Source organism: Lepidochelys kempii, chromosome 3, assembly GCF_965140285.1.
Source record: "Lepidochelys kempii isolate rLepKem1 chromosome 3, rLepKem1.hap1, whole genome shotgun sequence".
In the NCBI taxonomy this organism is placed as follows: domain Eukaryota; kingdom Metazoa; phylum Chordata; order Testudines; family Cheloniidae; genus Lepidochelys; species Lepidochelys kempii.
Window position 1 is genome coordinate 88,202,247 of NC_136382.1, and position 72,089 is coordinate 88,274,335.

The 72,089-nt window shown below is 41.6% G+C and overlaps 1 non-coding gene across 1 annotated transcript; it reads right to left on the reverse strand.

Moving 5' to 3' along the window:
* Positions 1–40,641: 40,641 nt before the first annotated feature.
* Positions 40,642–40,714, reverse strand: TRNAE-CUC (transfer RNA glutamic acid (anticodon CUC)). Its single transcript has one exon. It is a non-coding gene; the product is annotated as a tRNA-Glu (tRNA).
* Between the last annotated feature and the right edge of the window lie 31,375 nt (positions 40,715–72,089).

The window sequence follows — 72,089 nt, forward strand, 5'->3', positions numbered from 1 at the left end:
TTGGCTGACTTAGCATCATGGAATCACTTAAGCAGCCCAGAACCACACAGACTAGGAAATACAAAAACATCCTGTAAGCCCCTATGGCCTGATGATTTAGAGAGTAAGAAGCTTTCTATGGGCAGCTGTTGGTGTTCAGGGCAAAAAGCAACCCAGAGTTGCTTGAGAACGCCAGCGGGACAGAGGCTCCATTGGAGAGGAAGGGCCTGTTGGTGAGCAAGGAGAAACCTGTGGATGAGCCAGGCCTCATTTACAGTGCAGTTATGTGACAGTTTGGGGCATTTTGTTTAAAATACAGTTACATTTTGAGTTGGGGGCAATATAATGCTACTGACCCTATTGGGAAATGAAAGTGCAAGAGCATCCCTCCAAATGTGCCTGGAGTCACCTTGACAGTTACTGCAGTCAGGGTTAGGGCGCCCGGACAGGGCTAGAAAGAAAAATGCCTCCTACTTTCTGCTGAGAGAGCCTTTCTGATGGCAAGAACTCTGTTCAGGGTCCTGCACGTCTCAAATTGCTCTTTGAAGAGCTGAGCTGAGGCAGCTCTCAGATAGTAGATATGGTGTTGAGGCAGCTTCAAGGTGACAGATAGTGTGGAGCTGAGGAGGCTTCCAGGTGATGGACAGTGCTGAGGTAGCTTGGGCTGAAATCACAGAGAGCAACTGCCTCCCTGAGGGACTGTATGCAGGCCTCCCTACTTAGCTATCAAAACTGAAATCACCTTAGCTGGGTCAGGTGGTAGAGGTTCCTGAGCAACCCTGGCAGCACTTTGGGGCTGGAGGCTGACACACCTGGATTCACTTGGATTCTACAACAAACAGTAAGTGTGGGAGGTGGTGAGAAGGGAAGTGGATAGAGTGCATTAGTCACTCACAACTGCCAAAGGAGAACTGGGTTGGAACTACTGTGAGATACCCTGAAGGTGGGAGTCTTACCTAATAGATATCGTTGAGTTATTTATCGCTGACTGTCCTAAGTTCATTCTGTTGTCCCCTCCTTTTCTGTCCTAATAAAGTTCCTTGTTTTAAATCCCTGATTCAGTGCTTGTGAGTTGGGAAGCATTGCCCCAAAAAGGGTGCCCCGGGTGGTCTGTGTATATAGCTTACCAGATTTCTGGATAGGAGCTTGAGCTGGTATCATTAAAATTTTCAAAAGAAACTCCTAGAAAATAGAACTTGGCCCTTTTTGCTGCCAACAATATCTTTCAGAAGGGTCACAGTTCCACAGGAGCACTGAGTATTACTCTGGGGACTGTGATTGATAACTCTTAGCACCTTAACTGACCTGTCTTAAACTAAAATAGTCTCAACTGTAGTGATATTAATTGAATTCCTTAACTCAGGATATCCTAGTGAGAGCATTCTTAACTCAGCTGCTTCAACTGAGAGTGCCTCAACTTTGCAGGCACTATGTTCATCTAGCTTCAAGGGGACTATTTAAAAAACAGAACAAATTAATAGCAGACTTTCTAGCAAATCACACATTTGAATGGTCAAAATTATAAACATCCAACTGATGTTTTCAAACTTTGATTTCTTTTCTCATTGACGAATATGAAACAAGCCACTCTAGACTTGCAGTCCCTAGTTTTGTCTCTTTGAACAATATAGAAACACATATTCGCAACTTAGGACTTATGGGGAAAAGCCCCCCTTTTCCTCCCCTTCGTGATAACTCAAATGTCTGAATTGATTATGCTCAAACTTTAGCAATAATTCACCTTAAATCTGAGAACAAAGAATTTAGGGTCACACTTTATATTAAGGATACACTTTATTTATAAATACTGTGTATAGACAACATATTGACTTATTGGACTCTGTAACAATTCATTGTCTTTTATTAGCCCATTATAAACTATTTATAAATGTTTCCTTAATACACAGATAACTGAACTAGGTTTCAGAAAGTTATCTCCACCTGAGAAGGACAGGGTGGGAGCGGGAAGGAAGGGATTTAGGAAAGAAATTGGAATTTAATCACAACATTTTCTAGTGGTGAATGCTACACCACACCCACTGATGGTGTGTAGGTGACATAGTTAGTCTATTACTTCACCATTTCAGATTATAAGGCTTTTCTCTAATCTTAGTGGAACCTTATCTTTCCATGATCCTCTTCTGTAAAACTGTACAGGAACAATTATAGATTTTCCAGCAGGATTATATTTTTTCTCTCCTGGCATGTTATAATCCATTCTTGTTTCTTAAAATAACACATGACAGCCTCCACATTTTATTCTGCTTCCTTATATTGAGACTTGCTCTAGAAACAATTAACACCTCTCCTATCACATCTGTACATTTTGTTTGGAGAGTACCACCCTGAATTTACTTATTCAGAACCTTCCCAGCTCATGCAGACTCAAATGGCCTGATTCTTCTCTTGCTTACATCTGAACTGACTTGAGTGGAGTTGCTCATGAATTACAATGAAAGAAATGAGAGGATAATTAGGCCCAGTACTGCACAGAAAGAGCTGTGCATCTTTGGCTTCATCTGAGAATCTGCTACTCTGAAACCAGAAAAGAGTCAGTTATTTTTCCTGTCCCCCAATTGAAGACTCATTCCAAAAAATCTTAAATGAGACAAAATCTGATTTAGTGACATGCCTGTATATTAAAATAACTTTCAAAGTCATGGAACAAGGATGTCTGCCTATTCACTGATTACATGGCTATTTTAGCCCTTGCTCCTCTTCTTTCTCATGTAACAAATGTGCATGATGTTTATCTGTTTCTAGTTTGTAGTCTCTGTGTATAACTGATAACATAACGTGAGCAGAAGAGAAATCTGAGGCTGCTCCATTTTTTTTCAAGGACTAGAGAACACTTAGACCCCAATTCTGCAATTATAAATTACACTGGGGAGCAGACGGCTCACACTAACAGCCAGTTGCAAGGCTGGTGTCTTGTTCATTTAAATCACTTTCTGTACGGATTAGAACTCTCTGGCCTAAATTATATTTTTTAACTAATCCCCCTTCCTATTTTTTCCCCATGATCTTCTGGCCAACCCTTAGAGATCAGATATTTAGTTGATGTAGGACCCCTGCATAGAAAGATGGTCTGTCCTAAAATAAAATCATTTTTTCTTCTGTTTTTGAGTTTTTCAGACTACATGAGCCAATTTTTTTTATTATTATTCTAATCTGGATCTAAATCCTATCTGTACAGGTGATGACCTACAAAACTGTACACTGAATGCATCTGATGAAGTGAGCTGTAGCTCACGAAAGCTTATGCTCAAATAAATTAGTTAGTCTCTAAGGTGCCACAAGTGCTCCTGTTCTTTTTGCGAATACAGAGTAACACTGCTGCTACTCTGAAAACTGGAGATACTGTCAAACCATCTATTCTCACACTATTTTGGCACTTCTGATTCTTGTCCAGGCAAGAGACAGAAAGTATAAGAAAACATAAACCTCAAAAATAATGGTCAGGTTTTTGGAAGAAGGTTTCCAGAGCTTCTGTTTATTGGAAGTGGCTTATCCATCCCTACAAATCACCAACTAGGTGATTCCCAAACCTCTTACAATTTTTGTTGCTGCCCAAAGGACTCTCCCATTTACTTACACCTCTCTTAAGGTGTGGTGCCCACAACTGGACACAGTACTCCAGTTGAGGTCTCACCACTGCTGAGTAGAGAAGAACAATTACCTCTTATATCTTACATATGAATTTCCTGTTAGTACATCCCGGAATTACATTTGCTTTTTTCAGTTCAGCATTGCACTGTTGATGCATATTCACTCCCAGATCCTTTTCTGCAATATTGCTGCCTAACAAGTTATTCCCCATTTTGTATTTATGCATTTGATTTCTTTCTTAGGTGTATTATTTTGCACTTGTCTATATTGAATTTCATCTTACTGATTTCAGACCAATTCTCCAATGTATCAAGATCATTCTGAATTCTATTCTATCTGCAAAAGTGCTTGCAACCCCTCAAAGCTTGAATCTCATCGGCAGATTTTATAAGCATACTGTCCACTATGTCATCCAAGTCATTCAAGTCAAGTTCAGGATCCTAACACAAGGAAGAAAGGAGAGCAACAGAATACAGATCCTGGACTTCAGAAAAGCAGACTTTGGCTCCCTCAGGAAACTGATGGGCAAGATCCCTTGGGAGAATAACATGAGGGGGAAAGGAGTCCAGCAGAGCTGGCTGTATTTTAAAGAATCCTTATTGAGGTTACAGGGATAAACCATGCCGATGTATAGAAAGAATAGTAAATATGGCAGGCGACCAGCTTGGCTTAACAGTGAAATCCTTGCTGCTCTTAAATACAAAAAGGAAGCTTACAAGAAGTGGAAGATTGGACAAATGACCAGGGATGAGTATAAAAATATTGCTCGGGCTTGCAGGAGTGAAATCAGGAAGGCCAAATCACACCTGGAGTTGCAGCTAGCAAGAGATGTTAAGAGTAACAAGAAGGGTTTCTTCAGGTATGTTAGCAACAAGAAGAAAGTCAAGGAAAGTGTGGGCCCCTTACTGAAAGAGGGAGGCAACCTAGTGACAGAGGATGTGGAAAAAGCTAATGTACTCAATGCTTTTTTTGCCTCTGTCTTCACGAACAAGATCAGCTCCCAGACTACAGCACTGGGCAGCACAGCATGGGGAGAAGATGACCAGCCCTCTGTGGAGAAAGAAGTGGTTCGGGACTATTTAGAAAAGCTGGACGAGCACAAGTCCATGGGCCAGATGGGCTGCATCCGAGAGTGCTAAATGAGTTGGCGGATGTGATTGCAGAGCCATTGTCCATTATCTTTGAAAACTCATGGTGATCGGGGGAGGTCCCAGATGACTGGAAAAAGGCTAATGTAGTGCCCATCTTTAGAAAAAGGAAGAAGGAGGATCCTGGAAACTACAGGCCATTCAGCCTCACCTCAGTCCCTGGAAAAATCATGGAGCAGGTCCTCAAGGAATCAATTCTGAAGCACTTAGGGGAGAGGAAAGTGATCAGGAACAGTCAGCATGGATTCACCAAGGGCAAGTCATGCCTGACTAATCTAATTGCCTTCTATGACGAGATAACTGGCTTTGTGGATGAAGGGAAAGCAGTGGACGTGTTGTTCCTTGACTTTGGCAAAGCTTTTGACACAGTCTCCCACAGTATTCTTGCCAGCAAGTTAAAGAAGTATGGGCTGGATGAATGGACTATAAGGTGGATAGAAAGCTGGCTAGATAGTTGGGCTCAACGGGTAGTGATCAATGGCTCCATGTCTAGTTGGCAGCCAGTATCAAGTGGAGCGCCCCAGCGGTCGGTCCTTGGGCCAGTTTTGTTCAATATCTTCATAAATGATCTGGAGGATGGTGTGGATTGCACCCTCAGCAAGTTTGCAGATGACACTAAACTGGGAGGAGTGGTAGATACGCTGGAGGGTAGGGATAGGATACAGAGGGACCTAGACAAATTGGAGGATTGGGCCAAAAGAAATCTGATGAGGTTCAACAAGGACAAGTGCAGAGTCCTGCACTTAGGACGGAAGAATCCAATGCACCGCTACAGACTAGGGACCGAATGGCTCGGCAGCAGTTCTGCAGAAAATGACCTAGGGGTTACAGTGGACGAGAAATTGGATATGAGTCAACAGTGTGCCCTTGTTGCCAAGAAGGCCAATGGTATTTTGGGATGTATAAGTAGGGGCATTGCCAGCAGATCGAGGGACGTGATCGTTCCCCTCTATTCGACGTTGGTGAGGCCTCATCTGGAGTACTGTGTCCATTTTTGGGCCCCACACTACAAGAAGGATGTGGAAAAATTGGAAAGAGTCCAGCGGCGGGCAACAAAAATGATTAGGGGACTGGAACACATGACTTATGAGGAGAGGCTGAGGGAACTGGGGATATTTAGTCTTCAGAAGAGAAGAATGAGGGGGGATTTGATAGCTGCTTTCAACTACCTGAAAGGGGGTTCCAAAGAGGATGGCTCTAGACTGTTCTCAGTGGTAGCAGATGACAGAACAAGGATTAATGGTCTCAAGTTGCAGTGGGGGAGATTTAGGTTGGATATTAGGAAAAACTTTTTCACTAGGAGGGTGGTGAAACACTGGAATGCGTTACCTAGGGAGGTGGTGGAATCTGCTTCCCTAGAAGTTTTTAAGGTCAGGCTTGACAAAGCCCTGGCTGGGATGATTTAGTTGTGGATCGGTCCTGCTTTGAGCAGGAGCTTGGACTAGATGACCTCCTGAGGTCCCTTCCAACCCTGATATTCTATGATTCTATGATTAATGAAAATATTGATTAGTGCTGGATCCAAGACAGACCCCTGCAGGACCCCACTTGATATGTCCTCCGAGTTTGACAGTGAACCATTGATAGCTGTTTTTGGAATATTGTCTTTCAACCATTTGAGCACCCACCTTATACAGTAGTAATTTAATTTAGACCAGTGGTTCTCAAACTAGGGCCACCGCTTATTCAGGGAAAGCCCCTGGCAGGCCGGGCCAGCTTGTTTACCTGCCACGTCTGCAGGTTCGGCCGATTGTGGCTCCCACTGGCTGTGGTTCACCACTCCAGGCCAATGGGGGCTGCAGGAAGGGATGCCAGCACATCCCTTGGCCTGTGCCACTTCCTGCAGCCCCCATTGGCCTGGAGCAGCAAATTGCGGCCAGCGGGAGCTGCGATCAGCCGAACATGCGGACTGCGGCCGGTAAACAAACCGGCCCAGCCCACCAGGGTCTTTCCCTGCACAAGCAGTGGCCCTAGTTTGAGAACCACTGATCATAGAATCATAGAATATCAGGGTAGGAAGGGACCTCAGGAGGTCATCTAGTCCAACCCCCTGCTCAAAAGCAGGACCAATCCCCAATTAAATCATCCCAGCCAGGGCTTTGTCAAGCCTGACCTTAAAAACTTCTAAGGAAGGAGATTCCACCACCTCTCTAGGCAACGCATTCCAGTGTTTCACCACCCTCCTAGTGAAAAGGTTTTTCCTAATATCCAACCTAAACCTCCCCCACTGCATCTTGAGACCATTACTCCTTGTCCTGTCCTCTTCCACCACTGAGAATAGTCTAGAACCATCCTCTCTGGAACCACCTCTCAGGTAGCTGAAATCAGCTATCAAATCACCCCTCATTCTTCTCTTCTGCAGACTAAACAATCCCAGTTCCCTCAGCCTCTCCTCATAAGTCATGTGTTCCAGACCCCTAATCATTTTTGTTGCTCTTCGCTGGACTCTTTCCAATTTATCCACATCCTTCTTGTAGTGTGGGGCCCAAAACTGGACAGAGTACTCCAGATGAGGCCTCACCAATGTCGAATAGAGAGGGACGATCACGTCCCTCGATCTGCTCGCTATGCCCCTACTTATACATCCCAAAATGCCATTGGCCTTCTTGGCAACAAGGGCACACTGCTGACTCATATCCAGCTTCTCGTCCACTGTAACCCCTAGGTCCTTTTCCGCAGAACTGCTGCCTAGCCATTCGGTCCCTAGTCTGTAGCTGTGCATTGGGTTCTTCCGTCCGAAGTGCAGGACCCCGCACTTGTCCTTATTGAACCTCATCAGATTTCTTTTGGCCCAATCCTCCAATTTGACTAGGTCCCTCTGTATCCTATCCCTACCCTCCAGCGTATCTACCACTCCTCCCAGTTTAGTATCATCCGCAAATTTGCTGAGAGTGCAATCCACACCATCCTCCAGATCATTTATGAAGATATTGAACAAAACCGGACCCAGGACCGACCCCTGGGGCACTCCACTTGACACCGGCTGCCAACTAGACATGGAGCCATTGATCACTACCCGTTGAGCCCGACAATCTAGCCAACTTTCTACCCACCTTATAGTGCATTCATCCAGCCCGTACTTCTTTAACTTGCTGACAAGAATACTGTGGGAGACCGTGTCAAAAGCTTTGCTAAAGTCAAGATACAATACATCCACTGCTTTCCCTTCATCCACAGAACCAGTAATCTCACCATAGAAGGCGATTAGATTAGTCAGGCATGACCTTCCCTTGGTGAATCCATGCTGACTGTTCCTGATCACTTTCCTCTCATGTAAGTGCTTCAGGATTGATTCTTTGAGGACCTGCTCCATGATTTTTCCCTGAAAGGGACTGAAGTGAGGCTGACTGGCCTGTAGTTCCAAGGATCCTCCTTCTTCCCTTTTTTAAAGATTGGCATTACATTAGCCTTTTTCCAGTCATCCAGGACTTCCCCCGTTCGCCACGAGTTTTCAAAGATAATGGTCAATGGCTCTGCAATCACAGCCGCCAGTTCCTTTAGCACTCTCGGATGCAACTCGTCCGGCCCCATGGACTTGTGCACATCCAGCTTTTCTAAATAGTCCCTAACCACCTCTTTCTCCACAGAGTGCTGGCCATCTATTCCCCATGTTGTGATGCCCAGCGCAGCAGTCTGGGAGCTGACCTTGTTCGTGAAGACAGAGGCAAAAAAAGCATTGAGTACATTAGCTTTTTCCACATCCTCTGTCACTAGGTTGCCTCCCTCATTCATTAAGGGGCCCACACTTTCCTTGGCTTTCTTCTTGTTGCCAACATACCTGAAGAAACCCTTCTTGTTACTCTTAACATCTCTCGCTAGCTGCAGCTCCAGGTGCGATTAGGCCCTCCTAATTTCATTCCTACATGCCCGAGCAATATTTTTATACTCTTCCCTGGTCATATTTCCAACCTTCCACTTCTTGTAAGCTTCTTTTTTTATGTTTAAGATCTGCTAGGATTTCACCGTTAAGCCAAGCTGGTCGCCTGCCATATTTACTATTCTTTCGACACATCGGGATGGTTTGTCCCTGTAACCTCAACAGGGATTCCTTGAAATACAGCCAGCTCTCCTGGACTCCTTTCCCCTTCATGTTAGTCCCCCAGGGGATCCTACCCATCCGTTCCCTGAGGGAGTCGAAGTCTGCTTTCCTGAAGTCCCGGGTCCTTATCCTGCTGCTTACCTTTTTTCCCTGTGTCAGGATCCTGAACTCAACCAACTCATGGTCACTGCCTCCCAGATTCCCATCCACTTTTGCTTCCCCTACTAATTCTTCCTGGTTTGTGAGCAGCAGGTCAAGAAAAGCTCTCCCCCTAGTTGGCTCCTCTAGCACTTGCACCAGGAAATTGTCCCTATGCTTTCCAAAAACTTCCTGGATTGTCTATGCACCGCTGTATTGCTCTCCCAGCAGATATCAGGAAAATTAAAGTCACCCATGAGAACCAGGGCGTGCGATCTAGTAGCTTCCGTGAGCTGCCGGAAGAAAGCCTCATCCACCTCATCCCCCTGATCCGGTGGTGATCTAGACCTTATTTCCCTAGTCTGCTTATGAGAATGTCAATGTCAAAATGTTATTGAAGAGTACATATATCACATCTACTGCTTCTCCTCTATCCACTAGGCCAGTTATCCTGTGAAAGAAGGAAATTGGATTGGTTTGGCCTAGTGGTTCAACAGTAAAGCATAATTTCCAGTCTCTCATTAAGGAATATTCATCATCTGAATTACTTCGCATTTCCTCATGGGCTAATTTTCCCATATGAAGGTCACATTCATGACTCTGCTTAACTTCATCAGGGTCACTCATTCTAGAGTAAGATCATTACACATTTATTGTCTTTGTGCCTCTTTGCTTTCTTCTATTGCTTGAAAATCAGAATTGATTCAATCTCACATAAACAAGAGTGCCAAACTTCAAATCTGGACATGGATGATATGTATGATAACCACTGTGAGTTTGTAAATTTAGGCCTAGATCTGCCCACACTCACTTGGAGGTCAGAGGGGAATGAAATTTTCATTAATTTGAACGTATAGAATGTCAATAAATTGTCCCCAAGTTAAAGGGGCTTGGTGGGCGTGATGGCGGGTACATAAAGTGGCTTGTAGTAAGGGTCTTCTCAACCTCTGCATCCCCGGGAAATCTGTGAGGGAGGGAAGATCTGCAAAGGCAGGAGCCATCCTTTTTTATGGGATACCCCTCTGAAAAACATAGGTTCCTTAGGTGGTGTGAGTCTATTGGCTGAGTTATCTTGAAGCAAGTCAGTAATATCTCATGGAAGTGGAAGAGATGCTCTAAGCTCTGGTTTTCAAATAAGGGAATTAGGGTAATACAATCATAAAATTACTCAGAATGCAATGATTTATTCAGAATTGAAATGGATGTGTATTATATTAAACAATGATAATTTTGTTAATTAAGAAAGGACTTCAGTACTCTTTGAATGTCATCCAGAAACAATCTGTGGAGTTGACTCTTGGTAACTTAATTATGAAACGTTTCCATAATTGCTCAGAAATAACATGCTAGAATTTGTTCAGGTTAATTCTTGACTGAATACACAGCATACTAGGACAGATGCTTCCTCCAATCTATGTAGCATAACAAAAATCCTAACATGAAAATTGAATAGAAATTGCAAGTGCTTGCTTCCAATTGCTCAGTTTTTTATTTATTAAGGATAACGTAATCTCTTTTTGGAACTGTTGTAGTGGAGTTGTAATGCAGATATTAAGTGATGGAAAAGAACCATCAAATGCATCCGATGAAATGAGCTGTAGCTCACGAAAGCTTATGCTCAAATAAATTGGTTAGTCTCTAAGATGCCACAAGTCCTCCTGTTCTCTTTGCGGATACAACCTAACACGACTGCTACTCTGAAGCCTGCTATGATTATTTCACTCCTGATGATACTACTGCCACCCAAATGAACAGAGAGAAATGTAACAGCATTTTTTAAACATGTGGAGAAGAGCCACATATCCTTGGAATGCCTGTCCAATCTGGGTTTGCATTCTCCTCTAATCATCTGAGCTCAGTTTACATTTTTCCATTGAAAGCTCAGATGGTTCAGATCTGTTTCTGTTTTTAAGAACAGACACAACTGTAATTACAATCTTGGTCATGATTAAATTTATGTGCATACAGAAGTATATTTTGTGCCACCAAAAATTTCTACAGAACAAAGGTGCTGGAAATAACAAATAGCATTTTCTTTTATTATTTTTTGTTAGAGACTAAAGTTAATCTTCACTAATTAATTAATTATTATTATTATTATTATTATGAAGATTTTGCCAGGTACCTTATGTATATTTGTATAGTATGGGATTGATAGCTTGGCCACAAAAGTTAAATTTGGCTGACAGTTTTCAGTTACTTTAACCTAGAGGTTAATGAGACTTTTTTTTTTTCTTAAAAAAATAAAAATATATATATTTTACTATTTTAAAATAATACAAATATTTTAGATCTTTGACTTATATTTTCAAGGGTGATGTGGGTTTTTGTTGCATCAGTGTTTGGGCATGCAACTTAAGACACCTTAAGGGCCTGATTTTGAGAGCATATACTCTTCTTTTTCTGAAAATCTGATACCCTTAAGGTGTTAGCCACCCTAACACTGCAGAGATAAACCACTAGTCACTTTTGAAAATGTAAGTCTTCTGTTTTTCTCATCCTTCTTTTCATATGTACAACTCTCAGAGCAGAATTTTCAGAAAAGATCAAGTGACTTAGGAGCACAAGTCTCACAGACTTCCAATGCAAATTGTGCTGCTAAACCTCTTAGATCCTTTGGAAAATCCCACCCTAGCTGGTTAATTCAGAATGTATTTTTATTCCTGTCTCTATTTTGGAAATAAAAATGTAATTGATACTGCAACACAGTTCCAGTCTTGATCCCACAGAAGTCAACAGGCCAAATTCCTTGATTATGCCACCCTTACTTACCCTGAGTATATAAGTAGTCTGATTTTCAAAAGTGCCAACCAACAAGAAGATCTAATTGAAGTCTTCATTAGAGTTCTTTGGTGCTCAGCACCTCTGATAGGCCCCTTCAGGAGTCTAAATTCAGATTTCAGAGCCTAACTTCAGGCTTCTTTTTTTGAAAATGTTTGCCCACAATTTTGTAGACATGTATTGGAATTTGTATTATACTAGATACCACTATATCTAACCATTGTCCTATGACCCTCAGCTGGCTCTACAGCTCCCATTGGCCAGTAGGGTGACCAGACAGCAAATGTGAAAAATCGGGACAGGGGGTGGGGAGGTAATAGGAGCCTAAAAAGAAAAAGACCCCAAAATTGGGACTGTCCCTATAAAATAGGGACATCTGGTAACCCTATTGGCCAGGAACCACGGACAATGGGAGCTGCAGGAGCAGTGCTTGTGGCCGGGGGGTAGTGCCTGTGGCTCGGGCAGCACACAGAGCCCCCTGGCCGCCCCTCTGCCTAGGAGCCGGCGGGACATGCAGCCACTTCCTGGGACCTGCACAGACTTCCTCCATCCCCGGGAAATGCCAGGGCCACCTGAGATCAGCGTTGCCCGGAGCCCACACCCTGAATGCCCTCCCACTCCGCAATCCCCTACTCCAGCCCTGAGCCTCCTCCTGCACTGTGCATCCCTTGGCCCCAGACTGGAGACCCCTCCTACACCCCGAACCTCTCATCTCGGGCCCCATCCCAGAGCCTGCACCCCGCAGCTGGATCCCTCACCACCTCCCACACCCCAACCCACTGCCCCGGCCCAGTGAAAGTGAGTGAGGGTGGGGGACAGTGAGCAACGGGGGGGTGGGGGTGGAGTGAGTGGGGGCGAGGCCTTGGAGAAGGGGTGGAGTGGGGCAGGGCAAGGGTGTTCATTTTTCTGCAATTAGAAAATTGGCAACCCTATACACAGTACATAACACAGTCCTACCCAGATCTTGACTGGGGCCTCTGTGCACTCTTGTAATACAAAAGTAAAATAAAACTATATTATGAAATCTAAAAAATCCAGGATAATGAATAACCCTTTAAAGTGATCGGATACTATGATCATAAGCAAAGTATAAATCCTAGGTAAATAGGTTCTTCTTTAATTCTCTCCTTCATTCTTTTGAAATTAGATACTGGATCTGTATGTCCTGATCCAGCAATTGACTTGAGGATATGCTCAATTTGAAACCTGAATAATCTCAATCAGTTCCATAAGATTACTCAGGAGGCCTTAATCCTTAATGGTTCATTTCCTGTGGTATGTTTGTATTAGAGTTTAAGGCTGAAGTATGACATGTCCAAGCTGTCTTAATTCCATACAACCTGCCACAGAAAAATCCTCTGTATCTTTTGGCCCAGAACAATCTCAAACCAAGATCTATTGACACAGTGCAGCCAAGAGGATCTGAGCACCATCATTGCCAAGAGGCGTTGGAGATGGACTGGCCATGTGCTTCAGATGGAAACTGGTTCCATCACCAGAGTAGCAATAAGATGGACACTTTAGGGCAAGCGAAAATGAGGCTGCCAGGAAAGCAACATAGCTAAGAGCTGTGGAAGCCAAGCTGGAAAATCTGGGGCACAGCTGAGAAAACATTGAAATATTTGCCAGAAACAGACAGGAGTGGAGGAGCTTCGTCACTGTCCTAAACACCAGAGGCATAATGGGAACATGATGATGACTTATATAAACACAACATACATCTATACATAGATCTTACATTAAAAAATCCTATGGAACAGTATAAACAACACATGAGATCATGTCAAAAAATTCTATAATCAGAAGCTACAGAATGTTCTCTTGCAACTCTCCAAGCTGTGAGTATAGAGCCATGCAACATTGCCACTGACTCAAGGCTGAACATTTATCAAGTGTATTTTGCAAAAGATTTTTCATGTAGTTCACATCTTGCTCAAAGCAGATGCAATAAGCTATCCTGAAATTTTCATCCCTCTCACTCTCTTAGTACTTAAATATCCCTATCGCTGTAGTATTTGACCTCCTTCTGTTGGGTCAAACTGTTTTTTATATAAATGGGAGCTGCTGCTGCTTTTTCTTATTCGTTATGTTACATTATTACATGCAGGACTATGTGATATGTGAGTTTGCTAAAGTCTGCTTTCTAGAAATCAATTTTCTTTATTGTGCTGTTTCCCTCCTACTGTTCCTTAGAATCACAAACTCTATCATTTCAGGTTTCAGAGTAACAGCCGTGTTAGTCTGTATTCGCAAAAAGAAAAGGAGTACTTGTGGCACCTTAGAGACTAACCAATTTATTTGAGCATGAGCTTTCGTGAGCTACAGCTCACTTCATTTCAGGATCACTTTCATCCAAGCTGCCTTCCACTTTCAAATTCTCAACCTGTTCTTCCCTATTTGTCAAAATAATAATAGTTTCTCCCTATTTTTCAAAAACAAAAACAAACGAAACCCCTACCTAGTTCTGTGGGAAATGCACCTGGGATATTTAGTTCAATTCTAGGTACTGCATTACCAGAAAGATAATGATAACTGGACTGTTTTCAGAGAAGAGCAAACTAAAATCAAGGCAGCGAAGGGACTGATTTAACAAGAGAGCTTTAAGGCTCAATCCTGCATGGTACTGAGTGCCCTCATCAAACTAGGCAACGAAGCACGTGATTAACTTTAAGCATATGAGTAACACCACTGATGTCACTAAGACTACTCATGTATTTAAGGTTAATCATGTACTCATGTGCTTTGCTGATTTGGAGCCAGAGTTTTCAGCATCGTGCAGAACACCCTAAAAGAACTCAATTCATATAGCTTATCTAAACAATTATTAGGATGCCTATGTATCGCCTGAAGGAAGAGGCATGATAACAGACAACACATAATTAAAGGGTGTAAACACCCAGGAATAGCTGAGTTATTTAGTATAGTATACAGAGTTAGAAGTATGGCGAACAAGATGGTATTAAGAAAGGGAAAAATTGGGCTGAATATCAAGAAAAGCTTGCTGATAGATCTATTTGGCTGTGAAATAATTGCCCAAGGGAGACTATGTGCATGTATTGTAAACTCTCTGGGGCAGGAAATATGTTCCTGAGTGCATGGATGATTAGTATATTGTGTGTGCTACTGGAATACAAGCTATACATAAATAAAATCATAATAACAATAACTAATAATAAACAAACATCAATCATCATCAAGTGGTGGAAGACTCTCACATTAGGATATTTAATAGTAGGCTGCATAAAACACTATAGTAGGGAACGTTCCTGCTCTTCTTCAGGAAGATGAGCTCATAGGTATTTTCCATCACTGATGTCTATATGTCTGAAAGATAGTTTCATACCCATTTTCAAGCATGCAGTATCTAATAATAATACTGCATGGAGAAGTTTTTCCTTAATCACTTTCAGTCAGTAAATGTGGCAGATAATTTAGATGTTTATGTAATTGATGCAAGAAAGCAGCCAGATGTAGTTCTGTTATCTAAAATAGGGACCCAAGCATAACATTTTTCTATATTAAATACCATGTCTGGATTAAGTTAGAGTCGCACATGATGGGCTATATATTTCAGAAAAAGGAGTAGAGTCTGAGCCAGAAGGCGTAAGCTACCCAAAATGTAGGAAGTGCACTTATTTGCTTCCTACAAAAAGCTACCATTGTCCTCCATTTCCCTTTTACAAAAAAAGAAGTGATAGACTTCTAACTATACTCAAAGAACAGTATCCTCTTTAGTGGGGTCCCACGGGTCAGTCCTGGGTCTGGTACTAGTCAATATTTTCATTAATGACTTGAGTAATGGAGCAGAGAGTATGCTTATAAATTTGTGGATGACACCAAGTGGACAGCATAGTACGGGGAGGAGGTGAGCAACCCTCAGTGGTGAAAGAACACTGGTTAAGGACTCTTTAGAAAAGCTGGATACGCACAAGTCCATGGGGCCAGATGCAATGCATCCGAGGGTGCTGAGGGAGTTGGCTGATGTGACTGCAGAGCCATTGCCATTATCTCTGAAAACTTGTGGTGATTGTGGGAGATCCCGGACGATTAGAAAAAGCAAATACAGTGCCCATCTTTAAGAAAAGGAAGAAAGAGAACCCGGGGAACTACAGACTGGTCAGCCTCACCTCAGTGCCTGCAAAAATCAAGGAATCCATTTTGAAGCACTTGGAGGAGAGGAAGGTGATCAGGAACAGTCAACATGGATTCACCAGGGGCAAGTAATGCCTGACCAACCTGATTGCCTTCTAGGATGACACAGCTGGCTCTGTGGATATGCGGAAAGTGGTGGACGTGATGTATCTTGACTTTATCAAAGCTTTTGGTACAGTCCCCCACTGTATTCTTGCCAGCAAGTTAAAAAAGTATGGATTGGATGAATGGACTAGAAGGTAGATAGAAAGCTGGCTAGATCATTGGGCTCAACGGGTAAGGCTCAATGGTTCATTGTCTAATTGGCAGCTGATATCAAGCGGAGTGCCCCAGGGGTCTGTCCTGGGGCCAGTTTTGTTTAATATTTTCATTAATGATCTGGATGATGGGATGGATTGCACCCTCAGCAAGTTCGCGGATGACACTAAGCTGGGGGGAGAGGTAGATATGCTGTAGGTAGGGATAGGATCCAGAGTGACCAAAACAAATTGGAGGATTGGGCTAAAAGAAATCTGATGAGGTTCAACAAGGACAAGTGCAGAGTCCTGCACTGAGGATGGAAGACTCCCATGCACTGCTACAGGCTGGGGACTGACTGACTAAGTGGCAGTTGTGCAGAAAAGGACCTGGGGATTACAGTGGATGAGAAGCTGGATATGAGTCAACAATGTGCCCTTGTTGCCAAGAAGGCTAATGGCATATTGGGCTGCATTAGTAGGAGCATTGCCAGAAGATAGTGGGAAGTGACTATTCCCCTCTATTCAGCACTGTTGAGGACACATCTGGAGTATTGTATCCAGTTTTGGGCCCCCCCCACTACAGAAGGGATGTGGACAAATTGGAGAGAGTCCCGCAGAGGGCAATGGAAATGATCAGGGGGTTGGGGAACATGACTTAGAAGGAAAGGTTGAGGGAACTGGGATTATTTAGTCTGCAGAAGAGAAGAATGAGGTGGGATTTGATAGTAGTCTTCCACTACCTGAAGGGGGCGTTCCAAAGAGGATGGAGCTAGGCTGTTTTTAGTGGTGGCAGATGACAGAACAAGGAGTAATGGTCTCAAGTTGCAATGTGGGAGGTCTAGGTTGGATATTAGGAAACCCTATTTCACTAGGAGGGTGGTGAAGCACTGGAATGGGTTACCTAGGGAGGTGGTGGAATTTCCATCCTTAGAGGTTTTTAAGGTCTGGCTTGACAAAGCCCTGGCTGCGATGATTTAGTTGGAGTTGGTCCTGCTTTGAGCAGGAGGTTGGACTCCTGAGGTCTCTTCCAACCCTAATATTCTATGATTCTATGATGATTTTGGATCGCAAATTGAATGAGCCAACAATGTGATATAGTTGTAAAAATAGGCTAATATCATTCTAGAGTGTATTAACAGGAGTGTCATATGAAGGACATGGGAGGCAACTGTCCCGCTGTACTCAGTACTGGTGAGACCTCAGCTGGAGAACTCTGTCCTACTCTGGGAACCACACTTTAGGAAAGATGAGGACAAATTGAAGAGTCCAGGAGACAGCAACAAAAATGATAAGAGGTTTCAAAACATGATCTATGAAGAAATGTTCAAAAACACGGTCATGTATAGTCTTGAGAAAAGAAGACTGAGGATGGACCTGATAACAGTATTCAGATACGTTAAGAGAGACAACATATGTGAAGTAATATTTTTATTGGACCAAATTCTGTTGGTAGAAGGTACAGACTTTTGATCTGTACAGAGCTCTTCTTCAGTCTGAGGAAGGAAACCGACTGTCTGAGCTAAATACAAGTTGGGACAGATTGTTCATCAGAAAGGGAAATGCATGTTGGAAGCAGTCACAGAAAGTGATAAAACCTGCAGACAAAGGAGGCGCTACCGCAATGCTTAATTGTTATGACTACATCAGTGAGGCCAGACAACTCTCTGATACCACCTACTACCAAAAACTAAGAGCAGCCCTCACACCACAATTCACACAGGAATTTAAAGATACCATTAAATCCTTCCCCAAACAACTGCAAGAAAAGCTCTACAACTCCATTACCCCTCACCGCCACCCTGGCACCATCTACGTGCCTTCCAATATACCCAAACAAGGGTACTCAGGCAGACCCATCATATCTAGCCATGGCACCATTATGGAAGGAATATTAGGACTCATAGAAACCATTTGAAACCACCCACCACACAAAGGGCCAGCTTACTTCAGAACACAACAGACTTCCTTCAGAAACTGCTCAACATTAACATCCTTCACACAAAGATTGTCCTTGTCACCATGGATGTCACCTTCCTGTACACCAACATCCCTCACCCTGACAGCATTGCTGCCTGACTCAAATACATGTAGGACAATGCACAATGCTGAGAAATCCAATCAAAACATATTGCCAACTTCTTCATTTAATCCTCACCAGAACAATTTCACATTTAACAAACACTTTGTCCAAACCATGGGAACAGTCATGGGTACTGGGATGGCTGCCCATTATGCCAACCTCTTCATGGGCCACTTTGAGGAAGAATTTCTGGAAAAATACACCATGAAACCAATGATATACTTGTGATAGCTTTTCATCCTGTGGACCTACATTCCCTCACAGATTTCCACCACAACTTCAACAACCATCACTGATCCACCAAAGTCTCTCTAGAACACTCCCACACCAGCATCAACTTCCTGGACACCACAATTAGCTTGTAAAATTGAACCCTACAAATGACTATATACAAGGAACCCACCAATCACTACACTTACGTTCACAGATCCAGTAACCAGCCCAGACACACCCAAAAATCTGTTATCTACTCAGATACTACAGAATTTGCTCTAAAGAAAGTGCCCAGGATACACACCTAACCACACTTAAAACCATCTTTACTAAACAAAGACATTCCACCAGAGAAGAAGATTGCATCATGGAAAGGGCCACCCAAATACTCGTGGAAAACCTGGTTCAATACAGGAAAAAGAAACCCACTGACCGCACAACCCTAGTTGTCACCTAGCACCATATACTGGAACCCATACAGGGTATCATCAAATAGTTACAACCCATATGTGATGGGGATCACATCATGAAAGAAATATTTTGAGAAGTCTCTCTTCTAGCCCTTAAACAACCACCCAACCTTGCCAAGCTAATCATCAGAAGCAAGCACCACACAGACCAAAACACCCACATTCAAAGTGGCACCAGATGCTGCCAGAAAAAAGATGAAAAATCTGATGCTATGTTTCTACTGCTAAGATTATCAATACCCCCAACAACAACACACCTTTCAATATTCATAGATAGTACTCATGAATATCACAACATGTGATATATTTCATTCAGTGGCCCAATAACTACTATGTGAGTGAAACCAGACAATCAATACACTCTCAAATAAACTCACACAGGAAAATGATAAAAGAAAAATACCATCTCAGCCATGGGCAAACATTTTTCACAAAGTGATCACTCTGTATCTGGTCTTTCAATACTTTTCCTCAAAGGAAACTTAGCCAACACCTTAAAAAGGTGAGCCTGGGAACGTAAATTCATCATTCTGCTAGAAACCAAAACCATAGTCTTAACATGGACACTGGTTTTATGACTCATTACAACTATTTGTAACACACTGACTGCTACCCTTAAATGTCCACTTCAAATCCTTTATGCATAGCAATCTAACCCTCAATTGCCCACTTTATTTCAAGTGACCGCTTCCAACATTTGCTTCTGCTTAACAATCTGCCCCAATTTATATTTAGCTCTACTACCTTCACCAGACCTGAAGAAGAGCTCTGTGTAACTCAAAAGCCTGTCCCTTCCACCAACAAAAATTGGTCCAACAAAATATACTATCTCATCCACCTTGTCTCTCTCATATCTTGAGACTAACATGGCTACAACAAAACTGTAAACAAATATATTGAGGTCTGTTATAAAGAGGATGGTGATCAATTGTTCTCCATGTCCACTTTAGGTAAGACAAAATAGTGGTTTTAATCTGCAGCAAGGGAGATTTAAGTTTGATATTAGGAAATTATTTCTAACTATAAGGATAGCTCAGCTCTGGAATAGACTTCTAAGGGAGGTTGTGGAATGTGAATCATTGGAAGTTTTTAAGAACAGGTTGGACAAACACTTGCAAGGGATGGTCCTGTCTCAGTGCAGGGGACTTGACTCAATGACTTCTTCAGATGCCTTCCAGGCCTACATTTCTATGATTCTATATTCTTCTGCAGGAAGAACGAGCCTTGTAAACCAATATCTTGGTGCCTGTTTACAGATCCCTATCACTGAAGACTCATTTGAGTAGTCTTTCAAAGGATGAGCTGGCATAGCAGATCCTGTATTCAATTTCCATCTCAAAGCTGGCTGTTTGGAAGAGGTGGCTGCCAAGGCATTGAAAATGGTCCACATTTTCCAGGGGTTCTCTGCTGATGGTAATTTGTGAAGTATGAAGAGTAGTTTGTGCAAGTGAGGGTTAGTACAGTACCTTAGTTTTCCCGATGCTGAGAGAGAGACCCAGGCGTAGGGTACTTTGCAGATCTGCCTCTGTGTGTGCGAGAATGTTGCAGTCATCTGCATACTGAAAGTCAGTGATGCCAATTCTCGTGATCTTAGATTTTGTTTGGAGACATCAAAGATTGAGAAGTTGACCGTCTATAAAATACTCAATCCCAATTCCATCAGGAAGGTGGTCATGGATGAGAATCAGGATCACGGCAAGATAAATGGAGAAGAGTGTTGGAGTAATGACACAGCCCTGCTTAACACCAGTGTGAATAATGAATGCTTCAGTCTCTAAGACAGTGGTCTCCAACCTTTTTATGCCCAAGATCACTTTTTGAATTTAAGGATTTTACCCAGGATCTACCCTGCCCCTTCCCCAAGGTCCCACCCCTTCCCCAAAGCTCCGCCCCACTCACTCCATCCCCCCCTCCCTCCGTCACTCGCTCTCCCCCACCCTTACTCACTTTCACTGTGCTGGGGTAGAGGGTTGGAGTGTGGGAGGGGCTGCGAGCTCTGGGCTGGGGCCATGGGGTTTGCAGTGTGCGAGAGGGCTCTGGCCTGAGCCTGGGGCAGGGGATTTGGGGTGCAGGAGGGGGTGAGGGGTGCAAGCTCTGGGAGGGAGTTTGGGTGCAGGATGGGGCTCCAGGCTGGAGCAGAGTATTGGGGTGCAGGAGGGGGTACAGGGTGCTGGCTCTGGGAGGGGGGTCGGGGCTGCGGTTCAGAGTGAAAGAAGGGTATGGGTTGCTGGCTCCGGGAGGGTGCTCAGAGCTGGGGGGTGGAGTGCTGGGCAGCACAGTATGGGGAGGAGGTGACCAGCCCTCTGTGAAGAAAGAAGTGGTTCGGGACTATTTAGAAAAGCTGGATGAGCACAAGTCCATGGAGCCGGATGTGCTGCATCCGAGAGTGCAAAAGGAGTTGGCAGATGTGATTGCAGAGCCATTGGCCATTATCTTTGAAAACTCCTGGCGATCAGGGGAGGTCCTGGACCACTGGAAAAAGGCTAATGTAGTGCCCATCTTTAGAAAAAGGAAGAAGGAGGATCCTGGAAACTACAGGCCATTCAGCCTCACCTCAGTCCCTGGAAAAATCATGGAGCAGGTCCTCAAGGAATCAATTCTGAAGCACTTAGAGGAGAGGAAAGTGATCAGGAAGAGTCAGCATAGATTCACCAAGGAAAGTCATGCCTGACTAATCTAATTGCCTTCTATGACGAGATAACTGGCTCTGTGGATGAGGGGAAAGCAGTGGACATGGTGTTCCTTGACTTTAGCAAAGCTTTTGACACAGTCTCCCACAGTATTCTTGCCAGTAAGTTGAAGAAGTATGGGCTGGATGAATGGACTATAAGGTGGATAGAAAGCTGGCTAGATTGTCGGGCTCAACGGGCAGTGATCAATGGCTCCATGTCTAGTTGGCAGCCAGAATCAAGCGGAGTGCCCCAAGGGTCGGTCCTGGGGCCGGTTTTGTTCAATATCTTCATTGATGATCTGGAGGATGGTGTGAATTGCACCCTCAGCAAGTTTGCAGATGACACTAAACTGGGAGGAGTGGTAGATATGCTGGAGGATAGGGATAGGATATAGAGGAACCTAGAAAAATTAGAGGATTGGGCCAAAAGAAATCTGATGATGTTGAACAAAGACAAGTGCAGAGTCCTGCACTTAGGAGAGAAGAATCCCATGCACCGCTATAGACTAGGGACCGAATGGCTAGGCAGCAGTTCTGCAGAAAAAGACCTAGGGGTGACAGTGGACGAGAAGCTGGATATGAGTCAGCAGTGTGCCCTTGTTGCCAAGAAGGCCAATGGCATTTTGGGCTGTATAAGTAGGGGCATAGCGAGCAGATCGAGGGATGTGATCGTTCCCCTCTAGTCAACATTGGTGAGGCCTCATCTGGAGTACTGTGCACAGTTTTGGGCCCCACACTACAAGAAGGATGTGGAAAAACTGGAGGGCGTCCAGCGGAGGACAACAAAGATGATTAGGGGATTGGAACACATGACTTATGAGGAGAGGCTGAGGGAACTGGTATTGTTTAGTCTGTGGAAGAGAAGTATGAGGTGGGATTTGATAGCTGCTTTCAACTACCTGAAAGGGGATTCCAAAGGGGATGGATCTAGACCGTTTTCAGTGGTAGCAGATGACAGAACAAGGAGTAATGGTCTCAAGATGCAGTGGGGGAGGTTTCGGTTGGATATTAGGAAAAACTTTTTCACGTGGAGGGTGGTAAAGCATTGGAATGCGTTACCTAGGGAAGTGGTGGCATCTCCTTCCTTAGAAGTTTTTAAGGTCAGGCTTGACAAAGCCCTGTCTGGGATGATTTAGTTGGGGATTGGTCCTGCTGTGAGCAGGGGGTTGGACTAGATGACCTCCTGAGGTCCCTTCCAACCTCGATATTCTATGATTCTCTGATTCGAAGGAGGGGGCTCAGGGCTGGGGTTTGGGGTGCGCCTGCCGGGCAGCACTTACCTCTGGCGGTTCCTGGTCCATGGCGCAGCGTGACTGCCGCTAAAGCAAGCTCCCTGCCTACCTTGGCCCCACGCCACTCCCAGAAGGGGCCAAAGCACCCCTGTGGCCTTTGGGGTGGACAGGGGGCTCATGGCACCACATGCTACCCCTCCCTGCAAGCACCACCTCCGCAGCTCCCATTGGCCACAGCTCCCTGTTCCTGGCCAATGGGAACTGCGGGGGCATTGCTTGCAGGCAGAAGCAGCGCACGGAGGGAGACCCCTACCCCCACCCCCTCAGGGCAGTGGCACCATGCTGGCCGCTTCCAGGAGCGGCGTGGGGCCGGGGCAGGCAGGGAGCTTGTTTTAGCGGCAGCCCCACTGTGCTGCCAGAGATCACAAGCGACTGGGAGATCCTCTAGGATCGACCAGTCTATTGCGATTGACTGGTTGGTGATCACTGCTCTAAGCCGTTGCACCGAATGGTGGCAGTCATCCCATCATGGAGTAGTCTGACGATGGAAATTAATTTCTGTGGACAGCCAAACCTACACAGTACATTTCATAGGGCATCACGATTGATAGAGTCAAAAGCCTTGGTTAGATTGATGAATGCCATGAACAGTTTCTGGTGTTGCTCTCTGCACTTCTCCTGAATCTGTCTGGCCATGAATATCATGTCAGTTGTGCCTCGGGATGGCCTGAAGCCACACTGTGTTTTGGGGAGGAGTCCCTCAGCAAGGAATTGTGTAAATATACAATTTGAAACTGATGGAAATAGTAACAAACATCTATTGTTGTCTTCATTTAGAGACATGCTATCTTCCTATTGTGTGTGAGTTACTCAGCCAAGACACAGGATAGTCTGCCTTTCATCAATCTCCAATGCCTATTTGCTTTATCTTACAGTACTGAAAAGCACAATATTCATATAGTGATTGAGACTATAAGAGTTAGAAAAGGAAAATATCATCTAGTTTTTTATCTTACAAAAGTAGCACCTTGTTCCTCAGGATGGGACATACCAGATTAAAAGAACAAAGTGAAGCAACCTGGCCTTCATATGGATATTTAGAGAAATGCAGGAGGTGCACATAAATCCATCTGCTAGGGGAGATGTACAGATTAATGGAGTGAGATCAGTGGATGCAACATGAATCTGCCTCTCGTGATGTGAAGAGGCATCTTTTGGTGACCTCATCGTGTATGGTGAATGTACTGAGTTGTATTACACACTTTAATTTTCACAGTTTGTAAGGCCCTGGAAGGGAAAGACACTTGGGAACCTCCTCTCTGCTTTGCACTTCCCCCCTCCCATTGTAGAATGAGATGTAAAATATCCGTAGGTCAATGTGGACGACCATGCTTAATGTGATCAAAACATAAATGATTTAAACTCAGAGCTATATATTCCACCTAATGCCAGTTTGTAGTATGGCATTTGAGCCATTAAAAAGGGAAGAATAAAAGACAGATGATAAAGTCTGAAACAGAGGATAAAGAAATAAACCTCAAAATTTCAGTACGGAAATCTGCCATACAGTCTTAAGATGCCAAAAGAGGCACAAAATGAAACTGCATGATTCTTTTTGCAACAAAACTTGAAAACTGAATGAAATCCCCATGATGTTGAGTTTCATCACAAATTCAAACCTCCAACCTGGCTTACTAAGGTTCATGAACTATCAGTGAATCTAGACTGAGTTTTAGGTTAGCCAAGGTTAAGATTGGAATGTATGGATTGGATGGTTTTGAATGGAAATTCAGTGTTTTCCCATGAGTTTGACCTAAAATCAGGCACAAGTTGGTGGCTGGCTTTTGCTGTGCTTATCGTGATTTGGGTTGAATCTGAAAATCAAAGAGACACATGGAGTGCAAACACACATGATTCAGAACCATGAAAAGATCACCCGGCGTTCTGCAAATCAAACAGTTGCATTCTATAAAGCTGTACCAAAGAATTCAAAGTCTCGTGTTTAAAAATCACGCCTTCATTGTACACTTCATTTTCTATATACACTTAATGTATATGTTTGCAAATCAGGCTTCTGGATATGCACATGGACAAACAGGTGTTTTTCTGGTCTTGTGTAGGTGTATACAAATGCTTGATTTGTGTGCACTCATTTGGTATGTGTGTGCGCCAAAAGCATACATAGATCTTGAATATTCCTTTATGAAAATAACAAACCCAACATCTTGGGGCCCAAAGACAATGGGACTGTGGGTTGGAGTTCTCTTTGCAGGATAAGCCCCCTGACATTTTCCCCTGTTAGTGGATATGAATTAACACTTTTTCAGGATAATGCAACTGCTGGCTATCAGTCATTCCTGTCAGTGACATCTTAATGAACTAAAAGTTTAATTTTCATATGTATATGGCCTAAATACATAATTTGAAAAGCTTTATTCACACATATAATGCACACCTGGCTGTACAAACCTTTGTAATCCCATTGCAGCATAGTGTTCACAATATAAACCACAGGTGATGCTCTAGTGATTTGCCATGTAATTTTATCAGAGATTTATGCTGAATTGTCTATGTCCAGGTGTGTGCATTATATTGTTTGCAATTCCCTTTGTTTAAGATGTAATGATCTCCATGCATCTGTGTCCTACTACTATGCTATTCCCTGCCTGCTTTGGTTTAGAAAGGAAAGCTGCCTGTTGATCAATCCTTTTGCTGGTTCTTATTAAGAAATGTGCTGGCTTTTAATTTTAAGAGTTCAAAATAAATGAATTTTTAAATAGCACACTAAGTTTAAAAGCTTATGCATCTGTATACTGAGAGATGTGGCTATCGGTTTGGTTTTCAAACAGGTACTTTTCAAACAGGGTGTGCTGTGATTTTACCACTGAGTTTTTACAGTCTTATTACACCATGGTGCACATGTATTTTCTCATAATTACCACAACCGATTTTTTTGAAATTAGGTTTTTACCATGTAATATAGGACATAAAATTAAACTGTACAGAAATTGGAGTCAGAGTTCTTTGAATTCTTAGTACATGTAATAAACTGACATTCTGCAAAAAAGAATGCAAAAGGCTACTTAGGCACCAAGTTAATGTCATGGGGTATGTACGTCTACACTACAAAAAATAGCTATGGGGCTAAAAATAGCAGTTAAGATGTTCAGGCTCGGGCTGGAGCCTGGGCTTTGATACTCACCCTCATTGTTGGGTTTCAGAGCCTGTGCTCCAGTCTGAGCCCGAATGTCTACACTGCTATTTTTAGCCTCACAGTGCAAGCCCCGAAAGCCTGAGTCAGTTGACCAAAGCTCTGACACGCACTGCCACTGTTTTCTTTTTTGCAGTGTAGACATAATGGAGACAACTCAGCCAAGTAAACAAATATAGTTATATTAATTTATTATTTGTGGGAGGGCTAGAAGTTAGTTCTGTTTCACTACTATAGGTGGAATCTACCTTCACTCTCCTTCAATACATAGTTTAAAAATTCCTAGCTAGCTAAAACTGGAAACATCCATGTATTTATATCTATTTGAGGGGGAGGGAGGGAGCAGGGAGTAAACTTTTCCTATATATTCTCCCAGTGGTGTCAGCTGCTTTTCTTGAAAAGAATCTCCCCGCCCCCCCCCCCCCCACCCTACCCTCTTCTAGGAATCCAAAAACCTGTCTCATTCTCTCTGACATTTAGGGACTGCAGAAACAGTACTTGTAGGGGGTGGGAGGGCTAGGGAATGTAACCAGATACTCAAAGAACCCAAAATATTCTTCCCTTGGAGGGACTTATTATGACTATGAAAAGGTAAGGTTGTGCGTGTATGTGTGTGTCTTAATCTCTATGGATCGTGAGAAATCATGTTCAAGTCCAATATACCTCAGGGTATCCAGAAGATTGCTACAGCTAACTCATCCATTATGTTTTGCCATCTTTTGCTTCCCAGAAATAGATTAATAGATTTTAAGGTCAGAAGTGACCATTATGATCTTCTAACGTGACCTCTAATGGCATAACATAGGCCATTCAATTTTTATATACAATCCCATGCTCTGTGTGTTCCTAAAACTCCAACTGCCAAAAGCTGGGGCTGGGCAACAGGGTACATGGATCATTCAAAATTACCCTATTCTGCCCATGCTCTGAAGCATCTGGCACTGGCCACTGTCACAAAAGACAGGATAGTGGGCTAGATGGAACAGTGGTCTGACCCAGTATGTTCTAAATATGGTTGTGCATTCTTCCTTTTTACTAAGGGTAGCAGTAGGAATTGAGGTATGGAAGTTAATGAAGCAAGGAGAAGAAATGTATTCTATAGATTTCAGATGGGAAATCTTCTGGTTGTTGAGGGAAGCATGCACTGCAGTATGTTCATCCTGTGCTGCAGATCAATACACATCACAAAGGCCTGAAGAACACCACAATGTATCCTCATATGAGCTGGTTTGCACTGACTTCATAGATTCAAAGGACAGAAGGAACTGCTGTGATCATGTAGTCTAACCTCCTGTGTAACACAGGTTATAGAAATTTCCCCAAATAATTTATGTTTGAACTATAACATCTCTTTTATAATAAAGATTGGAAATTTAAACAAAAATCCAGTGATGGAGAATCCAGGACTCTTGGTAAATTGTTCCAATGGTTAATTACCCTCATTGTTAAAAATGTATGCTGTATTTCTAGCTATTCGTCTAGCTTCAACTTCCAGCCACTGGATCTTGTTATACCTTTCTCTGCTAGGCTGAAGAGACCATTATCAAGTATTTCCCCCCTTGTAGATACTTATAAACTGTGATCAAGTCACCCCTTAATCTACTCTTAAGCTAAATAAATTCAGCACCTTGAGTCTATCACTACAAGGCAAGGCTGCACGCAGCCTGTCAGGGTAATCCACTGGCCGGCTGCAAGACAGTGTTTACATTGACCATCCGCAGCTCCCAGTGGCCTTGGTTCACCATTCCCAGCCAATTGGAGCTGTGGGAAGTGGCGTGGGCCACAGGGACATGCTGGCTGCTGCTTCCTGCAGCTCCCATTGTCTGGGAACGGTGAACCGCAGCCACTGGGTGCTGCGGGTAGCCATGCCTGTGAATGGTCAGTGTAAACACTGTCTCATGGCCCACCAGCGGAGTACCCTGAAAGGGCATGTGCGGCCCACAGGCCACAGGTTGCCCACCACTGTTTGTATAAGGCATATTTTCCAATCCTTTAATTATTCTTGTGGCTCTTCTCTCAACCCTCACCAGTTATCAACATCCTTCTTGAATTGGAGATACCAATATTGACACAGCATTAGCTTTATTCTAGTCTTCTGAAACTTCTACAATATTCTAAGAGTTATTTAAAGGAATTAACATTAACAGTGTAAAAAACTTCTTGGCCAGCTCTTTTTAAAACTCTTGAATGCAAATTATCCAGACTTCCCAATTTCAAAAATGTATAATTGGGACATTGGTGGGAAAAAGGAGGATATTCTGCCTAAACACCACTCCTTTCAGTAATTTGTGGATCTTTCTATGAATTTGTCTGTTCCTTTTCTTCCCTTCACATAGTACTACAGAAGACAGAATTTACCCAGAGTTATTTGGGTAGGTGTGAATTCTGGGCCTGATCCAAAGCCCATTGAGCTCAATAGAAAAACTCATATTAATTTCAGTGGGCTTTGGATCAGACTCTGTGTACTTTTCCTGCTTCTAACTCATCAGAAAGCTCCTTAATAGTCTCTCTCTGCCTCTATTATATAAAGTAAGAACACAATGGCACATGCATTTTTATACACATAGTTTTGAAAATCTGGCCCTTTCCATGCAGGTAAGATTAATGGATTTCCTTTGTGTAGTTTTCTGGAAGTAAGGATTCAAAGCAATCAGGAAAATGCAGTGTTACCCCTGATTTTTCCACTGAATGCATCCAATGAAGTGAGCTGTAGCTCACGAAAGCTTATGCTCAAATAAATGTGTTAGTCTCTAAGGTGCCACAAGTACTCCTTTTCTTTTTGAGTATCTCCAGTGTGTCTAGAAAAAGGAAAAACCAGAAACAGTATTGCTCTGCCAATATGCTTACAGTGGACTCTCAAAAAAAGATTCCCTTTGACTCATGATAAATGCCTTGTATCATGGCTGTGTGTGTTTGCAGAGTGGAAGGGGTGAGATCCAGTGGTTTTCCACTGAAGCAAAACATGATTTCTCATAGCTGTAACCAAAACCAAGAAAAGAAGCATCACCTAATAATCAAACTTCCATTCAGAACACTTTGCTGGAAATATTTATACTTTGCTCCTAGAAATCATACTAAGTATACTGATGGATAGTGCAATGTTTGACTTATATCATTTGAAATGGGGTATCTATGGGTGTGAAGACATATGATTAACTTTGTTTAAAAGTACTTGACACTTGTGATCTGTTTCTTCCAAAAGGAGAAATAAACAGTCTCCACGATAATTTGATGAACCCCTGAGGTACGCCATCTCTGACAAGGCTGATGTATTTAGAGAGTGGGTAAATTCAGAGTCCAAGGAAACATCCCACACCCTCCTTTTATCTCTGAAGCAGCTACCTGAGGGTTTTGTACTGCAGCCCATCGCTATTATGTATGAGCTAACCACACAAATGTATCAAATACTTTATTTGTTATCATTTAATATTTATGTGATGGCAGCCACCAAAAACATTGCAAAATTAAACCTAAAGTTTCCAGAAATGTTCTGAGAGCAGCCCTCAAAAAAATTATTTCATTTGGAAGAGTCAGATGACCATAATAATGACTTTCACCAGAGTCCCGGGTACTTACTTTGAGGCTGTGGTATTAATAAATTTTAACAAAACAAAAATGAAAGGGTTGCTATACACCCCCTTCCCCTTAAAAAAAGGTCCAGGGAGGAATTGTAAAAGGAAATACACTGTGCTTTAGCTGCCCTCATAATCTCAGAGATTACACTCTTGCTAACATTGAGCAATATCTGTGGAATTTCCTTGTTTAATAGTGAGCTCCTTATTGGACCCAAAATCTCATTCATTACCTTTTCCTACACACTTTCTGGCTTGCAGCAAAGTTGAGCAGAAAGTTAACTCTCTGCCTGCTAGCCTGACCTCCTGCATCATTCAGGGCATAAAATTTATCTAAGTGATTCCTGATTCGAGCCCTGTTTTCCTTCTTCTGCCAAACTTCTCTGAATTCCTCAGATGCTAGGAGGATTGATGTTCTCTCTCCAAAAACCAGAGTTTTCTGATTTAGCTTAAAATGATGCATTGCCCACAACTGGAACTAATTCCTCACTGGAGTTAGTGGACTGGGGAGATATGTCCATGAAATCTCTAAAATGGAGAGAGTAGTGTTTCTTTTGGGATGTATTTTTGAGGTAGTTGATGACTCAAGGAATTGAGAAATGGAGTATTTCATCTACAACTTTGATTTTGACTCCCAGTCAATAGTAGTTGAAAGTTATTACCATTTTATGGCTCTTTAGTGGCTTTCGTGAAATGACAAGGTTCCCCATCACTAACATGCACTCAATCCAGTTGGTGCCTTTAGATAGGAAATTTGGCAGAGAGGCTGAGGGCTGAATGGGGTACTATTTCACCCACAGAAATAATTCTTCCATATTAGGATTGAGGAACATTGGTAGGAAGTGGGAAGGAAGTTTATTTCTGATGCCTGGGTGCATCTGTTGTGTGAACAAACAGAGGACTTTGGTTTCCAGGACTATCAACCCAGCAAAAAAATTTCCAATGGTAAAATTGTATTATGCACATTTTGAGCAAAATTTAAAAAGAAACTTTTCAGTCTACAGAGATAATATTTCTGGGAGCCTGAGGTTCTACATTATAAAGTGACAGGGACTTATTTTGTCTCCCAAAGTCTCAGGCAATGGTGTTATCTTCTTCTGAAAATCAAAGGAGAATTACACATCCTCTGAGCACTATAACTTGTTAAACTAAAATAAATATCTGTATTATGAAAGAGGCACTTATAGATCTAAATAAGACTCTCATTATCTCACATTTCAATTACTGCAGCATCCATTTCTCTGGCTTGGACTGGTGCAATCTTGCCCCACTCATATCTATTCAGAATACTGCTGCAAAGATCATTCCCCTAGCCTGTCTCTTTGACCATATCCTCCCTCTCTTTCAGCACCCTTTTCTTGGGACATCAAATATAAACTGATTGTCTTCACTTTCAAGGCCCTTCATGGCTTATCCCCACCTTATCTATCATCTCGTTTGCTATCCAAATTTGATTCCCACCTCGGGTCAGTCAATAATTCCAACTTCCATCATCCAGTTGTTACATTTTCAAACAAACACCCTTGTGCTTTTTTCCCCATGATGCCCCTCATGCTTAGGAGGAGCTTCCCATAAACATCTCCAAAGCCACCTCATTTTTCTCCATCAAATCCTTCCTTAAAACTCTCCTTTGCTGGGATGTCTACAAAAAACTTGACGACAGTTAGGCCCCTGATGTGCCATTACCACAACCTGTCATGCTGATCAGTATTGTGTCTTTGATTCCTTACGCTCCTTCATCTGTCTGTCTATATATAGTGTGACAAAGCTCTGTCCTTGCCTCCATGAGTCCAGCGTTTTCTGGTGGATTTCACTAGCCTCAGAGGCTCACTGTGACCCTCCACGTAACCCTTCTCTCTCTAGAGACAAGGGTCACAATCTACTGAGCCATTTTCATCATAAGTCAGCAAGGGAGGTGAGGAGAAGTTATCCTTCCTTGCACAGTCTCTGTTGTCTCCCAGTCTCAGTGATTAATCAGGGGGCAAAGGTGGGCAGAGCCCAGGCCCACCCTCTACTCCGGGCTCCAGCCCAGGGACCCTAATAATATCAGCTATGGTGGTAGCTGACCTTTTAGAAACATGACATGTACAATTCCCTGGGCTACTTCCCCCACAGCAGCCCTCACTTCCTCAAGCTCCACTTCACCTTTACCTCAGGGCCTCCTTCCTTGTGCCTGATATGGTGTGTACTACTCAGTCTCTCCAACAGCACAACTTCCTCCCACAGCTCCTGACATGCACACCCACCTGAATAACTGGGAGGCTTTTAACTAGTTTCAGCCAGCCCCTGATTGGCTTCAGGTGTCCCAATCAACCTAGCATTCTCCCTGCCTTCTGGAAAGTTCTGAATTGGCCCCAGGTGTCTTAACTGACCTGGAGCAGCTGCCATTTCACTTATCCTGGTACCAGGGATTTGTTTAGCCTGGAGCTAATATATCTATCTCCCACTACTTTTCTATAGCCATCTGGCCTTGCCCTGTCACAATATATGTGTCTTACACTTGGATTGTAAACTCTTTGGGAAAGGAACAATCTTTGGTTCTGTGTTGCACGTAGGTTTTTGACTGGAGCTCATAGGCACTCCCACAATACAAATAATAATAATAATAATAATAATAATTAATAGTATAAGATTGTTGTAGAAAGAATGTAAGCAAGGGATTTTTTCCCTAATAATCCAGTATAGTATATCATTACACATCATTCTTCTACCAGTATTTTTTAGCTTTACACATATCCTAAGTGTAAGCTGGAATTTATAACCCCTTCCTGCTGGGGTTATAAATTCCAGCTCAAGGAGACATACCCACACTAGCTCTGATGGAGTAAACATGCTAAAAATTGAGTTTAGCAGCAGTAGCATGAGTAGCGGGAGGGGCCAGCTACCCTGAGTATGATCCCGTCCACATCTCCAACTTGAAGTACCCTAATGGTAGATGAGGGTGTGGAATATAGTAGAAGAGACAGGAAACAGTCTCCAAAATCATAAATACTGAGTTTGTACGTTGTCTCAAAGTGATCTTTCAAACAGAGAACTACAGCTTTTGGTGTGCTCATCTTGTGCTGGTTAAGAAGTATTTTATTTCCTATTTAAATCATAGAGGGCAAAATCAATCCCACAGTTCAATAGAAATGGATTCAATCTCTTCTTCAGTGCTCAGGTAATAGGACAATGCCTTTTTTTAAAATGCATTGCTTGGAATAATTTTTAGAGGTTCATTATCATTTGTATAAGTCCATCTTACAGGCATATGTTGTACAAAAGTTGCACAACGGTGACTGAAAATAATTTTAGTAATAAATCAGTAGTGCAACGTGAAGCTATCATGGGAGCAGAAGGTATCCTTTTGACTAGGTTATTGTAGGAGCCATGCCCTCTGTACATTTTAGTGATGTATTTGTTATAAGGAGGGAGTTCATAAAGGGGATTGCAGAGACTTTAGGAGCCAGACTATAGCAATCTTAAACTGCATAAACTGACACAATAAGCACTAGCATTAGTGGAAAGTGATCTCGATGCAAACAGTTGTATTTCTTTGTCACATTCTATTTTTAGCGCAGCTTTATAATTCAGCCTGACAGTCATCAGCAAACAGCATGAGTAGAAGACTGCAAGCAGATAACTACGGAAATATTACATAGAAAGACAGACACTTTTCTTGCCCGTCAGTGTTAACAGTGTGTCACAGGTATTTCCTTGAGAGCCCCAAAATATGCACATTTTAATGTATTTATAATGTATGATGGGAAGTTTTCTCCTTTTGATATTTATGAACCATTTTCTGGATCAATGATTGTGAAATAAAAGCTTTAGTAACTTAAGAAAAGCATAACGCACCACTGAATACAATGAAAATGACCACTGTCCAAAAACACTGTGCAAACAACTAGGGCCCAAATCCTCAAAGGCATTTGAGTGCCTAACTCCCATCGATTTCATGGGAAACTGAATACCTTTTTTTGGATCTGTGCCTAGCACTTTTCACTATTTTTGAAAATAAAGTTTCCAACATGATTTGGTTTTGTTTTCTTGTAGAACACCCTAGGCACCCAGGCCCTGACTTTCTCATTTGCCGGGGATGGGGGTGCTTGACCCTCCCCCCACCCCGCTCCACCCCAGGCCCTGTTTGCACTCCACCCTTTCCCTCAAGCCCTGCCCCACCTCTTCGCACCCTACTCATCTCCCTCCCCCACAGCACCTCCTGCACACTGCTAAACAGCTGTTCACGGTAGGCAGGAGGCGCTGGAAGGGAGGGGGAGGAGCTGATCAGTGGGGCTGCAGGTGGAAGCAGAGCACCCACTATTTTCCCCCGTGGGTGCTCCAGACCCAGAGCACCCACAGAATCAGCACCTATGCCTGGGCATCATCATGAGAGTTTTCCCTCATCTGACTTGGAAGCATAATAGATTCCTATGGCACATGGAGGGACAAACATTATCATTTGATCTGGCTGGAGAACACATTAAATTCAAGTTTTTCCTCTGAATTCATTTAGAGGTTTTTTATTATTCTTTATGGAATGCTAATCTATCTAAGGTACTTATATTGACCCCATCACTATTGTATCTGAGCACCTCATGTTTCTTTAATATAGTCAACCTGCCAATACCCTTGTGATATAGGGCAGTATTACATATTCCCATTTTACAAATGGAAAACTGAGGCACAGAAGAAATAAATGACTTGCCCAAGGTCATATGGAAGTCTGTGGCAGAGTATTGTGTCTTGATTTCCTAAGTCCCAGGCCAGTTCCCTAAACCACTGGTCCATCCTTCTAGGTGCTTGGCATGGTGAAAACATGTATACTCAGTCCTTGCCCCAAGGGGTTAACAAAATAATCTAAAACTAAGCTGAATAGTTCAGACACATATGCTTAAAATTTCAAAAATGATGTGAATTTTGGGTGCCTCAGATGATTTTCAGATGTTAGGAGCACAGGATCAAGTCTAACACTCAAAATCACTGGTCACTTCTGAAAAAGTGAACCATAGAATCATAGAACTAGAAGGGACATTGAGAGGTCTTCTAGTCCAGTCCCCTGCACTCAAGGCAGGACTAAGTATTATCTAGACCATCCTGATAGGTGTTTGTCTAACCTGCTCTTAAAAATCTCCAGTGACGGAGACTCCACAACCTCCATGGGCAATTCATCCAGTGTTTAACCATCCTGACAGTTAAGAAGTCTCTCCTAATGTCCAACCTAAACCTCTTTTGTTGCAATTTAAGCCCATTGCTTCTTGTCCTATCCTCAGAGGTTAAAGAGAACATTATTTTTGCCTCCTCCTTGTAACAATCTTTTATGTACTTGAAAATTGTTATTATGATCCCCCTCAGTCTTCCCTTCTCCAGACTAAATAAACCCTTTTTTTTCAACCTTCCCTCATAGGTCATGTTTTCTAGACCTTTAATCTTTTTCGTTGCTGTTCTCTGGACTTTCTCTAATTTGTCCATATCTTTCCTGAAATGTGGTGCCCAGAATTGGACACAATACTCCAGTTGAGGCCTAATCAACACAGAGTAGAGAAGAAGAGTTACTTATTTGGTCTTGCTTACAACACTCCTGCTAATACATTCCAGAATGATGTTTGCTTATTTGCAAGTGTTACACTGTTAACTCAGATTTAGCTTGTGATCCACTATGATCCCCAGATCCCTTTCCGCAGTACTCCTTCCTAGGCAGTCATTTCCCGTTTTGTGTTTGTTCAACTGATTGTTCCTTCCTAAGTGGAGTACTTTGCATTATTGAATTTCATCCTCTTTACTTCAGACCATTTCTCAAGCTTGTCCAGATCATTTTGAATTTTAATCATATCCTCCAAAGCACTTGCAACACCTCCCAGCTTGGTATCGTTCACAAACTTTATAAGTGTACTCTCTATGCCGTATACCATATAGTATAATAATATAGCCGGTGACAATATAAGCTCAGGAATGTACAGATATCTTGTAGAGATCATCATCACTAACGATGGGGGGGAAATATCTTCACAAATATCAAACAATTACAAATATTCAACAGTTTTAAGGAGATGATTGAAGAGGAAGGTAGATCATTTTACTGCCATGAGTCAAGTAGTAAATATAGTAGTTCAGCATAAATGTTGGGGTTAGCCAAATGTTGAATTTATTATATCTGTATTATGTGATGAAAGTTATGGTCCTTATGGTTAGTATTAAAGGTATTATGATGACTTTTCAGTTTTAAAAGGGAAGTTGATGCTTTCATTCTTCTTTCTGAATAGCAAGTGGCCTGTAAAATGCCTTATAGGAGGGGATAGAATCCAAGTGGCAGTCACTGCCATTTACAAAGTTATCTGAGGTGTCTTTGTTAATGCACTGTTTTAACACTGGTAAATTGTAAATAGAAACAAATACATGGAAATATGCGCAGTCAGAAGCAGTCTTCAGATTTTCAACAAAGCCTGTACTACTTCATCTGATGATCCGTGATTTTAATGAAGCAGCTGCCAGTGGACTGTATGTCTCACACAATGAAGGGAAGGAATCATTACAGTGTAAATGACTTGGAACACCATCTTCCCAAGAGAGCCACCTCACATTAAATCTACAGTTACTCTCCTGCTGTGTGCCTTCACTCTGGAGAAGAATCCCCTGATCCCAACACTTAGAGGCATGTAAAAAACAGTATTCCAGTGTGCTAGTATGTTTCATTTGCTTTCAGAATGTGAGACGCTGAGGTTGATGATAACTCTTTGTAATTAAATGAGCGATACCATCACTGTGGGAGGGGATAACCAGCAAGGCGATGTGTGGATGGTGTGTAGCAGATCGCTGGAAGGTCAGCTGCTGAATGTTCAAAGCCAGCAATCGATCGTGAAGGCTTTAGAAAATTCTGCTGTGATGTCGCCAATATTCAGACATGAATAAATGGATTTACTTATTTACAAAATAGAAAGAGATTGACTGAAGGAAGAGTTGTGACTTGTTTTTTACAAAGAGATGTTTCTGCCATTACTCCTCACTACCATCCTCCACTTATCACTTGTTTTAAATTGTCATACTGTAACTCTCATAAGAATAAACATGTGCTACATTAATGACACCGATAAGCATCACTGCAATTGAAGTGGTTTACATATTTTCACTAGAAAGTCCATTTAACCCCCACACACTCATATTTTCTAATAAAATGCATATTTTTCAAGAAACTGAACCCGACCCAGCTTAAGGAGCTTTTTATAAATCAGACTCATGTGATTAAAACAAAAATCCATACCTTTGGCAAGTGATCACATTTATATAGGTTTCAGATTGTGGCTTTGCCACAAGTCCTATATATGAAGTGCGTTGTAGCTGGAATGAAATTGTGAGGAAGAAATCTACAAGGCACAACTCCTTCCCTGCTTCTCCCTTTTTCTGGGTGAGGGAGAAAGGAGCAGTGCTATGCTCTGTGGGCTATACCAGCAGCTATTTACAATTCTACCCCACACTGGCCCAGCTGTGCTGACTGGCATGCTGGGGACAGAGCCAAAGGTCCATCCACTCCCTCTCCCTCTCCCTCCCTAAACATCTGCTTGGGGGAAGGGGTGCTGGGAATAGTGGGCACCCGCTTATTCCAGCATGTCCATACCCATAATGCGGGAAACCCACAGAGGGACGTGAGGGCAGTTTTTATTGCATTGCCTAGCTATGTTGGCTAAATCAGAATCTAGCCAGGGTGAATTTACTTTAATATTTTGAAAAAAAAGCTGCCACATTGCAAACCAGGTCACAGCACATGGAGACTTCATGCTTTTTTACTACCTATAGCTGTGCAGAGCTATAAACAATTTTGAAAGACCCTAAAAATGTACAGTATTTACAGGATAGGCCATAGCTGTTGCTTATCAGGCAAACATCTTAAATATTTTCAAAATACCAGAATGCAAAGTGTTGTCCCAGATCAACAACAGCAAGGAAATTGCAGTCAAGGTTAATCCTATGCCCTAATCTCAGTTGTGTGTGGCAGATATAACACAAATCCCAGACTAAAAACATAGACACGTACACACAGTTGGAGCCATGATGGCTGGCTGATTTTTATATTGCACAGAGAGAAGAAACACATAGTCATCCCCATATAACAACAGATTCAGCATACGCAACTGCTTAAGAAACTATAACTGCAAATTCATATCAATGGATTCAACCCTCTGCTCAATACATTCAAATATATCACAACTGTTCTCCCCCCTGCAATGAAATGGGCACAACACCTTCAGAAGTAATTGTGGGGGAACAACCCAAAGTCCAGTTACAAGTCAAATCTTTCAAGTGGCTTGCATTTGCTTTCTGGATAGCATCTGCCAACCTTTTGGAAACTTCCCTGGGTAAGTGGCATGTCTGCAGTAATGTCTGACTCAGATGTTTCCTCATGTGATGCTGGTACTTCAGCACACCTGCTTTCTGGTATAATGTTATTGGTTGTTGGTTCAAGCTGGGGCACTGATGTTGGAACTACTTGTGGCTCCCTGAATTTTGCTTCTTTGTCAGCCATGGAGTCACCCCAGAATCTCGCAATTGGTCTCTGTGGTGGTGCCAAAAGGTTTTGAGTGCCACTTGTACCATATAGGACAGAGGGAACTTTTTGTGTGCTAACAATTGCTGGAAGATTGCACCAACACTCTTTGACCCATTTGTAGCTGATGAGATGAACCGATTCCCTTCGCCAGAGCTTGTCTTATTTGACTATTTCTGACTTGTAGACATAGATTGGGCTTTAATAAATCCCAGCATGACCTGAGATTTCGGTCCATAAACATCATTGCAGGTGTTTGGTTCATTATAGCATGTATCACATTTCTATATGCTTGCAAGAATCATGCCAGTTTCTGATGTAATGACCCCTTCCCATCTGTCACGGATTACAGGGCTTGAAAATATGTACAAAACTTTCAACCAAGACATTTTTGGCTATGTGGGATAGTGCTGAGCTGATATGTCTAATCCTATTTATCTTCATGAACCTCCAAATCTCTTCCGAACTAAACTGAGGACTGTTGTCACTCACAACTTGTCCTGACTGTTCAGTTCTTGCAAACACCCATTCCTAGAAATATCATTCCCAAAACTGGTCCTGAAAAATCAATGTGCAGACACTGCCAGGGAGCTGATGATCATTCAAAGGGTGTGATGGTGCTGGCTGAGGCATGGGCTGTACCTGCTGGCATTCTGAACTTTCCTTAGCAAGCTGCTCTATTTGTTGGTCAATGCCTGGCCACCATAGAAAACTTCTGGCAAGTACCTTCATTTTTACTACCCCAGGTGTCCTACATTAAGACTCTTGTGCACCCTTTACTAGGTATAATAACACAAATTCCCCACATGACATAGCTTTGATATCTTTAAGTTCACATTTGTATTCATAAAAGGGAGCCAGCTTAGGTGTATCAGAGCTTTTCCAACCTTTCAGAGTGGCTTCATAAACCTGAGCTAGTGTGAGATCCCTGTTGGTTTCTTGCTCAATCAAACTACAAGTCACTGGGAGCACTCAGTCCGAACAAGTTGACAAATTCGATAGAGTATGTCTCTATGACAGGTAGCACTTCAACTAGCACGGGCAGGCAGGAGAGCCCATCTTTGTTTGCATGTGCTTCTGTTCTTTTGAACTGGAAGTCATAGATGTAACCAGCTAAGAAGAGAGTCCAGTGTTAAAATGGCAGCACATATGCCACAGAAACTCCCTTCCTTGGATGAAGGATTGCTACTAGGGCTTGGTGGTCCATGACCAGGGTGAATTTCCTCCCACATATGATACTGGTTGAATTTCTTCATACCCAGGTGCAGACTTCAAGCCTCCTTTTCCAATTTGTGCATAGTTACATTCTGCCACTGTGAGAGATTTGGTGTCAAATGGTATAGGTCTCTCACTGCCATCTGGCGTGGTGTGTTTTATATAACCACCCCAATTCTATGTGAGGAAGCATTACATGCTAACTTGATAGGCAAGGATGGGTTAATGTGCGTAAATACACTGTCTGATGTGACCAATTGTTTTCTTTCCAGGAAAGGTTTTTGACATTCATGTGACCATACCCACTTTTGACCAGCCTGTAGTAAACAGTTCAGCGGATGCAAGACAGTTGCTAGGTTTGACACAAACCAGCTATAGTAGTGATAAATCTTACTAATGATCTAAGCTGTGACATATCCTTTGGCATTGCAGCTTCCAGGATTGCTTTAATCGTCTACTGATATTTACGTAGGTCTCGTGCATCCACAATGTGCCCACAATAAGCTATCAAGTCCTTGAAAAATTCACATTTTATGCCACTGGCTCATAAACCATATTCTTCTAGTCATTTAAATATTGTTTTCAGGGTTTCCAGATGTTCTTCATCACTCCCACCGGTCATAATAATAGCACTGTGTTCTCGGAATACCTTGCAAAACTCGGTCCATTGCCTATTGCCATATTGCAGGAGCAGAAGCAATAGCAAACATTATCCTGTTGTTCTGGTACAGACCCTTTTGTGTGTTGAGTGTGAGGTATGCTTTAGACTCTTCTTCAACTTCCATCTGTCGGTAGGCCTTTGACAAATCAATTTTGTTGAATCATTGTCCCCCTGTCAGTGTAGCAAAAATGTCTTCAATGTAAGGCAGGGGGTATTTTTCAACTTTCAGTACTGGGTTTATGTTGACCTTAAAATCTCCAGAGATTCACATTTTCTTACAATTTGAATGACAGGTGTTCCCCCTACACCCCAGGTCACTTCTGAAAGTATGTCCTCTCTTTCCAGATGTTCCAATTCACTGTCTACCTTCCAGTGCATACTGTAAGGGACAGGTTAAGCTTTGTGAAACTTGGGCTGTGCCTTCTCAGCTAAGGTTATTTCAGCTTCATATGTTTTAGAGTTTCTATGGCCTCCTTGAATATGTCCCGCTGTTATTAGAGAGTGCAACAGGTTCTCCCCGGGAACTGGGGTACCACTGAGCCTTCCAACACCAGCCTAGGCTCCCACTCACCCTGTAATGCTGTGACAAGCTGCAGATCATAGAATCATAGAATCATAGAATATCAGGGTTGGAAGGGACCCCAGAAGGTCATCTAGTCCAACCCCCTGCTCAAAGCAGGACCAATTCCCAGTTAAATCATCAAAAACTTAGCTTCCCTGACCGGGAATCGAACCCCGGGCCGCGGCGGTGAGAGCGCCGAATCCTAACCACTAGACCACCAGGGAGCAAGATATGTTCCTTGTCTCACACTTTCACCAGCACACAAGTAGGGACACACCCAGATGTAGTAACATGCAGACAGGCTTTCTGACCATCCCCTGCATGGGAAGGCTATACAGCTAGGGCACCTACCAGCTTCTCAGGTGTACACCCCCTCTGGAGAGTAAACCCAAAATTAGACTGTCTTGCACTGTACAGAGAACTGTACAGTATAAGCTCATAAAATTCACCCTCTCCCACAATATGGAAAGAGATATGCAACAGCTTTCTGCCTAGGGTGACCAGATGTCTCGATTTTATAGGGACAGTCCAGATTTATGGAGCTTTTTCTTACATAGGCACCTATTACCCCCCACCTCCTGTCCCAGTGTTTCACACTTGCTATGTGGTCACCCTATTTCTGCCCCAAGTTATGATTTCCACACACTGGTTTTAGACAAAACAAAAACAAGTGTATTAACTACAAAAGATAGATTTGCTTTTATAAGAGATAGCAAACAGATCAAAGCAGATTACCTTGCCAATAAACAAAAATGCAAGCTAAGCTTAATATACTAAAGAAATTGGATATGAGGAGCAAATTCTCACCCTAAATTATTATTTAAGCTGGTTGCAGAGGTTCTTAAAGGGCAAGCTGTACTTGCTTGCAGCTAAAAACCCCAGGTATTCCTTTCACAAGCTAGAAATCACTCTAGCCAGTTCAGTCCTTGTTCCTCAGGTGTTTCCAGGAGTCAATTTCGGTGGGGAGTGAAGAACCACAAAGATGATGTCACTCCCCTGCCTTAAATAGCTTTTGCATATGGCAGGACCCCTTTGTCTTCAGGCTTGGTTCCCATGCCTTTCAGTGAAAAAAAAACATTGGTATTCCAAGATGGAATCCAGTACCAGGTGATCTAATCACATGACCCTGCGGTGTCACAGCAGCCATGACTTAGAGGCTATTTGTAGCATCCTCAGGAAGGCTCCCTGATGGGAGATTAGCTTCTTCTAAGGGATCGGCAACCTTTGGGAAATCCGCTGGTGGGCCAAGGACAGTTTGTTTATCAGCAGTGTCCACAGGTTTGACCGATTGCAGCTCCCACTGGCCGCAGTTCGTCATTCCAGGCCAATGGGGGCTGTGGGAAGCAGCAGCCAGCACATCCCTTGGCCCGTACCACTTCCCCCAAACCCCATTGGCCTGGAATGGCGAACCGTGGCCAGTGGGAGCTGCAATTGGCCAAACCTACAGACGCTGCAGGTAAACAAACTGTCCCGGCCCACCAGCAGATTTCCCTGACAGGCTGCGTGCCAAAGGTTGCTGATCCCTGTTCTAAGACCTATCGTTCTCTCTAATGGCCCTTTCCAGCCAGCCATCTAGACTGATTGCATTCTGTTTAGTAGGCGTTCCCCAAGTGTAAACACATTTGTGATAGGTATATAGACAATATTCCTAACTTTAGATACTAAAATGATACATGCATACAAATAGGATAAGCATATTAGCGAATCATAACATTTTCAATGATATCTTACATGATCTATCTTGCATAAAATCATAGAATCATAGAATATCAGGGTTGGAAGGGACCTCAGGAGGTCATCTAGTCCAACCCCCTACTCAAAGCAGGACCAATCCCCAACTAAATCATCCCAGACAGGGCTTTATCAAGCCTGACCTTAAAAACCTGACCTTAAAAACCGCAGAGGGCGGGGGTGTTCGGTTTTTTGCAATTAGAAAGTTGGCAACTCTAATTACTACCTTCATTAAACCTGCCTTTCTTTTTTCCTTTGTGACAACTTCCAAACCAGTATAGTGAACAGTATCCAATTAACAATACTTGTATAGCATATTTCACCTCAGGATCTCAAAGTGCTTTATAAACATTAATTAAGCATCATAACACCTCTGTAAATAGTATAATCCCCATTTAAAAGATTACTAACCAGTAGAAAAGAGAACTTCAGGTCTTACAGGCATAGAACTGAGTGGGAAACAGTCTTCCCATCTCATGAGAATGTTTACAATTTTGAAAAAAATTCCATTCCCCAGTCAAGATGAAAAATCAAAATCTCAAAATATTTTGTGAACTGAAAATCTAAAAAAAATTCAGATTGGGTCAATCAAAACCTTATGTTTCAAAAATTTTGAAATGTTTCATTTCAGTTTTAACTTTTCTTAGATTTTACCTTTTAAAACAACTCAAATTTCAAAATGAAAAGTTATTTTGAACCTAAAAATAAAATCTTTCATTTTGAAAATATCCAAATGAAACATACGGACAATTTCAAACTATTTTTTCCAATTCTTTTTCAAAATGGGACATTAGTCAAAACCACCCCTTTCCCACAGAAAGTTTTGGTTTTGATGAAGTGGCATTTTCTGATGAAAAACATGTCAGCAGTAAATTCCCAACCAACTCTTTATACGCACACACTCCACACGCCCACATTGGGAGCAGTATGAAGCCATGACTTCCGAAGGGAAGCACTGGCAGTATTCTGCCTCCAAGAGCTGCCCGTTGTGTAGGGGAGTGCACAAACTCATACCTTCTTTGAGGAATGCTGCATTCTGCCCCCGATTCAATTGGGAGGCATGCAGGGAGGGACCACAGCCATAGCCCTGCCTACTTTCCATCTCTCTGCACTCTTTTGTGTGTGTGGTACACCCCGAAAATAGTTACATTCAATTTCTAAAATATAAAATAACAACTACTTATTAGGCCCAAATGTTATCTGTGGATGCATTTATCTCCCATTGAGTTTGATGGTAACTGTGCACACATTCAAGGACAGAATATGGCCTTTAACATTTAAAAAACATATTATAAACCCTGAAGTACCGAAGCACTGAATTCTGTCTACCCATTTCCTGAAAAGTATATTAGTGGCTTTGAATCCCTTGAATAAATTAGCATTTTGTAATTACCTCTAATGTACTCTCTATCCAGCACCATCTTTCAGTACTCCTGATTTTAAAGAAGTTAATTAAGAACATGAAAAATCCAAGTCAAAAGAAGCCCTGTCAGCAAACATAGTTGTTTAGGGCCTTAGACATTCATAAAACAAAGGACACTAAGTTATTCCTCTTTAGCAATCATAAAAGGAGCCAGTGCTGGTTGGTGTATTACATCTAATGATCTCCGCTGGGAGAAACACAAGTCAGTGTGCCACATGCAGCTTAATAACCTGAGCAATGCTGTAAAATAATTCATTTCTAAACATCCACTCTGCTGTAACAAGAATTGATTGCTAGATACTCACACATTTAATGAATTATGGCAAACCTTCCAGCTGATCAAACCCTTACCTTGGGTGGAGTGGGGGGAAATGTTGGGCCCCTCAAATTTAGTTTTATTACCCGAGTAATTTAATTTGCCTGTATATGTAACTTAGAGCTTCTCAAGCTGGGGGGAAGGCTGCCCTGGGGTGGGGAGCGAAATGTATTCTGGGTGGGACGTGAGAAGCGTTAAGGGGAAAAAACATAGTGCACACATTTTACCCACGACAATCAACTATTAGCAATGTTTGATTCCTCCAAACATATCAGGTGCTCAGATGGGAGCTGTGCATTTGACTCTAGATGGCGCTGTGCATTTTGACAGATTTCTGTTAAGCGTGCATAACATTATACAAAGTCGTTGCCATCTGTACGTGAATCTGTTTGCTATGATGCAGTGTTTACATTTAACTGTAAGCATGGACCACAATCACAGTTTTGCTTTGTTCTTATTGCAATGGATCGTTGGCTTCATTTGAATCAATGTCTTACTGTTGCTAATATTTTGTGAGAGTTGTATGTTGATTTTTTATTGGTATATGTACTTGTGGGGTGGGACGGGGAGGCCTAAACTGCTACAGACACAAGGAAGGGGCATGGTCAAATAAGTTAGACTACCACTGATCTAATTCATGTGTAGTTTTGTTACCTAGAATAAAAGAGAGAGACATATCTCATATCTCCTATCCATGCAGTATCCGCTCCAGGGTCTCATAGCTTTGTGACTTGTTACAAGCTTCTTAGTGTAACCAGCCCCACATACAGCATCATGCAATTATTTCTGTTTAAATATCAAGGTTTATTAAAATGAAAGGATACAAAATCATACAGGGAAGGAGAACAGTTAATAATCAATGACCAGATTGTGGCAGCCTCTCTGTAAGGGATTCCACTCAAGTAAAGGACAAAGGCCTACATTTTCAAAGGTTTTTAGGCACTTGTTAACGCCCATTGATTTCAATGGGAGTTAGGTGCCCAAATACCTTTGGAGGATCTGGGCCAAAGCTCCTATTTATTTCAGGAGCAGATTCAGATCTCCAGTGTTCAAGAGTGGTGGGCAGGGGCAAGTAGCTTCTCTCCCTTGCAATCCAGCTCAGAGACTCTCCACAGCTGTAGTCCTAGCACTCCCTCAGAGTACAAGGACTACTACTGCTACAACCACCAAAAGGAGTCGGGAGGGTGAGGGGAGAGAGTCGGGCCATGACTACCCATGCATGTGGGTCTGTGTGTGTGTTTACTTACTTAACATGATCTATTAAATACAAACTGTTCAACAACAGAATTCTTATTTTAATTGGGTAAATCTTATTTGTCAAAGGCCAGATTCTGCCCTTGAATTGGATATTCATACACAGCTCCCATTGGTATCAGAGACTCAGAATTTGTCCTTAAAGGGATGGTTTTGGTTTTCTTTTGCAAATAGTATAAACAGTACTCCTGGGGGAATTCTGTGCCAAAAAATTAAAAAATCTGCACACAATATTTTAAAATTCTGCATATTTTATTTGTCAAAATAACATTATATAATCACTCCTGTTTCAAGTATTTTGGTAATTTATTTCAAAATACCTGTCAGCAAATATGTCAACAATACAAACAACAGCCTTCCCTCCCCACAGAGCCCAGCTGCGGGGCACCCTCCACACACTATCACCCCCCTCCCTACAGAGCCCAGCCATGGGACAGACCACAGCCAGGACTCCAGCCCCCACAGAGTCTTTACTTTCACCTAGCTTCTTTACTGTCGCACAGGGGAACATGGTGTGATGCGGCCCTGCCCTTCCTCACCCTTTGCCAGAGCTGGCTGAGTCTCCCAGGACCTCTCCCATCTCTGGGAGAATGAGGATCAAAGAGCGTGCAGCCTCCAGTCCTGCCAGGCTGGGCGCTCCACTCACTGTGAGCTGGGTTCTGCAGAGTCCAGCAGCCTCAAGTGATGACCAGAAATTCTGCAGGAAAAACAGGGAATTCTGAAAAATTCTGCATTGTGCAGTAGTGCAGAATTGCCCCAGGAGTAAAACAGGACATACACAAAATCACACCAAAACCAGTATATTGAGAGATGGGAATAAATTAACTAAAGAAGTAGAAACGTTGGGAGTTTCAGCTGGTTCTTCCATTTGGGGGTTGTTAGAACTGGGTTAGCTCCTTCACGACAAGAGTCTAGTAGTCCATTTCCTCAAATCAGTGGAATACACTAGAAGTAAAGGGATTCCATGCTGAGGTTCTTTGCTGTCACGTTTCTACATCTTCACCATCCACCACCAGCTTGTGTTATGGACCGGGATGTAGGCAGGTTTGCCTAATACTGAGAGCAGGAGTTAGGTCTAGGGGGCAGAGCAGGCATCCAGGCTGGGGAATGAAGCCAAGGGTCGGCATCAGAGTCAACTGCCAGTTACCAGAGCCAGCGGTCAAACCAGGGTCAGAATTAGGAAATGAAGCTGAGGGTCAGATCCATGGTTAAATGTGAAATGCTAGAGCCAAGGGTCAGAGTCAGAGGCCAGGCTTGGAGCCCGGACTGGTAACTAAGGATTGGAGGTGAGCTGTAAGGGCAGGAACTGGAGGAGAGCCAAGCATCAAGCATGGAACAGGAGCACAGTTGGAACACGAGTGAAGGCAGGGGTGAAGCAGAAGCCAGGAACAGAACAGGAATAATAACAGGGTTGTGTGCAGGGTGCAACCACCACAGGAAACCACCTTGTTGCTCAGACAAACTTCCTGTTCCTCCTCCTGCCTTAAATGGCATAGCTGGACCAATCAGTGGAGCCAGGCCATCCTGGAATTACAGTGTCCATAGGCCAGACCATGGAGGACATGATGCCTTTCTCTACATGAGACCTGATCCTGTATGCTTCACACAGAGAAAACTCCCACAGGCTCCAAAGGACCAGAGGCAAAATCAAGACTGACATTTCTCTATTTCCAGGAAGGTTTAGTAAGGAAGCATAGTAAAAATCTTCACAAAAGGTTTTAGTTTAAACATGCCTCTTCTTAATTTTAATCTGATCAGCACAAATGACTGACTGCAGAACAATCCTGCACTCAAAAGTTATCAGTTGGCATTCAATTCTTGTGTATGATGGATACACCGTGTAATAAAATCCAAGGACAAAATCTCAACCTAGATAAATTGTTGTAGCTCAGTTCAAGTCAATAGAGTAACGACAATTTACAGCAGCTGAGGATCTGGCCCCATAACATGAACTTCTCATACTTCATCTGTCCATATTCTCATGGCTGTGCTTTCTCTTCTAATTCACAGTAAAGCCCAGTACAATCAACAAAAATAATTTATTATTTATTAACTGTATTATGGAAGTGCCTAGGCTAGGGACCTCAGTCAGAAAGCAGAGATCATTGTGCTAGCCACTGTGTGTGTGTGTGTGTGTAAATGAAAATATGCTCTCAAGGGTTTACAGTCTAGTTCGTCTTTTTTAAATTTGCTCTAATCATGCTATTGAGACATACTTCAATAATTCAACCATCACAATCTGAAATGAACATTATCTCTCTCTCAGTTTTCTAAAAAATATGAGGGATGGAGTCTTCTCTAAATTCTAAGAGTAGAATTTCATAAAACTTGAGATCAATTGTTCTTGTCCCTATACTCTTTTCAATCAAGGCCAACCTAGGTCCATTTGAACTGGTGATCTAAAGGTGAAAGACTCCATGTCCCATTTCCAATCCACTGAGCCATTTATTCTCAAAGGGTGCTGTGACATTGCACTCTATATGATTTTATGAAAATATGCCAATAAGTTTGAATATAATGTAACTGAAATATGCTTCATCCAAAAGATCTCTTGTAAGGTATCATTACAAAGCTTATAATCTACTGAGTGTGGTCATCCTCTTTGTATAAATGTATCACTCTTGTATCTGAAACTAGAAATATGAAATATAACTCTGAGGGCCTATTGTAATTATGCAAAGTGTGGGCTATTAATGGTGATTTGGAATCTTGATGGCTCCCATCAACCACAACAATTGACTGCAGATGTCTCTGTTGTACCTATAAGTCTTCCTGTATACGTGTGTGCTGGCAAGTGGGTAATGAAGTCTTACAGTGACATGTGATCATGTCACCTGAACTGAAATCCATCTTTTATCTGGTGCTTTTCCATTGAGAAGGAGGGGGTGGGAACCCAGAGAGGGACAAAGGATTCCCGCCTTATGCAAAAGATATATAAGTGGGTGGAACAGAACAAAGGGAGGCAGCCATCATGAGGAATCTCCTAGCTACCACCTGAGTTGGAACAAGGGCTGTATCAGGGGAAAGGATTGTGCCCAGACTAGGAAGGTGTCCAGTCCGTGAAAGAAACTTATTGAAACATCTCTAAGTGTAAGATTTTATCTGTATTCAGTTTTATTGTACTAGACTTAGACTTGCGTGTTTTATTTTATTTTGCTTGGTAATTCACTTTGTTCTGTCTGTACTACTTGGAACCAATTAAATCATACTTTCTGAATTTAATAAAAATCATTTTTACTTATTAATTAACCCAGAGTATGTATTAATACTTGGGGGGTGGGGAACAGCTGTGCATATCTCTCTATCAGTGTTATAGAGGGTGAACAATTTATGAGTTTACCCTGTATAAGCTTTACACAGGATAAAACAGATTTATTTGGGGTTTGGACCCCATTGTAAGTTGGGCATCTGAGTGTTAAAGACAGGAATACTTCTGTAAGCTGCTTTCAGTTAAGTGTACATCTGTTAGGGGACATGATTCAGACCTGGGTCTGGGTTTGCAGCAGGCTAGCGGGTCTGGCTCAAACCAGGCAGGGTACTGAAGTGCTAAGGTGACAGGGCAGGAAAGCAGGGGCAGAAGTAGTCTTGGCACATCAATTGGCAGCCCCAAGGGGGTTTCTGTGATCCAACCTGCCACAGGTGCATTATTATGAATGTCATTTCAGTAACAATAACAATATTTTATGCTTTATATTTTATGTAGTACTTTGAAAGGTCCCAAATCATTCACAAGTTTGAAAAAGAAATAACCAGATATATAAAGATTACTCAGATCAGCAGCACTGCAATGCAGCCATACCTCAGGTGCAAAGCAGGAACACTTTAACAGTGTACATTAAATAACAGGGGTGTTCATTGGAGGAAAAAAAATATTGCATCCAATAAAACTAAGGGAGGATTTAGGTACGGCCATACTGGAGCAGTCCCTGTATCTGGTCTAGTATCCCGTCTGTGACAGTATTGAACAGCAGATGCTTCAGAAGAAGAAAAAAGAACCCCGCAGTAGACAGATGTGGGATAATCTGCCCTCCATCAAGGACTCATCCTGTGTACATTTTTACATTTTTTTAACCAAAAAGTTAGAGATTGATTTAAGACCAGAAACATAAAGTTTTATCTCACTTTCAATATTCTTTTTGTTAGTGAAGTTGGAATTCGAACAGAACATATGGGTTAACTTGAGGGGAAAAGTGCTAAGAAATCTTAATTACCACAAGTGAGTGGGACCTAGGATTTAATCTGAAACATGGCACTTCTGGTGCTCTGTAGCATCATTACATTATAGTACCAGTTCCAGAAATCTTATGATTCCAAACAGCAATCTGAAACACATCAGTTCAAATGTTCTGTTTTTTAAAACAATGTTGATTCAATAGGAGTGATAGCAAGGACAAAGCAGTCTGTTCCATTTGATTTGTAACATTCTTCCATTAAACTTCTGCTGCTCCCTATGCACTTTAACCATGGGAAAAGTAAAAATTCACACAGATTTCTCTTGCAGTTCTTGGATAAATGTGGATTTAACTACTTAGTAGCTAAAATGTCGGGTGACTACATTGAAAATTTTAGGGCAAGCTGCATATTTGGCATTGTCTAGTTTGTTTGTTTGTTCAACAATAGGAGCTCTAAGCATAGCACAATTGCTGCTCCATCCTAACACAGAATACTGCATACATCACATTTCACAGGCTGCCAATGCTATCAGAACCAAACAATGCAGGATTAAATAGGTATGTGGTAAATGAAAAGCTATATAGTAACTCCAGAGGCCAGGAAAGCAGAATTGGGTTATAATTAGGCCTGCACTCCTATGTAAGTAGAGTTGTCACAAAGGGGTAATAAATGAGGCTTACTATCCAGACCCCTATTGAATTGCAATATGTTGGTAGCAGAAAAAAACCCTCACCTGATAGAAAAATCTTTGTGGGCAGGGAGTGCGGGTGAGGGTGGAAAGTTACTTCCCTCTAATAGGAAGTTCTTTTCCAGAAACTAGCCTCTGATTAGAAACTCTGAATTGTTTCCCCAGGCCCTGCTTTCTTTTCACTCTTGAACACAAGAGCCAGATCAAGCCTCAAATACAGTGTAATAATTTAAGTTCTGTGTACCTGTGAGCATCAGAAAAATATGTAGGTATGTATACACTGCTACAAGCATGTTGTATTTTCTAGGGAGCTGGAAATCCAGTAATCATATAACCATCTTGCAAATAGGACTGATTTTGTTTTTTGTTTTTAATGCAATAAATAAATGAAGTCAAGTTATTACACTAAGCTCTGATTGCTCTGACAATTTGCGAGTCATAGATCTTCTGGATAAATATTTAAAACTTCAAGCAAATCTGTGTCGTGTTCTAGAGTATACTGGAGAGTAGCAAAATGCATATTTGCAGATTGCGCCTCAACATTACGTCATCAGAAATAATGATAATACACGTAATCTATTTTCTGTGCCAAAATGTATACAGGCACACTGTCAAGGCTGGTAAACATACATTTTGAACAATTGCATCATCTTGTATCTGTCTGTGAAACCACTGAATTCTTTATGGATCTGATCTAAACCCCACTGAAGTGAATGGACAGACTCTACCAAATGCAATGGGCTTTGCATCAGGCCTTACAGGTGTGTGTTTTCAGAACAAATCCAGATTCAGTGAATTTAAGAGATGCCTTTATTTGTTGTTGGAAAATAAAGGCATTGAGGGTGTGGTGAAAAAGCAGGAAAATGGGATTAAGCTAAAGGGGAAAGGAGAAGGCAGGCTTGAAGAGCCAGATGGCCATTCCCATTCTGAAAATGTCTGATATTCACATCTTCTAATATTCTCTTTGCCCTAAAAAATAAAAATAAATAAAAGCTAGCTGACTAGCATCAATCCTACAATAAACAAACTGTGCATTATGGAACGAATAATACGGCTAATGAGAGAGTTGTCATTTTCAGACTGACAAGGAATTATTCTCTGTAAAAGTAGTGGTGATAAAATTATTCTGAATATATATATATTTAAAAATCCTTTAAAAATAAGCTCTTTAACATTTATTTTACACAATATAAAAGATAAAAAATAGAAATACTGTCCTTGATATTATGGTACAATTGGATGACATGCATATACTGGCTAATATTAAATTCAGTAGTTTATTGTATTTACAATGTATATATGGTGATGACTATAAAATCTGCATGCCAGATCCTTAGCTGTTGTAAACTTCAATGTACAACTTCAATGGCGCTACGCTGATTTGTACCAGCTGAAGATCAGGCCCAACATTTGTACAGTAGTTTCATTTTATTTATACCAGGGATCGGCAACATTTGGCACATGGCCTGCCAGGGAAATCCGGTTTGTTTACCTGCAGCATCCGCAGGTTCAGCCAATCACAGCTCCCACTGGCCGTAGTTCACAGTTCCAAGCCAATGGGGATGGCGGGAAGCGGCGCGGGCCGAGGGATGTGCTGGCTGCTGCTTCCTGCAGCCCCCATTGGCCTGAAATGGTGAACCACGGCCAGTGGGAGCCACAATTGGCTGAACCTGCGGACGCTGCAGGTAAACAAACCATCGAGGCCTGCCAGTGGATTTCCCTGATGGGTCGCGTGCCAAAGGTTGCCGATCTCTGATTTATACCAATATATAACAGCAGTGTGATAAATTTATCCCTAGTGTAACATGTTTAACTTAAAAAGAGATTGTGCAGAAAGATCCATGAGCGAATTAGGTACTTCCCAGCCTATTTACTGCTAAAAATATATTTGAAGACCCCTAAAAACTGTTATTCATTTGAGTGCATATTTTTCTACTTTTAAAAATGCTTGATTAAACATGCTAAGGTATATTAGCATTAGGGCTCCCTGCCTGTGAGCATCATTCCCTGGGCATTGCTTTTGCTTAGTGCGATACAAGGCGCATAATGTCAATCATGATGAGTTTTGAATCCTTGATGCAGATTCACAGTTGAATTACTGCATTTAACAAAAGCACTAAAATCACGTATTCAGCTACTGATTTGCTAATAGAAAATGACTATGATGTTTTTCCTATTTTTTTTCATATATCAAAAGATAAAGAAAAGATGAATGTTTGCAGCATCCTGCATGAGAAATTAAGAGCACTGAACTAAAAATGTGAAAACTGATTGTCTGATCTAGAGGAAGCCATTCACAAAATTAAAATGGCATTATTTCTCACATAAAATAAAAGTAGAACTTGATTGTTGTTGTGTCGTCATTACAAAAACAAACAAACAAACATTTGTGCTGGTTTCATAGTCTTTTGATAAATATCACAGCCTTTGCATTTACATTCTTGGTAAACTAGCAATAAAATGTTCACTCTAGACATTCTGTCAGTCCAACAAGTTCAGATCTGGATCCAAACTTTCCTAGTGTCAGGGTGACCCACTGTAGCAGTTTATGTCAGGATTTTGGAAAAGATGGACCCAATCTTCAAAGCTCCAGCTATGGCTCTTGAGCCATGTGCAGCTCCTTGGGTCTTTGTAAGTAGCTCTCACCAGGCTTCATACAGCATTGTCTAACATAGGGTTAGGCGGGGAGTGCTAAGCAAATAGATGAGTCAACGGGAGCCCATCCCAGACTCCCATGTAACAGGAAAATTGAATGGTGAGTGTGGGTGGGTGGGTGGGTGGGAATAGAATAAAAGAAAAGAAAGAGCAGAAATGCCCCTTTTTCTTTCTAGTATACCAAAGAGGAGGAGAGACGACAAATACCCTTGTCCTTTCCAGCCCTCAGGAAAGTGCAGGAAGAAGAGAGATCAGACAGAGTTCAACAAAGTTGCAAAGAATCACAAAATAATCAATATAATGTCTTCCACATGGCAGTCTCTGTGGTGTGATGTTGTTTCATAATGAGGAAATACCACACCACTCTCATCATCTTGGAATGTCAAGATGTTGTCCCATGATTCTTTGAAGAGTCACTGCAACATCTTTAATGGTAAAGTCTTTCCCAAGGTTTTCAGTTTGAGCTTCATACTTATAAACAAACCAGGGAAATACAACCTAGATGGAGCTACTATAAGGCGGGTGCATAACTGGTTGGAAAACCGTTCCCAGAGAACAGTTATCAGCGGTTCACAGTGAAGCTGGAAGGACATATCAAGTGGGTCCTGGATGGATCAGTTCTGTGTCCAGTTCTGTTCAATATCTTCATCAATTGTTCAGATAATGGCATAGAGAGTACATTTATAAAGCTGGGAGGGGTTGCAAGTGCTTTGGAGGATAAGATTAAAATTCAAAATGATCTGGACAAACTAGAGAAATGGTCTGAAGTAAATAGGATGAAATTCAATAATGCAAAGTACTCCACTTACGAAGGAACAATCCATTGCATACATACAAAATGGGAAATGACTGCCTAGGAAGGAATACTGTGGAAAGGGATCTGGGGGTCATAGTGGATCACAAGCTAAATCAAGTGTAACACTGTTGCAAAAAAGTGAACATCATTCTGGAATGTATTAGCAGGAGTGTTGTAAGCAAGACACAAGAAATCATTCTTCCGTTCTATTCTGGGCTAATTAGGCCTCAACCAATGTTTTGTGTCCAGTTCTGGGTGCCACATTTCTGGAAAGATGTGGACAAATTGGAGAAAGTCCAGAGAAGAGAGACAACAATGATTAAAGGTCTAGAAAACATGACCTCTGAGGGAAGATTGAAAAAATGGGATTTGTTTAGTCTTGAGAAGAGACGACTGAGAGGGGGTATGATAGCAGTTTTCAAATACATAAAAGGTTGTTTCAAGGAGGAGGGAGGTAAATTGTTCTTGTTAACCTTTGAGTATAGGACAAGAAGCAATGGGCTTAAATTGCAGCAAGGATCGTTTAGGTTGGACATTAGGGAAAACTTTCTAACTGTCATGCTGGTTAAGCACTGGGATAAATTGTCTAGGGAGATTGTGGAATCTCTGTCATTGGAGGTTTTTAAGATCAGGTTAGACAAACACCTGTCAGGAATTGTCTAGATAATACTTAGTCCTTCCATGAGTGCAGGGGACTGGACTAGATGACCTCTCAATGTCCCTTCCAGTCCCACAATTCTATCATTCCTTGTGCTAGATGCTAGTTCTTCTCATTTCCCCCACATACTCAGTGCCCGACCTTGCATTCCTTGTGTATCCAAAACTTCCCTTGACAGAAGGAAAGAGGGAGAAAAAAGAATTATTTAAAGTACCCAAAACAAACAGCTCTTTCAAATTCTTTAAAATATATATTATATATTATATTAAATTCACGATCCATTTTGGTCAACTGCATGGTCATAGGATTTAAAATAATAAATTTCATGATTTCAGCTCTTTAAATCTGAAATTTCACGGTGTTGTAATTGTAGGCTCCTGACCCAAAAAGAAGTTGGGAGGGGGAGGTCACAAGTTTATTGCTGGGGCGGTTGCGGTGCTGCTACCCTTACTTCTGTGCTGCTGCTGGTGGAATGCTACCTTCAGAGCTGGGTGCCTGGCCAGCAGCCGCTGCTCTCCAGACACACAGCTCTGAGAGCAGCACAGAAGTAAGGGTGGCAATACTATGCCCCCCCTAAAATAATTTTGTGACCCCCCCTGCAATTTCCTTTTCGGTCAGGACCCCCTATTTGAGAAACTCTGGTCTCCCCTGTGAAATCTGTATAATATAGAGTTAAAGCACACAAAACACCAGATTACATGGGGAGAGACCAAATTTCATGTTCCATGACGTGTTTTTCGTGGCCATGAATTTGGTAGAGTCCTAATTATATTCTAAAGAGTTGGTAAAGTTAAGGGATTGTTTTGTGGGTGACAGTATGGCATAAAGAAAATTATGGGCAAGATTCTCCTCCCACAATGGTAGGAGTAACTACATAAACATGGTGTGAGCGAAGAGCTAAGCTTGAGAAATATGCGTTCACTACTGCAGCAGGTGAGGCTTCTTAAAAGCCAAATTATTCTTTTGGTGCTTTGACGTCTGCGTCTTTTGAGTTGTAGCTAATGTCATCAGCATAGAATTTTCAGACACAATGTATTTTATTTATTCCAGCCTGAGAGCAGTTTATCAAGGGTGGATCTCTTGGGAAATGTTAGCACCTAACCAAGAAAAAGTCTTACTTGTCTAAAATGCAAAGAAAAGCTACAAAGATGAACGTTTGTTACTGTAAAGTATTTTCATGTTGCATAAGCTTGAGAGCTGGACAAAATTTACCAGACATTTTAAATAGGATGTATTAATTATAAAGACACTATGTGTTAAGAGAAATGACACTGGATGAACTATCTTTGGTGTAATGGTCTGTATGGAATATACACTTTACAGAATTACAAAACGACCATGCCAAAATGAGGGAAGTGGATGCAAGAGACCTCTTTCTCCTCCATTGTCCACTGACTTAAATGAATTTACTCCGGATTTACAATGGTATAAGTGGAAAATCAGGTCCCGGGGCCAACTCCTCAGGTGGTGTAAATTGTAATGCAATTAAAGTCAATGAAGCTATTCCAGTTTATACCACCTGAGGATCTGGCTCCAGGTGTCCAGAAAAGGAAGAGGAAAACTTATGCATCAGGTATTCAGAAATGAGAGGAGAGAAGGAGATGATAAAATCAGACTTAATGTAACACCCTAGAGACTCCAGTGGAAGATATTATAATCTGAAAATGTTTTAAGAATAAATTATATTATTTTTGTAATCCTGTAAAATCTTCTGTCTTAAAACACACACTATAAAAATTGTGCACCTGTTCATATTTAAAATGAAATGTAAATGTATACAAATTAGACTAAATCCCCAGCATAAACTGCACAGCTCAGAAATATTAGCTCCCCCCTGCCTCCATGATCACTTTTCCTGTTACTTACTCAAACAACAAAAATTATCTGCTAAGTCAATTTGGACCTGATGCACAGTCCATTGAGGGAAAATATGCCCTCTACATTTAGATCCATCCAAGAGCCTATGTAAGATCCTAATTCACAAAGAAGGAAAAATTGGGTCAATAACAACTAAAAATAGATACAGTACTAACAAAGATATTTGATTTTTTTTCTCACATAGTGTCTATTACTGCTTTTTCTGTCTTGTCTGCTTAGATTATAAAATCTTCAGAATAGAGACTTTGACTTGTTTGTATAGCACTGAGCACAATAAGGCCTCGATCTTGAGTGGGAAGTTTTGGTGCTCGTGGACTATTATCTATTTATTAATTACACATGTCTGTAGACCCTTATGGGTGCTGTTATACAGGACACATGCCCTAGATCTATATGGCAGTAAAGAAATTGAGCTGACATGGCCTCCACTCATCTTAAAGGTGTTCAGGGATTATTTATTTATGAATTTAAAATATGTCAGGCAGTAAAGAAGCAATCTGAGTGAAATAATACATCACACGTTCAATATGCTTGAAATGTTAAAGAAAACCATTTTTTCCTATAAGAAAAATATTGAGAGAAACAAAGCTTGGTAAAGTCTGATTGAAGTGAGGTTTGTGATGCAAGAACTGTTATTTTTTTTTAACTCGTCTGATCCATCTATATTCAAGGTATGTTGATTTTATAACTAATTTACTAATGGAATGAAGTTTCCATTAAGTGTAGCTTTTTAAAGGAGTTATTTGATGTTCTAAAATGGGAAAGGGTGGTATATAACTTAACATGGCAAAGGTATGAATATATGTCAATTCTATGCCAATTGTGTGGAAGTGGAATGTCTTCCAATGATATGTCTAGCTAGGGCATTAATGCAGAGACAGTGAAACCCAATGAACCATGCAGTCAAACACTGTAAAGCTGTAATTATTAGGGAATGATATGATAAGAGCAAAAATTCAGGATCTACCTAGAATAAGGAATGTTCCATAAAAGAATCAAATATTATTCTTACAAGTTAAATGTGGTAAATAATTAATTTTGGGCCTTTAGGACCCAATTTTCATAGCTTTTAGGACTCTAATGTTTAGCTGCCCTCTTTTTCTTTGCCTACATAATCACAGGCACAGATAATTGCAGGCACAGTTAATTTCACATGAATATCTTGGTACCTATCTATGCACATAAATCAGGTTCTCAGGCATATTTGTGACATTAAGTATACCCATCAGTAATTGCAAGCACAACATTTCTCTATGATTTTTCTGTGGCCAGAAATTGCAAGTGCAAATGGAAGGCCAATATTTAAAATAGTATTTTAAATGATATGATAATATTTATCTTAAGAAATCAAAATATTCATGATAATCAAATCATAATGCCAAAATGAAGGTCTTCCAAATTAAAGTTATGGCCAATGCAGAGAAGTTGTAATTAACTTCATTTCCCCTGCTATAAAACAAATTCAGAGAAACTTCTGCAAAACATAGGAGGTATGATATCAGGAAATTCCTGACCACCAAAATATCAAACAGATCTGGATCTAATTGAAATGGGGTCCAACAACAGACAATTTTTGGAAAGGGTTAAGGTTACCATCTGGAATAGAGTTCCCCTGAGTAGAGCTGAGATAAATGAAAACATACTCTTAAATGACTCCTTAAATCTGTTTGACCCTTTTCTAGTTCTTCAGGAAGGTTAGGAAGTTGGGAAAGGCTCTTTCTTGTTTTGGAATTCAATTAACTTGGCTTTGAATAGGACTGATTCTTTCATGGTTCATAAGCAAAACACACTAGAACTGAGATGAATAATATGACCATATTGACATTAGCTGTGATGGAATGTTTGTTGTTAAAATATCCTAAAGAAATAGTAATTAGGCTGAAAATGTTAAAAATGTGGTTTTGTGCCTCCCCCACCCCTTCTTTTGTGTCACACACATGACTTATCCTGCTATTGTTGCTGACCATTTTACATTTGGCATAAATCTGCTTGCATGTTTTTTGTTTAGTATTTTTATTGTATAGGCAATTTGTGTGTGGTGTAAAGGACCTAACCTTGCGAAAAGCTGAGCGCTTCCCTGAGTGGTGCTCAGCATCTTGAAATCCCATTAAAGTCAATGGGAACTGTAAGCCTTCAGCACCTCTCAGAAACCAGCACCAGGATCATGCCTTAAGTGTGGCCTGTTTTAAGCATTTTTAGGTTGCATAATTACCAGGGGAGGAGATTATATGACTTTCACAAATGTATCTTGTTGGGAAAGACAGGCTGCTCCGCGGCAATGATAAAGTGGGTTCTTGCAGTTCCTGCTTAATAATACATAATAATACATTTTTATTTATAGCACAGTGCTCAAAGGCCTCTGGGCACCTAACACAACAGAATCTAAAACAAAATGCAGAGATATACCTTAAACAAAACCAAGGATGACATAGCCTGATAAATAAATACGAAAGCCAGTGTAAAAATGATTTTAAAAAATACCCAACCCTTTCTACAATCCCATCCCCAGAGATGCAACAACTAAACCAAAACACCTCAGAAACAGAAAGCTAAAAAGGATACACAGTGTCTCGGGGCTCACCCAAAAAGATGTCACAAATGTGGTTTGCGGTAAAAAAAGCAAGAGTGTGCCAGAGTCACTGACCCTAGTAGATTACACGACTGGTTCACCAATTTCATACACATGATGGCATGAGAGAAAGTTCCTCAGAATGCAATGCTCCTACATTATTTAAGGCTTTAAAAATAAAACTTTGCTACACAGTCCTTTCCTGGGAATTCCTGTAGATGTGCTCAGGGTCATGACTTTTTTAGGAGGGATCTAAGGGGTATGTGTCCAGAAAGATGTCCATAGCCCAAGTGGAAATTCCAGCTGAAAAATGTTGAATATTTGACAAATAGGTTTTGGAAAGGGCCTGTTGCTCCACTGCTTCTTGGGGGCAACAAAGCAGCAGAGGCTAGTAGAAATCAACAGAGACCAGTAGAGGCCAATAGTGGCAAGCTATAGGATCTTAATGGAGTCTATTGCAATCTCTGCAAGGAAGGCTCTTTTCCAATGGCTCTATTGTGACCAGCTAGTTCAAGGGTATTCAAGGAGAGGCAAAGGCACAAAAAAGCTTGTCTTCTCTTGCACCTTTTGGTTGAACAGCAGTCCACAGCTTTCCATAAGCACAGTGCCAGGTACTTCCTAATCTCTCCTCCAGCACAAGACACACCAAAGGGAGCAGAGGAGAGACAAGAAACAGCACCATCCCTCCTTACCATGGAGCATTGACTGTTTTCTCCCACCAAAAAATGATCTTGCTCTATCAAGAGAGAAATTTGTGTACTAGTACATCACCTGGCTCTCAGTACTGGGTACACACATGGAAAACCAAGGATTTTGTGTAAGTACCATGTAAGTATAAATGTTTGAACAGTGAAGTAAATGTACAAATCTTTGCAAGAGAAAGAGATTTTATCCTGCTCAGTGCTTTTTTAGCAATATTATTTGGAAGCATATTTATAGGGTTTTTTTAAAAATAATTATCTTTAGTAAACCAACTTTTAACTAAGACATCATGAACTGGACTGTTGTGATTGCTCTGCTGGGGACAACAACTGTTGGAAGTACCCAAGGCCCTTCATGGCCTGTCCCCACCCTACCTATCCTCTCTCTTTCACTGTTGAGATTGTCAGCTCCTGTCTCTGATCAGCCAATAATGCCAGCTTCCATCTCCCATTTGCTACATTTTCAAGTAAGCACCTTCATGCTTTCTTTCATGCTTCTTATCATGCTTGAGAGGAACTCCCCATAAACATCCACAAAGCCACTTTGTTATTCATTTTCAAATCCCTCCTCAAAATTCTTCTTTGTAAGGATGCCTAAAACTTGACAGTGGCTAGGCTGCTGACGTGCAGAGACCACTCCCTATCAAGCTGACCAATATTGTCTCATTGTTTCCTTCTATTCCCCCATCGGTCTGTCTGTATCCCTCTGTTGTCTCTTTTCTTGTACTTAGCTTGTAAGCTCTTTGTAGCAGGGACTGTCTTTTTGTTCTACCTTTCTACAGCACCTAGCATACACAGGAGGTTCCTAGGTGCTATGATTATAGAAATAATAAATAATAATAAGAAAATGGGACCTCTGATTTCAAAATGAGAATAGAGGCAATTGCTTGAGCATTGGGTCAAAAGCAAGGGAACTGTGAAGCCCATTCCCAAAGACTCTGTAAGTTGCTAGCATAGGCCAGTGTAGACACAAGGAAAGCTTAATGAGCCTCAGAGGTGAGAGGAGATTGTGTCACCGCAGTACTTTACCTTCAATATATCTTTGCAGTATATTGCAATATGTCATTAGTTAGAAAAGGAGATCAGATTATACCCAAAGAAAACAAAACATACCATTTACTTCTGATATAATTATTTTACTACAAGTTTTAAAATACTACAGGGTATTAGAGCTAGTCAAAAAATGTGTTTTAGTTTCCATTAAAAGTTTCAAAGCAAATGCAGACTTTTTTAATATAAATTTTGGAGGGAATTTTTCAAGCTTTCCTAAAAAAACCCAAAACCAGAAACATTTTTGGTGATTTGGTTTTCAAATAAAATAAAATAAATAATAAAAAGATCCGTTCAATTTGCTGAAAAAATCTATTAAAAACCATAATTGTCTCATGAAAAATTCTGTTTAGCTCAAAACCCTTTTTTCACTGGGGAAAAAATTCAATTAAAAATTTCCTAGCTTTAGTTGATATCTTTCCTCTATTGTTGTATGGGGTGAAAATTGTGACATGATGCTGTTTGTGCATGTTCCGATGCAGTGCTGTCACCAAGGCCTTGATTTTGCAGTCAGATCTCAAAATCAGATTTTGCAGTCGAATTTCAGTATTAGAACATAAGTTATCATTTTATTTTGTGATCCAATGATATTGACTTACAACTTTTCTGATCAAAATTAAGTTTAGTTTTTGCTTATTGTAGGGCTGGACACAAAAACCTACATACTGAGTCTGTCCCAATGGTTTGGATGGCAACTCTACAATAGACTTTGTTTTATTAATAGGGACTGTGTAAAAATTTCACGTACATTAATAATTTCAAAATAAGTTGTTTTTATACTCTTGCATTTTCTCTCTCACACACACTTGATTTCATACACACAGAAAATATGGACTGATCCTGTGCAGAGTGTTTTTTATTGGGTCCATTGTTTATTATCCCATAAAAATTCCCTGCAATTCCAGTTAAAAATCCCATCTCTTGGATTCTTTTACTTATGGTATTAAGTCAAGTTTCTCCTTTATGTTGCGCCACAGTATAAAAGTGTCTCTGGTATTTTATAGTCAGTTAAACAAAATGATTAAAAAACTGGAATAAATGTTGAGTAGAAAGAAGGCACGTTCAGGTCTAAGAGTCTCTGTGAGCTTGGATGCTATATTTACGATCGTTGCAGACAAAATTGAAAGGCTAGTGCAGAAGGTGGAAGAGAATTGCTGGTGCCCTGGAGGAAGTGCAGCAACTGGGCTTCCCCTTGTGAGGGTGGCCTCAATGCTCTGCCTACTCCTCACCCCTACCTGCTCTGGGACAGTGCAGCAAATCCTTTCTAGTATAGACAAAGCCTAAAGAAGTTTACCTTATGGATCAATTAGATTTTGAGCCACTACTCCCTCACTCACCTGCATGGGAGAAGCAACAGTGGTCCCACTGAGGCTGCTCATCCAGTCATGCAGTGAGCATGTCAATGGTCAATATCTGTGATATGGTTTGCCCATGTAAGGGAAGTATTAGTTTCCAACTGAGTTCTAAGGCCTGGTCTACAATTAAAAGTTTTGCCAGTGTAACTGTGTGAGGGGGTGGGGAGGGAATCACACTCCACCTGACATAACTATGATGGCAAAAACACTAGACACAGTTATACTAGCAAGAGTCCTTTTGCGTGTATGTCTTATTTAGCTCAGGGAACTACTATAAGCTGTCCCTGCAAAAGTCTGAGTTTCCAAGTGCTATACCAGCAAATCCTTTCTAGAATAGACAAGGCCTAAGGACGTTTTACTATATGAATCAATTAGATTTTAGGTCACTCTTCCACTCATGTAAACAGACATAGCTCTATATCTGGCCATTTGACTTCTGCTGCAAGAAGTGCAAATATGCAAGTAACTTTACACATATGTAGTAGTCAAATCCAGATTTGCCCATGGAGTGAGCTGACATATTACAGTGATGAGCATGATATAAAAATATTGTGACAGGGTTGGGCCAGATGGCTATAGGAGAGTAATAGAAGGCAGATATATTAGCCCCAGGCTAAGTAGGTCCCTTTTCCCTGGGAAAGGTAACAGGGAAGGTTCCTGAACAATCAGGAACCTTCTAGAGACAATTAAGGCAGGCTAATCAGGGCACCTGGGTTTTAAAAAGGAGCTCACTTCAGTTTATGGTGTGCGTGTGAGGAGCTGGGAGCAAGAGGCACTAAGAGCTGAGAGTGAGAACATGGACTGTTGGAGGACTGAGGTGTACAAGCATTATCAGACACCCGGAGGAAGGTCCTATGGTGAGGATAAAGAAGGTGTTGGGAGGAGGCCATGGGGAAGTAGCCCAGGGAGTTGTAGTTGTCACACAGCTGTTCCAGGAGGCACTCTAGACAGCTGCATTCCACAGGGCCCTGGGCTGGAACCCGGAGTAGAGGGTGGGCCCAGGTTCCCCCCAAATCCTCCCAACTCCTGGTCAGACACAGGAGGAGTCTACTTAGACTGTGGGTTCAGAAAAATGGCCAAGCTGAGGGCTGCCGTGAAGCTCCAAGGTGAGCAAATCTGCCAATAAGCACAAGACCCACCAAGGTAGTGCAGGAACTTTGTCACAATATATACAGAGGGAATGAAATAGGAAAGAAGGGGTTTTACCATTGAACAAACAGTATATTCTTCCCTTGAAAGAAGAGGCCAGATGATTTCAGTGGCAAATTGAAAATCCCTACATACATATATATATTCCCTGGATATCTGATTCAGAAAATCAGGAATACATTGGCATTTAAAAATAATCCTACTGAAAAAAGGAAAAGTTAAACCAATACTACAGTATCCAGGAGTCATTACTGAACTTTGCAGAAGAAATTTGGAAGCCTTCATTTCTCAGCTGCCTCCTTCATAATGGTATAATTCCCAGTGCATTGGATTATTTCACCTTGAACATAAATTCCCTCCTGATTTTATTTGTCTTGCCGTGTCACTGTACCTTCCCTTAGCTTCAGAGATTCATTCGTCTGTGCAGTTCTAACATTACGTGCCCAGAACTATATATGTATATAAAGCAAATATGAAACTCTTAATGCTACATCTCTCACTTGTATACATAACTGGCATCAGATGGTGTACTGTTGGTCTTTTCTTAGCTATTTTTTGCTTATATGATTATTTATTTTTGATGAATATTTCATGCATTTTTCTGCAAATGACTGAAATATTTAGGTTACACTGACATGACTTTAAAGTTGGTCTCTGTAAATTGCATAGTTCCTGTAATTTACAACACTTTATTACTACTTTTATAAGATTACATTTTACGGTAATACAGTACCTTCTAATGTAATAGAGTGTCAAAATTCAGGGCAACTGCACCATATTCCTCCTCCATGATCCCTCAAAAGCATCCACTCTAGGATCCTGGCTCCTCAGCCATCACTTATCTTGGGCAAAAACCTGTGTGCCTCTCCCTCCTAGCAAGGGTTTTCTAGGCTGCACAGTTGCCTGTCTACACTGTGACATTCCCAGCAATTCAGACTGCCTAAACAAGCCAGTGTCTGCACTTTGCTTTCTCTCCAGAGGCTATCAACAGCATAGTTATAAATTACCTCACAGCTCTTTGTAAGCAAATACATTTTTTCTTAAGGTGAAAACATTACAGAGAAATCATATGTAAAATGATAAAAGAACCTATGTGCTTACTAAAAAGCTCACTAGAGGACCCCACCAACTCCAACCTTGGGCTCTGGTAGGTGTCAGTCCTTCAAAACCCCAAACTGAATTTTCCCCATGTTTACAAATTCATAACTGTCTTGGATTCTGACCAGAATCCAGGTTGGACAGAGCAGCCTTTTTTTTATATTCAGGCCTTTGAGTTTGGCCTTCAGTTACAGGTAATCTGCAGACAAAGACCGCTCCTCAGAGAATAGCTTCAAAAGGCTGGTTTTTTTGCAAAACCAGAGGTGGGGAATTTTCATTCACCTCCACCTAGGACTTCCCAAGGAAAATCACTTAATTCTTTTGGGACCAAAAGTCCATTTTTGTCTGGCACTTTGGTCAATGTAGTCCTTTGATCATACAGGCCTCACATCACATCTCCCCCAGAGAGGTTACTTACAATCCCAGCCCACAATCATATATAAACCATTAATTTAATACAATGGAACACAAAGCCACTTAATTCTATACGGTCTTCTGTATTAGACCTCTGATCAATGACTATTCTACAATAACTCTGTAACTCTTCATGTCTCTGCTGTATGTTTGCTTTTGATAGGCAACCAGTGTTGTTATTATTGATCCCTTGTCATATTCTATTATTGTCTGTATAATACAATACACAACAGGTCTCATAATCATATAGCATAAATCATAAGAATGGCCATACGGGGTCAGACCAAAGGTCCATCTAGCCCAGTATCTTCTGATAGTGGCCAATGCCAGGTGCCCCAGAGGGAATGAACATAACAGGTAATCATCAAGTGACCCATCCCCTGGCAAACAGGCTAGGGAAACCATCCTTGCCCATTTGGGCTAATAGCCATTGATGGACCTATCCTCCATGAATGTACCTAGTTGTTTTTTGAATCCTGTTATAGTCTTGGCCTTCACAACATCCTCTGGCAAGGAGTTCCACAGGTTGACTGTGTGGTGTATGAAAAAATACTTCCTTTTGTTTGTTTTAAACCTGCTGCCTATTAATTTCATTTGGTGGCCCCTAGTTCTTGTGTTATGAGAAGTAATAAATAACACTTCCTTATTTACTTTCTCTACACTAGTCATTATTTTATAGACCTCTATCATATTCTCTCTTAGTCGTCTTTTTTCCAAGCTGAAAAGTCCCAGTCTTATTAATTTCTCCTCATACAGGAGCCTTTCCATACCCCTAATCATTTTTGTTGCCCTTTTCTGAACCTTTTCCAATTCCAATATATCTTTTTAGGGGTGGGGCTACCACAACTGCACACAGTATTCAAGATGTGAGCATACCATGCATTTATATAGAGGCAATATGATATTTTCTTTCTGTCTATCCCTTTCTTAATGATTCCCAACATTCTGTTTGCTTTTTTGACTACTGCTGCACATTGAGTGGATGTTTTCAGAGAACTATCCACAATGACTCCAAGATCTCTTTCTTGAGTGGTAACAGCTAATTTAGACCCCATCATTTAATATGTATAGTTTGGATTATGTTTTCCAATGTGCATTACTTTGCATTTATCAAGATTGAATTTCATCTGCTATTTTGTCACCTCACTGTTTACCCCTTTTTCCAGATCATCTATGAATATGTTAAATAGGACTGGGCCCAGTACACACCCCTGGGGACACCACTATTTACCTCTCTCCATTCTGAAAACTGGCCATTTATTCCTACCCTTTGTTTCCTATCTTTTAACCAGTTACCAATCCATGGGAGAACCTTCCCTCTTATCCCATGACTACTTACTTTGCTTAAGAGCCTTTGGTGAGGGACCTTGCCAAAGGCTTTCTGAAAATCTAAATACACTACATCCCCCTTGTCCACATGCTTGTTGACCCCCTCAAAGAATTCTAGTAGATTGGTGAAGCATCATTTCTCTTTACAAAAACTCTTCCCCAACAAATTATGTTCATCTATGTGTCTGACAATTTTGTTCTTTACTATAGTTTCAGCCAATTTGCCCGGTATTGAAGTCAGGCTTACCAGCTTCTAATTGCCAGGGTCACCTCTGGAGCCCTTTTTAAAAATTGGTGTCACATTAGCTATCCCCGAGTCATTTGATACAGAAGCTGATTTAAATGATAGGTTATAGACTACAGTTAGTAGTTCTGCAATTTCACATTTGAGTTTCTTCAGAACTCTTGGGTGAATACCATCTGGTCCTGGTGACTTATTGCTGTTTAAGTTATGAATTTGTTCCAAAACCTCCTCTAATGACACTTCAATCTAGGACAGTTCTTCAGATTTGTCACCTAAAGAAAATGACTCAGGTTTGGGAATCTCCCTCACTTCCTCAACCTTAAAGATCAATGCAAAGAATTCATTTAGTTTCTCTGCAATGGCCTTATCATCCTTGCATGCTCCTTTAGCATCTCGATCGTCCAGTGGCCCCACTGGTTGTTCAGCATACTTCTAGTGACTTTAGTGGAACAATGCAACTTTCACCAGCAATGGGCATGTTTACACTGCAGCTAGGACAGTGTCTCCAAGCCTGAGTAGACAGACTCACAGTTGCTGTGGTCAAACTAGCATGCTAAAAATAGCAATGTAGACATTGTGGCATGGGCAACGGTTTACAGCTGCCCAAGTCCAAACACATCCAGGACCTTGGGTCTGAGCTTGGACAGCTAGCCCAAGCAGCTGCCTGTAACGCAACATCCATCCTGCTATTTTTAGCATGCTAGCTCAAGCAGCACTAGTGTGAGTCTATCTACCCAGGCTGGGAGGCTTGCTCCCAACTGCAGTATAGACATACCCAGAGAATCTGGCCCTTGTGCCTTGTAGAGGACATTGGAGACAATGGAGTTATGCTGATTTACATCAAATGACAATTTGGTCTGAATCAAGACAGCCTCTTTCTTGGAAAGCTTAGAAAAACTAACAGAGAAAGGCAAGTTACATTGGGAGACCCAGAGGAAGTCTCAGTTTAGATAAAAGTTATTTAGATAATATTTATTTCCCCAACTTAAGTTGGTAATTTTAACATGTATTATGTTTGTGGACATTGTGGAAGAAATGAGTCTTTAAGTGGAATCCTAGGCCCTGATTTTGTAAAGCATCTAAGCACATGTTTAACTTAATGCAAATTTGGCCTGTTAATTTCAATGGGAAGTTAAGCCTACGCTTAAATACTTTGTTGAATCATGGCCTGAATGAAGTAATGATGGGGGCAAGTGCTGGTCAAATACTTTCCATCAAAGCAGCTTTTTTTATCTGAAAAGAAATTTTGGCAAGAAAAGACCAATTTCAATTAATGTGGGGTTTTTTTTTAAGGCGTTGGGGGAGATTGTTGAATGCGTTATAGTCTGACTGACTAGAGACAAATATAAACTGGAATACTTGGCTAACAGGGTATATATTTTAAGTAAAAATGTGAATGGTCGTAAAGGTGTCAGAATGACAGCACTGGGGAAATGAAGTCTTCTCTTTATCCACATGAGACAGTTCAAGTTTCCTCACATATGTCAGCAGCTTTTGTCTCCAAATCAGAAGGAACACCTCTGGGTAGAAATGGTGATTTGGTCTTTTTGGTATTCAGTAATGATGGGGTGTTAATGGTATTTTAGGCCCCCTTTTCTCTGCCATAACATTTGACTCTGCAATCTGTGGTTTACTGCAAAAGTGGTTTACTCCGTAAGGGCTCAACTCAAATCTCTCTAAAGTTAATGAGATTGGAGTTGGCAAGTCCTTTACTGATCAAAGATTCCTGGTCAGCCTACCTATATTCACAGGGAATTACCCAGCCACAGACAGATAGCCCTGGTGTACACTACAGATTTACTCTGGTGTAAGTACATTGCTCGGGAATGTGAATAATGGTAGTTATACAGACCTAAGCACCGATGTAGACAGCGCTGTGTCGGTGGGAGAGTTTCTCCCACTTGACGTAGCTACTGCCTCTTGCAGTGGTGGATTAACTACGCTGACAGGAAAGCTCTCTCCCATTGGCACTGAGCGTTTCATTAAAGTGCTACAGCAGTGCAGCTGCATCAGTACAGCTTCGCCGATGCAGCCTTTTACGCGTAGACCTGCCCATAGACTACACACGCATTAAGAAAGAAAAGAAATAGAATAAATAAAAGGAAACTTCCATTTGGCTTTGAATACGGAAGCCTCAAGATTCTGGACTTGTCTCACCAGCAAGATTTCCCCACTAACTCAATGTTTGGCAGCTTGAACGCTTACATGGTTTAGGATTGTGAGCTTGAACGCTGGACTTGTTTCTTTCTCTTCCCACTGTCAGTCATGCTTGGGAGAGTCTTCCCTGTCCAAGATGGCTGAAGCAGAAGGAGAACAAGTTTCACCAATTTGAGCCTATAGCCAGACAGCCACTTGATCTCCAAATATGTCAAGAGACTGATTAACTGCAACCAAGAGAGTATATCTAGTGGGTGGTTCTTAAAGTTTTACAACTGTTTACATCTGAAAGCCAGTCCAGGGCAGAGTTAGAGGAAGAAAATGGTCAAAAAGAAAACTGTGGGTTCACCACAGACACCATATTGCATGCCAAATAATCAGAAGAGTGGATATAATCTACATGTTTGGAGTTATCAAAACTTTTCTGAATGGGTAGGGCCATCTTAGCATCTACTAATCAATACTATTTATTTCTGCTGCATTGCATATGTTTCTCATAAGGCTATGCTATTCCTTCAGTACTTAAACAAAGCTATTCTATCCAGTTATTTATAGTAGCAAGTGTGCTTACAGTATGCTGGATTTCAATCTCCCACAGAACTCTGAGGCTCTGTAAGCGGTGGCAAATTTAGTTGGGGATCTTAACACAAGCAAGTTAAAGATAGACATGAACTCTTTGCAAATCAGAGGTACTACAAGACCCAAGGATTTAGAAAGCCACAGATATTTTAGCAAGCAACAACACATAGCCCAGGATTTTAGTGCAAATGTGTTATTTGATATAATAGGAAGAGGACCTTTTAAAGAATTATTTGCAAATAATGTTTGCAATGGGGGTAGGAGGAGTGTTAAATTATATTCACTTTGGTAGCTCCCCAGAGGTCTTATCTGAAACATTGCCATTTAGTTTAAAGCCTGAGACTCTGAATCTATACCACAACTCAGTAACTGACCATTTCGCTTAGACCAATTTAGTCTAGACATCTCTACTTCATTGAAGAGGTTCTGTTGATCCAAGCTCTCCTTTTTCCAGGGATGTGCCAGTGACTTCAATTCTGTTCCCAGACTGTCTCCTAACTCTGTCTCCATGTTGACATCTTCTTGCCTCTGATGGTCTTCTGATCTAGTGATATCTTTGTTCCCCTAAGGATAAAGTGCTGGAACAGGAGGGTCCTGGAGGTTTTGTTTTGTTTTTAGGGACAAGGCAGCTGTTGGTCCTCTTACTGGTATGGCGACTCATGGGAGGGACACAAAGGGGGGCACCACCTAAAGGGGGGGCACATGACCTCTCCACGTGACCTCCCACATGACTCCTCCCCATCACACCCCCAGCCCAGGGCCCCCACACTCTCCCCATCCCTTCCCCATCCCACGTTACTGGGGATGGGGGGGAGTTCTGTCCTCCTGCTATACCATCTCCGCCTGGCATTCCACTGCTCTTCCTGGCAGCCAGGCCCCGGAGCCACTCCTGGATGCTGCCCAGTGCAGCAGAGCAGCTGCCTGAGAGAGTGTCTGGCATTCCCAAGCAGCCATAGCGCTGCATTAGGCAACGTTCCAGACAGTGTGGCTGGAAGAGGAGAGGCTCTGGCCCCTCCCTTTTCTCTCCTTGCCTGGGCCGATGGGGGCACTTGAGCCTTTGTGCCCCTCCCACTGGTCTCCTTTTGCAGATACAAATTTACACCTGCGGATATGGATAACCGCGGATAGAAATCAGTATCTGCTGAAACACAGGGCTCTCCCAGGAACTGCAGCAGTGAAAGGAGCAGAACATGGGGACGCCTGGCAGTCCCACGCTGGCAGCTCCTCCATTGCAGCTGCACCACCGCCAGCCCCACCTCCAGCCCTTCCCCGCAGTTGTGTCTCCTGTCTGGGGTCTGTACAGCCCCGGTGAAGGACAGGGCTGGGGGCGATACAGCTGCGCAGGAGGAGTTGCCCGTGTGGGGCTGCCCAGTGGGCATGTTCTGCTCCTTTTGCTGCTGCGGTTCCCGGGAAAGCCCTTCAGTGTTCAGTGGTTACCAAATGTGTCTTTCCAGTATGGCATACCGGCAATAAATGTCTTAATGGTATGGCATACCTGACCATATTAGATTACTTGCACCACTGGTCCTCAACAACTGAAAACCAAAATATTTCAGGCAACCTAGTGAACATTTTTAGTAAACTCCCCAAGGTTTGCCCAGCTGGCCACCATTTTTCAGTTGCAGGAAACCAAAAAGAATTCAGTTTTTGTTTTTTCATCAAAAACTTGGAAAAAATGTAGAAATTTATTTTCATTAACATTTTTCATGGGAGGAAAAATATCAGATCCCAACAAGCTCTATAGAATTGTTCAGTCACAATTTCAAGTTTGTATTGAGAAATGGAAAGTTTGAACAGGTTCTTAATATATATGAACTGATTTAAAGCAGCAGACAAAGGAGTTGATAGAAAAAAGTTGAACAAAGCAGTGGAGAACATATTGTGTGCAACAATTCCGAGTTAGCAGAGAAATGGACTAGAAGATCTAACAGATTATCTAGTGTTTCTATGACTCAGTGAGCAGAGCCTTAGAAATGCAAAGACAGGATAACAGAGCCAAAATAGGCAGTTGAGAGAGAAGTAAATAGAAAATTACCAACAGAACATCAGTTGTCTGATTTTCTATTGTTTGCCTTTTGCATAGTCATTCACACCTATGGAATATGGATGCAAATTGCTACCAAATTTTGAATGGTATAATGTTTGTAACTATTTTGTACTTCTTTTGCACAAGTGTAAATGACTACATTAGTTAGGCTTTCTCTTCACTACCAAGGTAAATTGACTTAAGTTACACTACTCCAACTACATGAGTAATGTAACTGGAGTCGATGTAGCTTAGGTTGACTTACCACAGTGTCTTCACTGTGTTGCGTCAACAGGAGAGTGTCTCCCGTCAACTTACCTTACTCTTCTCATTCCGGTGGAGAACCAGAGTCAACCAGAGAGTGCTCTGCTGTCAATGTAGCAATTTCACTAGATCCATTAAATTGACACCTGCTGCATTGATTGCAGCGGCGTCGTTCTCCGCGGTAATGAAGACAAGCCCTTAGATTTTAACTTCTTTGGAGCACGGACTATCTTTTTTGTTCTATGCTTGTACAGCACCTATCAGGCTAGGGTCCTGTCTGAAACTCCTAGGTGCTATTATAATACACATAATAAATAATGATAATAATAATAATTAATAGGTGGAGCATTATGACTGAAAATACTATCCTGCCTTGATACAACAGGTGGAGTGTAAAATGGGCTGTGAAATAGTTAATAGGAATCATGTGGCTAAATTACTATGGAACATTTTAAAAATGTTCCTCTTTATGTTAAGTTGCTACTCCTCTTATATTATGCACTGTTCAGACTCCTCAACCTGCAAACTTTTCATTAATTTCTTTGAGGGTCAGGCTCAGTTATTATCGACTCTACAATTTGGTTCATGGAAAATCCATTATTTTCACAGCTCTGTTCCTCTAGCAAGTATGGAAGTTGGTTTTGATAAAGATGTAAGGATATGATTTTCTTTGAAAATACAACCTGCCTCTTGGCAGCCCAGAAGGTCTTCAGAGGAATTGAATTTTACTGCAGTTTGCTATCTGATGTGCGAGTGGAGAGCTGGGATTTAAGTTTTTCTGCTAAACCTTTATTGTTCAATAGCTCTGTAAGAAAACTGTTTTAACTGGCACTAATTTGGGAAGGCAACTTCTGCCTCTCATTGTGTACAAGTTATATTTTTGCAGGAATGGCTTAGCAAACGAATAAAAGACAGTAGAACAATCTCGTGATAATTTTACAGCAGATGAGTTCATAGTTATCTAGAGTTTACCCAGTTTATCACTCTGGGATTCTATTTACCCTCTATCTCCCTGCCGTATTTCAGCAGTAGCTGTACTTTTGATCCCTTCTCTGTATGTGTCTGAGAGCACCCCCTCAATGTCTCAGGCTT